Source organism: Castanea sativa, chromosome 9, assembly GCF_040712315.1.
Source record: "Castanea sativa cultivar Marrone di Chiusa Pesio chromosome 9, ASM4071231v1".
NCBI lineage: Eukaryota > Viridiplantae > Streptophyta > Magnoliopsida > Fagales > Fagaceae > Castanea > Castanea sativa.
In genome coordinates, this window is record NC_134021.1 from 27795382 (window position 1) to 27867470 (window position 72089).

The 72089-nt window shown below is 37.8% G+C and overlaps 4 protein-coding genes and 1 pseudogene across 5 annotated transcripts; 2 read left to right on the forward strand and 3 right to left on the reverse strand.

The window, feature by feature from the left end:
• The first annotated feature begins 20204 nt into the window (after window positions 1-20204).
• On the forward strand, window positions 20205-25615 carry LOC142611433 (transcription factor bHLH48-like). 2 transcript variants are annotated; one of them, XM_075783551.1, is made up of 8 exons: window positions 20205-20435; window positions 20524-21009; window positions 21091-21210; window positions 21312-21377; window positions 22633-22701; window positions 23273-23344; window positions 24241-24448; window positions 25144-25615. In XM_075783551.1, exons 2-8 carry the CDS (start codon window positions 20530-20532, stop codon window positions 25179-25181), a joined length of 1053 nt encoding a protein of 350 aa, XP_075639666.1. In that variant the 5' UTR covers window positions 20205-20435; window positions 20524-20529; the 3' UTR covers window positions 25182-25615. The 2 variants fall into 2 exon arrangements, with proteins under 2 accessions (XP_075639666.1, XP_075639665.1); XM_075783550.1 differs by having other exon boundaries at window positions 20216-20435; window positions 20515-21009.
• Window positions 25616-29300: 3685 nt separating this feature from the next.
• LOC142608990 (putative polygalacturonase) lies at window positions 29301-37923 on the forward strand (annotated as a pseudogene).
• Window positions 37924-55826: 17903 nt separating this feature from the next.
• LOC142608991 (uncharacterized) lies at window positions 55827-58786 on the reverse strand. The gene is made up of 4 exons (XM_075780637.1): window positions 58462-58786; window positions 58117-58302; window positions 56402-57477; window positions 55827-56231 (listed from the first exon to the last, which is right to left on the reverse strand). Exons 1-4 carry the CDS (start codon window positions 58784-58786, stop codon window positions 55827-55829), a joined length of 1992 nt encoding a protein of 663 aa, XP_075636752.1.
• A 48-nt stretch (window positions 58787-58834) lies between these two features.
• LOC142608992 (uncharacterized) lies at window positions 58835-59527 on the reverse strand. The gene has a single exon (XM_075780638.1). It carries the CDS (start codon window positions 59525-59527, stop codon window positions 58835-58837), a length of 693 nt encoding a protein of 230 aa, XP_075636753.1.
• A 782-nt stretch (window positions 59528-60309) lies between these two features.
• On the reverse strand, window positions 60310-60970 carry LOC142608993 (uncharacterized). Its single transcript, XM_075780640.1, has 2 exons — window positions 60482-60970; window positions 60310-60336 (listed from the first exon to the last, which is right to left on the reverse strand). Exons 1-2 carry the CDS (start codon window positions 60968-60970, stop codon window positions 60310-60312), a joined length of 516 nt encoding a protein of 171 aa, XP_075636755.1.
• Between the last annotated feature and the right edge of the window lie 11119 nt (window positions 60971-72089).

Sequence of the window (72089 nt, forward strand, 5' to 3'; positions counted from 1 at the left end):
ATGGAATGCTAAGCTCAAGGTAAAGACAAAGTATATATTTCACACTACTTTGAACCAACAATGGAGGCCGTGAGATCCAACCCTTGTATCTCTCTCCCACTAGATATTTTAAATTAAAGGTTTTTAAGATGAAGAACCATAATAATGCTAGACACGTTGAAAATATAAAACTAATCTCATTAGGAATAAATTTCATTATCCTAGCATTAATATATATAAATATATATATATAACGTAATATAAACTCATATATTACAAAACTATATTATATTATATATATATATATATAATACAATATATAATATATGATTATTATATTATATTATATATATTACTATTGTACTTTCAGACGGTGGAATCCTTTATATATGGATTCACTTTTCAAAAGCACAAAGATAATAGTTTTCTTAAATTCTAAAACTCAGTCACACGCTATACAATCATGATATGAAAACCTGGCTCTGATACCAATTGAAGGAAAAATTCTGGTTTTGTATCTCATACAAAACACATAGCGAAAGCAACAAACAAGGATCTATTTCATTCATGATTGATAACGTGCACTATGTAAATTTCAGAATTTAAGAACAAGATGGCGTACCTTGGTGTGGAAAAATTCAAAACAAAGATTAGAAGCACTTGGGAACACTTTTAATCTTCACTCCAATTCCACTTTACGCCCAAGATGTGTGGTCTCTCAATCAGTTTTCAAGGGAGAATGAAAGTGTGTCTCACACTCTATCACACACCGTTTCTTATTTTCTTTTTTCACTAAATAAAAATTATGTATGTTTCTCCCTTTATAACTAACTGATTATCTAATTGGGCTGGCCTATTGGGCCTTTCCAATTGGGCTTTAGTGTGTGGCTTGGAGTGGGACCAAAATGGACCAATAAGACACTAATTCCAATGGGCCTTGGGCTTTTTTGTCAACTCTTGACAAGTCCAAAGTTACCATTAATTATATTTAATACCACTATATAAATATAATTGCACTCTAGGCCGTATTAATAAATTATATCCCAAGACTTTATTATACACGTAACCCCTTCATAAAATATTTGTAGTAACACAAAGTCATAAATGTAGACTGCCACTTTGTAAATTACTACATCTTATCCTTGAGTACCCGGTTTAATCCTTTAAAGTTATTCATTATATATTTATGAAATCCAATTTCATAAATATATACTTTAGTAATTTCTTACTAAAGTGGTTAGGCCTAACTCTCTGAATAACTGAACCCATTAAACTTATCTCAAGGGAATATTTTATATCTCCATCAAGAGATTATGAATTCCATCTTGAGAATATATGTTCCATCAACACTAAATGTGGTTGCCAACATACTGAGGTTTTGACTGTCACTTCAGATCTCACTCCTGATATATCAAAGCAACCTACACTTCATGATTAGGTCCATTATTCTCTCAGGATTAAGAGTTCATGCAAATAGAAGTCATGAGATTTATTATTCATTTGACAGTCATTAGGAGAATAATAAATCTCACAGCGGTCCTGTTCAATATGTTTTAACTCTTAAAACATATTAACATATCAACTAGAAGTCTCTACTTCCATGATCAAGACAAATCATCTTAGTTGACACGTTATAGTCTTCGCAGATGAAATGCCCAATTTCATCACCGACTACAAACTATAAATTCTGAGTTTACAAAGAACTTGTGATCTACATCTTCTGTGACTTTTCACATAAATCACATACAATGCATCTCATGGACTATATGATAATGTCCCATATTCATGTTACCATTATTTTAGATAATAATAAAATAACTTTATCAATCACAATATTAAGTCATACATCATGTCATACATAATGTCATACATAATATCATACATAACATCATACAATAGGATTTAAGGACACTAATCCTAACAACTGCAAGAGATTAATTCAAAATTCGTCCATTAGGTTTAATGGTCTAGGAGTGCACCCTTGCTTTTCATCCAATGTAAGGATTTCATTAAAGTCACCCAAACATAGCCAGGGGAGAGAGTGTCTAGTGTGAAGATGTCGTAGTAGTTGCCATGACTCATGTTTCCTTTGTTCTTTTGGCCACCCATAAAAGCCAATCAAACTCCAAGTTTTAGCAGGGTCAGTGAGTATGAGAATGTAATGTGGTTAGGTGAGTATGTTTGCAAATGGACATCCTTTTCCTCTTTTCATAGCAAAGCCAACCCACCTCTATGTCAGACATTAGGAACGGTTAGCATACCCCTGTATGGTAAATCCACTTAAATTCTTCTCATTTCATCCACAGATTGTTTTGTCTCCATCAAAAATAAAACTTTGGGAGCTTTTTCTCTCACTAACTGAGAGAGGACATTCATTGCACATTGTTTCCCAAGTGCCCAGTAGTTCCAGCTTAACACTATCATTACGATTAACAGGGCTAATCTTCAGCCTTCACCATTTGAATAAAAAGGTCCTTAGAAAAATCTTGGGTCTTACTCTTCTTAACCTTCACTAGTTTGATTTCATCATGCTCCCCTCCACTATCTAAATTACGTTTAACGCCAACCTTACATGAACCAGGCTTACTGTCCATCGAAACTAAGACAGCATGGCCTTCAAGCCATTTCCACTTCACCCCATTCCCCAACTGTGTCGCCCCAATCTGTTTAGGTATTAAGTTTGTTTGGGTGTCCGTAGCTTGCATAGGCAAAGTTGTACCAACATGGTCAATAGGGATAGAAAAAAGATTTTCGGCCCTACCCATGTGATTGCTAACTTTTATTGTAGATATGATTGACTCCATGCACATAGAATCATCTACTGGTGTTAAGGGAAAAACGTGAGTAACGCCTTAAAGATTCATGCCCCCTAACCCATGATTCATGCTATCTGAGATATCATCCCTATGAGGTACCATGATTTAAGGAACAATACCTTGTATATCCAAATTTCCATCTTTGTCACTCACATCACTAGAGACTTCTTGTGGCGGAACCCTAATGCTTCATTCCTCTGCCTCTGCGTGATCATGTCTTGGCAAACTGCGTGGCCTCTTTTTCATATCCTCCTCCCTTCTCCGGTATCTTGCTTTCAGCCACTCCCTATATGGATTATCGTTGCAGTTCAAGTCTCTTGGTCTCAAACATTCTTTCACTTCATGACCAAAAAAAAATCACACCTATTGCATAACCCTACCATGCGTTCATACTTGAAACCAATGAGAACCCGATCTCCTTCAAGGTTTGCTACCAACGCTCCCTGACAAATGGGCTTGTCCAATGGTAACTCCACACGAACCCAAATAAATAATGCCTAATCTAACGTGAAAACCTTACTATCAACTTCAATCACTTGGCCCAAACCCTTCTCGATATCCCACCCTACTTCGTTATTGATTAGATTGAAAGGTCACCCCCATACTTGAACCCAAATAGGCCGCAAGTTAAAGGCGACCGCCCTAGTCATCATACCCCTCCCCCAATGTCGTAATATGAGTAAGTGATTGTCAAAACTCCATGGGTTATTGTTCAGTACTCACTTCAATTGCCTCTCCATGGTGAATCTAAACTGGTAAAGTCCCTCCCCGACATCAACAATACGAAGGTCGTTACCAAATGTCCATATAGACTGCAACGTCGTCTTTGCTACCCTTTGGTTGAACGACCTAGCTATGAGAAAGCGTCCTAACGATTCATTGTAGTCGTTCTATGAAATTAGAGTCTCTGGCTTTGGGGTTCACGAAAATAATGTGCATGTGCTGCAAATAAAAACAAAAACAAAAAAAAAGAAGAAGAAAATTCCACTATTGGGGTTAGTGGGAAGAAAAGCTCGCCCTAGACGAGAGAGAAAAACTCACCCTAGGTGAGAAGGAAAAAACGCAAGAAATTTTATTAGTTAAACTAACTTAAATCTTTTCTTAATCAAATTAATATTATGACTTTGAGATACACTTCTTTAGATAATTAATTTGCTTCTAATTATAACCATAAAAGTTTTGAATTTAAGAGCAAATTTTAATTTCTATGTCTAATTTGATAATACCATTTAGATGCTTTGTGAAGAGAGAGTGTATTTTTTAATAAGGGAGAGACAAGAGTTTATGTAGTAAATGAGGAAACTTAGTGGATTAATTTTAAGGGCTTTATTTATTTATTTATTTATTTGGTTTGATAGATACGATAGTATTTCAAATTTATAGTGTCTGCTTCAAAATAATTACTCTTTATCATTAAATTAATTAAGAAATCAATTAGTTTTTAGTGTAAGCGAGAATTGAATTTTAGGTCTCCTATTTAACAACAAAAAACTTTACCAACTCAGTTAACAGAATTCACAAATATATAAGGGCTGTAGATTGCTTTGTCGATTCGATTTGGATGCATGTCAATATATCTTTGGTCAGAATGTTCCTTATTAGTACACTGTATGTTCGGCAAAAAACCAAAAAATGAAACTAGTGCACTGTATGACCCTTTGCAATTGCTGGACCTTGCCCATTGATTGCGAGAAAAAGCGTGGGAAATATTTGGTGTGGCCCTAGCTATGAGACGTCCGGCTCAATCAAATCTTTTTTTACTTTTAAATGTGGGCATTTCGCAAATGTAGAAGGCTATTTTTCATGGTGTGATTCATTGTTTTAGTGAAGTATCAAAATTAAAAATAAAATTCAGAACAATCGGATTTTAAAGATTTTGTGAGAGGGGTAGTAAATACTTACTCTTTAGGATATATCTAGCAAGAGTTATTGTGTAACACTGCTAGATTTCAAACACAACAGGAAATTATGTTAAATTACCATTGTAATTTGCATCTAAAATTAACCCTTTAGGATATATCTAGCAAGAGTTATTCATTAGAAATTTTTATGGTCCCACAGTGTGGATGGTAAATTGGTAGATGGATATTTATAAACTTCTACATGTCTCTTAGGAAAAGATATAATTGTTTACTAAAAGATGTATCTTATTTATGAACCATGACTCTTTAATAAATTACTGACTTTAATATTCAATACCTTCTCAAAAAAAAAAAAAAAAACTTTTACTAATTAATTAAATCCCTATTGCAAATTGTTGAGGCAACACCGATCACCAAGTAAGAGTTATTGTATAAGTGAATGTGCACCATATTATAATGTGATTACTTATCACTTTTGTAAAACAGAGAAAAGTTTATCTCTGAATCAGTTTAAAAAGAAACTCCTCAAATTCCTCATATATCTTTATATTAATTATTAATTTTGAAAATCTAACCATTAGATTGAATGTTTTTATCATATCCTTCATGCTTACAAAATTTCAAGAAAATCAAAGATCAATTGTCGTGTCATTAAAAAAATGTTAAAATTTCAAGTTTTTGTATTTAAAATTGTGTATAAAAAATAAGTTTATTGATTGAATAGTAAATAACATCCAATTTGAACAAAATTTAATATGTATATTAAAAACATAAAGAACATGAAATTCAATAGTTAGATTTTCAAAATTCATACTAAAAAAAGATGTATATGAAAATTTTGAAAAATTTCTCTATAAACTAGTTTGGCGAGAAACTTTGTTCACTTTTATATATTAACAATTTTTCCATCATCAATTCCCCTTATATTAAGATTTGTTTTGGTTGTTTTTCTTTGAATGTACGTAACAAATAAATTTAAGGAACCAAAGCTGTTGCGTGAGTAATCTAGGGTGATAAACGTGGACGCTCTCATTATTATATTTGCTAATGTCGAATTTGCCATCATCAGTACTATATTCACCACATGATGGTCCTTAAAAAATAACAGATTAAATTTCTAATTTATCTTATACAGAAACAAACAAGAAATAATAGAAGTTTATGAGAGTTAGAAATTAGAATGATACAAATTGTGGGGGACAAGGTAGGGAGAATGACTAATTTGGAGAAACAGTTCGGTGACTAATTACAATTTCATTTCTCACAGGCAAACTTTATTGCATAATACAGGAGATCCAACGGAATAGGGATGGAAAACAATATTTTACGACAACAAGCCTTAATCTCAAATTTTTAAGATCGATTTATGGATTTTAGCATATTAGTTAGGATCAGCCATATATATGTATTATTTTACTCAATTATATTTATTTACAATCATATTTTCTATTACTTTCCTAATTATAGTTCTTTTTTTTATTTCTACTAATATTATTTTGAGTCTTTTTTTATTTATTTATTTTTTAATTCTCTCATCTCTGATCAACTCATTCTTTCTTAGTGGTATATTATTCGTTCTCTTATAAATATAACTAAATCATCTCAAACGACTCTCTCTCATTTTTTTTTCATTAATATGAGTTACCCTTATCTCTAAATGGATTTCTCTATTTCAAATCTTATATTTTCATATATTTTCATTTATTTATAATAATAATAATATTATTATTATTATTATTTGTCCCCATTACCTCCACTCTACAATGACACACCAACGTAAAACGTATTAATAATGTATATTATATAAAATAATAAACTAATCCTAAAAATTAAGTAGGTGTTTGGAAGAGAAGTTTGAATTATGTTGTTTGAGTATTTTTGATATATGTATGGGTAAAAAAGTGTGTGAAAATATGTGTAATATTGTTTAAAATGTGTGAAAATGTAATAGAATTAATCTATCAAACACCTCTAAATGAAAGAAAATGACAGGTCATCCTCTAAGAGTAAAAACAGTGTCGGGTCTTGGTTCATGTCCGGTCCCCGCGCCATGGGACCAAAATAGTCATTTACGGCCCAAGTGTTCGAGCACGAACAGTACAGTTCTATATTGCGGTTCATACGAATAGTCCATTTCTCAATGAGCTCTCTATGTCTTCATGGGCTCCAGGCCTCCACTAAAGGATCTCTCTCTCTTTGCTCTTCACTTCTATCACTTACTACTGCCATGTAGGCCAGATTACACCACTTTTTTTTTTTCTTTTAAATTATTAGTCATCATCATTTATTTTCTTTGAAAACTTTATTTCATATTTTCATCACTTTAATTTTTTTTTTTTTTTTGAGAAGGTTCATTACTTTAATTAAGATGAAAAGAAACCTGTTTAAGTATATGCGATGGATTCTATTGCTTTTTCCTTATTTAAGTCAAAATTGATCGAGTATTATAGCTTTAGATTGACTCGATTAGTGACTTTTATAACATGCCTTTTAAGTAAACCTTGTGTAGAGGACATCAACTCTACTTGATGTTTTGAGTCAACAGTCAACACATCAAATTGAGCTTTCATACACAAATTGAGTTTTCACGTTTTATTATTTGATATTAAGTTAGAATGAGTTGACAAGGACATCTACATCAAGTCTTCAACTAACATTTCTCTCCTAAATGAAGGGATAGAGAGATCACACATCCTCAATAACTTATAAATAAAAAATAAAATTTAGAATGACCACACCATGAAAATAATTGAGACAAAATTAATTTTATATATTTATATTTATATTTGATTTAACATTTTCACCTATTTATTTTAGTTAGTTTTTTTTGAGGGGGGGGGGGGTATCTGGCTTATTTGGGTACATACAATTTCTTAAGTCATTTTTCTTAAATACAATTGTACTATTAGACATTTTTTATTAACAAAGTAAGCTAAGCCAAATAGACATTAAGTATAAAAGTTAAGTTGAAATGAATGTGACCAACTAAATAAAATAAACATATGATGAATTATATAAATTATCTGACGATTACAAGGAGATCATCAATTGTCATAAACTTAAATGTAATTTGGTCATGAAAAAAATTGTGTTATTAAAGAAAAACATCAGAATATATGAGAATATCTTCTTCTTCTTCTTTTTTAAGTCTTCAATTAAAAAAAACTATACATTTAGAACCATACATGCCAATTTTTCTCTATTCTTAAAAAATTAGTTAACATGTTACAGTTCTTTTTTTTCTAATCAAAAGCCTCTTAAAATGGGATTCAAAGTTTTGTTTTTATGGATTCCCCTCCCCCAACTCACCTTTTGTACAATTGAGGTTAAAATGTAAAATCTATCTTCTACGTTTGACTGAAATTCATTTCAATCCTTTAACTTAACTTTCATTCAATTGAATCCTCTAAATTCCATATTTATTCAATTTTAGGTCTTTTGTCCAATTCCAAAAAAACAATGGCCATTAAGTATGCAATTAAGTAATGGAAAAACAATTGAAAAATAATTCTCATATAAAAAAATTCATGTGAGATGGTAGCACCAAAGGTTTTCATGGCCTTATGGGAGTCTAATTTAGGAGTCATTTGTAGTCTTTAGGTTCGTACGCTATGTGTGGGGGGCAAAATTGCTTAAATGAACATTTGGGCCTTGGGCCTGGTTTGTTGGTATAAGTTTGTTCAATCAGAGTCTTCAAGGCCCACAGGCCAGTTCGCACTACAAGGGGCAGAGGAGTTGTCCGAGGAGGAGTATCTCCTCGGACGGGTCCAGTAAAGGCCATGGGACGTGCTAAAGGATTTAGAGACAAAATTCTAGAAGATCTGTTGGGTAAAGGCGTGATCCAAGAACTCGTTAGAAGGAGGAACGTGCGAGAAATATCTGAGGAAAAAAGCTGCTACCACCGCATTAAAGGCCTTGCATCTACCTCCCTGGCCTCATTAATGGAGAGATGACCTCTGAACAGTAATATTCAGCCTTCTAGCTATTATTTGAAGACTTCAAGAAGGTGGTGGATGGGACAAGTATCTATGAGGAAAATCTATGCTGCACGTGGGAGAGAAAGAAAAGAAGAAGATGGATATAAGAGGACAGGAGAGGTATGAAGAAGGGGGAGGGGGACGAAAAACTTGAAGACCAATTGTAATCTTTTGCTTAAAGAGAGAAAGGAAATACACGTGGTCCCCGGCTTACGTCCGAGGAAAGTTTTTTGTCATATTCATCTATTATTTGCATAGATTGCGGCATTCTAGCCTGTTTATCAACTCTCCAATATCCCTAACCTAGATTTCAAACCCATACTCTACAAATTTCATTGTATAAGACTCTTTGGGCTTGGGTCCATCTAGTGATTGGACCGGGTACAAATTGTGCCCGTACAATTGGCGCCATCTGTGGGAATCTAGTGTTGAAGGAATTGGAACATCATGGTAGGCTTAGGTTTGCATCATACAGAGTCTCAGGGGTCCCAACGCGAAGATCATTTTGAGCGTCTTGAGCGTCAGAGGGATCGAGAGGGAAGTGTGCATACAGTACACCCTGATGCAAGCCATTCGCGTGGTGGAAGCAGGGCCACCCATAAGGATGATGCCAAGGCCATGCAGAGAGAGATTGACCACCTTAAGAAAAAGCTACACCATGTTAGACGAAGGCGGGCTTCACCTCCATCCAATCCTTCCTCTAGGGGGTCCTAGGGAAGCAGTTACAGTCTAAGGTCCAGGACTCCCCCTAGCGAAACCTTCTCTTAGGAGAAGGGTGAGCTACCAGGTCGTAGTTATAAGAAGTTTCCCTCTAGGGGCTTGGGAAACGATGCTATGAGCCAGGCGTTGCACCAACTCTCCAAGTCACCCTTCTCACGCAGGATCGAGAAGGGAAGGCTCCCACGGCGGTTCACTCAGCCCACCTTCACCATCTATAATGGCAGGACAGACCCAGTCGAACAAGTGAGCCATTTTAATCAGAGGATGGCGGTACATTCTCAGAACGAAACCTTGATGTGCAAAGTCTTTCCCTCTAGCTTGAGACCTGTTGCTATGAGATGGTTTAACGGACTAAAGTCGGGGTCTGTTGATTCTTTCATGGAACTCACTAGAGCATTCGCGTCTCGATTCATCACATGCAGCAGAGTCCCTCGGCCTTTGGACTCATTGTTATCCATGGCCATGAGGGAGGGTGAGACTTTGAAAACATACTCTGATAGATACTGGGAGATGTTTAATGAAATCGATGGCGATTTTGACGAGATGGCGATTAACACTTTTAAAGTAGGCCTCCCAACTGATCATGACTTAAGGATATCTCTGACTAAAAAACTTGTGCGGAGTGTACATCGGCACATGGATCGCATTGACAAGTATAAAAGGGTTGAGGAAGACCAATAACAAGGTAAGGGTAAGGCGAAGGTTATCCCTCAGGAGGGATTTCAGGTCGGAGAGGTACCATAACAATAAGCCGAGGAGAGATTTCTCAGGGCAATCTGCTTCAGCCAATCCTCAAGTAGTTAATACCGTATTCCGAGAACCGGTGCACCAATTGCTGGAGAAAGTCCGCAAGGAACCCTATTTCAAGTGGCCTAGTAAGATGGCGGGGGACCCTGGGAAATGGAATCAAAACCTTTTTTGCCAATATCATCAGGATTTAGGTCATACTACCGAGAATTGTCGGACACTTTGGAACCATTTAGAGCAGCTTGTTAGTGAGGGAAAATTGAAGCAACACCTGTATCAGCCCAACGGACAAGGAAATCGTTTGGGTTCAAATAATCAGAAGAACAACCCATCTCGGCCGCCCTTAGGAACGATTAGTGTCATCTTCGCTGCACCTGGTAGAACTGGTTCCTGTCCTACAAGAGTGATGGCGATGTCACATTCTCAGGCTGAGAAGTCTGGTTCGAGGCCGAAGAGGATCAAAGGGAGTACTCCCATTTTGAGATTCTCTGATGAGGATAAGGTTAGGACCATTCAACTACATGACAATACCCTGGTGGTCACATTGAGGATAGGGAATTATGACATCAGGAGAGTGCTGGTTGATCAGGGTAGTGGTGCGGATATTATGTACCCCAACTTATTTAGGGGGCTTAAGTTAGAGCCGGAGGATCTCACTCCCTATGATTCGCCGTTGATAAGCTTTGAAGGGAAGGCTGTCATACCAAAGGGACAAATTCGTTTGCCCGTACAGTCGGGCCCGGAAATAGTTGATGTAGATTTCATTGTGGTTGACGCATATTCTCCATACACGGTCATCGTCACAAGGCCTTGGCTGCATGTTTTGGGTGTTGTATCCTCGACTTTACATTTAAAGTGAAATTTTCCTCGGGTGGATTGCTTGAAGAAATTATTGGGAGCCAATCAATAGCAAGGCAATGCATATCGGCTGTAGTGCTACATCAAGTCGAATTAGAATCCTCGACCTCGGCTGTGGAAGACTTATAGCAATTAACAACTCTAGATGCGCTCATTGTGGTGACAGCAGAGGAGGCCACGTGTGAAGATTTGGAAAGATTTCTCATAAATGATGACCCCGAAAGGTTCTTCCAAGTTGGGATACGGCTACCACATCAAGATAAGATGGAATTAGTGATGTTTTTGAAAAACAATATCGATGTTTTTGCATGGGATCCCTACGAGGCTTTGGGGGTTGACCTAAGTTTCATTTGCCATCATTTGAATGTCAATCCTGCCGTTATTCCCAAGAGGCAACCACCTTAGCGTTCTTCGAAAGAACATGACGAGGCCGTCAAGGAAGAGGTGCTCAAGCTCAAAAAGGCTGGGGCTATTAAAGAAGTTTTCTACCCAGAATGGTTAGCGCACACTATCGTAGTAAAAAAGAAAAGCGGAAAGTGGAGAGTATGTGTGGACTTCACAGACCTGAACAAAGCCTACCCAAAAGACTCGTTCCCGATGCCTCGCATCGATCAGCTAATGGATGCCACGGTTGGACATCCTCGGATGAGTTTTTTAGATGCCTTTCAAGGTTATCACCAAATACCTTTGGTGTTGGGTGATCAGGAGAAGACTGCCTTCATTACTCTTACGGGAAATTATCACTATAAAGTGATGCCATTCGGTCTGAAAAATGCAGGGGCTACTTACCAAAGGATGATGACTAGGATGTTCGAGTCACAACTTGGGAAGACTATTGAGGTATATGTGGATGATATGGTAGTAAAGAGTAAGACAGTACCTATGCATGTGAAACATTTGGACGACACCTTTCAAACACTTAGGAAGTATAAGCTGCATCTTAACACCTCTAAGTACTCTTTTGGGGTGGGCTCTGGAAAGTTCCTAGGCTACATGGTGACTCATAGAGGAATAGAGGTAAATTCGGCACAGGTCAAAGCCATTCAGGGCTTGCAACCACCTCGGAATCCCTAGGAAGTTCAGAAATTGACCGGGATGACTGCTACTCTCAACAGGTTTATCTCTCGGTTCGCTGATAGGTGTAGACCTTTTTTCCAATTGTTAAATAAGTGGAAAGGATTCCAATGGTCCAAGGAGTGCACTTTAACTTTTCAATAACTTAAGGAATATCTTTCCTGGCCACCCATCATGTCTCGGTCAGAGGTCAATGAGATCCTATTTGCATACCTAGTTGTAGCTATCCATGCAGTCAGCTTGGTTCTGATAAGGGACGACGGTAGAGTACAAAGACCGGTTTATTATGTTAGCAAATCTTTGAATGAAGCTGAGGTGCGTTATTTGCCTTTGGAGAAGGCAATTCTGGCCGTAGTCCATGCTACACAAAAGCTTCCTCACTACTTTCAATCCCACACCGTCATGGTTTTGACTCAACTTCCTCTCAAGTCAGTATTGCGATGTGCTGACTACTCGGGGAGGGTAGCCAAGTGGGGAACTATTCTAGGAGCCTTCGATATCAAATATATGCCGCGCACCTCTGTGAAGGGCCAGGTCCTCACTGATTTGGTGGCAGAGTTCGCCGAACCATCGTTAGAAGAAACTACAAAGGAATTGCACATGGATGAAAAATCAATTGGCATGATCACATGCAAAGGGCCTCTAATTTGGTAAGTGTATGTTGATGGGGCAGCAAATCAGAGAGGATCAGGCGTTGGACTTGTCTTGGTATCCCCTGAGGGAATTACCTTTGAGAAATCCTTGAGATTAGCGTTCTCGGCCACTAATAATAAGGCTGAGTACGAAGCTATCTTAGTCGGTATGGATATGGTTTAGAGAATGGGGGGAAAGTCAGTTCATATATCCTCGGATTCTCAGTTAGTCGTGGGCCAAGTGCTGGGAACTATAGAGGCTAGGGATCCGAGAATGCAAGAATACCTGACTAAGGTCAAATGTTTACAATCCAAGTTTGATTCTTTCATCCTTACGCATGTTTCTAGAAATGGAAACACGCATGCAGACTCGTTGGCCACTTTGGTGACGTCTTCAACTCAATGTTTGCCTAGGATTATCCTCGTCGAAGACTTGCTCAAACCGGCTTTAACCACCGCAAGTGTCGTCCGTATCCATCTGATAAGGTTCGGACCTAGCTGGATGGACCCCGTAGTTTCTTTTCTAAAAAGCGATGTTCCGCCCGAGGAGAAGTCTGAAGTAGATAAAATTTGTCAAAAGGCACCTCGATTCTGGTTGTCTGAGGATCAGAAGTTGTATAAATGCTCTTTTTTCAGACCATACCTGCTATGTGTACACGCTGAAGCGACGGAGGCACTTTTGGAAGAATTGCACGAGGGAATTTATGGAAGTCACACTGGGGGGAGATCCTTAGCCCATAGAGCTCTGACTCAGGGATATTGGTGGCCCAATATGCAGAGAGAAGCTCAAGACTACGCAAGAAAATGTGACCAATGCCAGAGGTTTGCTCCCAATATTCATCAGCCTGGTGGTGTCTTTAATACTTTGCCTAGTCCTTGGTCATTCACTCAATGGGGACTGGATATAGTTGGGCCTTTTCCGAGGGTCGTGGGAAACAAAAGGTGGCTACTCGTGGGGACTGATTACTTCATCAAGTGGGTTGAAGCTGAGCCTTTATCAAATATTAGGGATGTGGACACCAAGAAATTTATCTAGAAGAACATTATCACTAGATTTAAGGTACCTCACACACGTATTTCAGATAATGGCGTGCAATTTGATAGTAAAGCTTTCAGGAAATATTGTAATGACTTAGGTATCACAAATAGATACTCCACTCCAGCTTATCCTCAGGGAAATGGTCAGGCCGAGGCCGTTAACAAAGTTATAGTCAATGGACTTAAGAAGAGGCTGGATGACGCAAAGGGTAGATGGGTAGAGGAATTTTCACACGTTTTTTGGACATATCGGATTACGCAGCGAAGATCCACTGGAGAAACACCCTTCTCCATGACTTACGGGGCTGAGACGGTGATACCTTTGGAATCTGGGTTTCCCACATTAAGGACGAGTTCTTTCAACCCGAAAAATAACGATGGCCTCCTGGAGAAAAGCCTGGATTTGGTTGAGGAACAGCGAGAGGCCGCCATGGTCCAACTGGCTTATTATCAGCAGAAACTCAAACGAGGATATGATGCTCATGTGAAACTAAGGCCACTAGTGCCTGGGGATTTGGTCTTAAGGAAAGTAATGGGTACTTCCAAGAATCCAGCGTGGGGAAAGTTAGCACCAACTTGGAAAGGACCATACCGAATTATTTCTGTAGTGGGCATAGGGTCATATCGTTTAGCCGATCTAGATGAAAAAATTGTACAACGCTCTTGGAATGTAAATAACCTCCGAAAGTATTACTATTAATGAAAAGCACTTTTTGATTCGTTATGTAACATTATGCAACGTTATGTAACTATTAATGAAAAGCACTTTTTGTTTCTCAATTATCATTATGTAACATTTTTGATTCGTTATTTCGACCTATTTATTGTAAGTATCAAACAGAAACTTGGTCATGTTTGGTCCTCGGACCACGTACCTTGTGGAAATTGGTATCTTATTGAATGTTAAACAAAACCTTAGTTATGTCGGGTCCTCGGACCTTCTACTCTGGGAAAATTAACATTTCGATCTATTTATTGTAAGTATCAAACAAAAACTTGGTCATGTTTGGTCTTCGGACCACGTACATTGTGGAAATTGGTATCTTATTGAATGTTAAACAGAACCTTAGTTATGTCAGGTCCTCGGACCTTCTACTCTGGGAAAATTAACATTTCGATCTATTTATTGTAAGTATCAAACAGAAACTTGGTCATGTTTGGTCCTCGGACCACGTACCTTGTGGAAATTGGTATCTTATTGAATGTTAAACAGAACCTTAGTTATGTTGGGTCCTCGGACCTTCTACTCTGAGAAAATTAACATTTCGATCTATTTATTGTAAGTATCAAACAGAAACTTGGTCATATTTGGTCCTCGGACCATGTACCTTGTGGAAATTGGTATCTTATTGAATGTTAAATAGAACCTTAGTTATGTCGTCCTCGGACCTTCTACTTTGGAAAAATTAACATTTCGATCTATCTATTGTAAGTATCAAACATAAACTTGGTCATGTTTGGTCCTCAGACCACGTACCTTGTGGAAATTGGTATCTTATTGAATGTTAAATAGAATCTTAGTTACGTCGGGTCTTCGGACCTTCCACTTTAGGAAAATTAAAATTTCGGTTCATTATGTTAAACATCAAATAAAAATCAAGTCATGTTGTTGCATGCCTCAATGCGAAATGACGTATTGATAAACCATGGTAAGTTGACACTTTGCTTTATGTCTTGAACTAAGTGTCGAGTTAAGTTTTAGATTATGTGTTGTCGAATTTTAGATATTATCATCTATGCATGTAATTTACAGTAAGATAAAAGAAATTAGCATGTTACTATTGGAAATTGGAAATCAATTGAAAAAACAACCTTTCAAATTGCTCGTTGATTCTGTCAAGAAATACATCGGAATGAAAATTCAGAAATAAGAAGGTTAAAGTAAAAGTTCCGATACAAAAAACTCATTACATATGGAAAGGGGTCCTAACTGGTCTAGGCCTCAAGCTTTGGTGGAGGGGTCTTGCTTGGACGTGTTGGCACCCCCTTTTGCTTTGTTGTCCTCCTCTGTTTGTTTGAGCTCCACCTCGAAAAAGGTTTGGATTTGTTTTCCTTTGTCTTTTGCCGCTTGTGGAGGAATGTTGGGCTCGGCGTCCGTGCCCGTAAGCTTCTCGGCTTCCCCACCCTGCTCCTTCTCTTTATCAGAACAAGCAGGTTCCTTAGGAATTGGGGTGGGTTCTTGAATCATGGACGGCTGTGTAGTAGGCGCTATCTCGGGGGCAGATGTGGCAGGAGGAAGTTCCTCGATCACTTGAATGTCCCGAAGGATCCAAATGTTCTCGGGCTTCCTCAATTCAGAGGTGGTAGGAATTCCTGCCACATTCAGAGCTTCTGCCCATACTTGTTGGCAATATTCTCTACATAGCTCAGCCAACTCCTCTGTCAGTCGATCTTCTGTTGCCTCCACCCCTTTATTGTAGGCAACCTTCTTGACAGCCTCCATGCTTTCCTTGAGGGCACGAACCTCCTCATTCGCTTGAGCAAGCTCCTTCTTTAAATCGAAATTTTCTTGCTGAGCTTTGGACAGGTCCTCATCCTTTTGGCGTAGGAGTTTGCACTGCCCTTCCACTTGAGTTCTAGTCATCTTAAGGCTAGCCTCGGCACCATTTCTCCCCTTTTTTTCATCTGCCAATTACTTGGTCAGATTCTCATTCTCCGCTAGAGCTTGGCCTAACGCCTTCTCGGTCTCCATTTTGACTTCGAATTCAGCCGTAGCCTTCTTCCTAGAATCCTCCACCCACTTTTCTGCAGCAAAAACTTCTTGTATGGCCTACATAGAAGTGTCGAACAAGTGTACTATTATCGAAGCAAAGATTAAAGTGTGTACGAACGACTATATACTAGAGTATGTTGACAGCAATAATATGAGGATGATGGAGGATACTCACCAAAGCCAAGTCCCTTTTCAGGGAGAGGAAGAGATGTGGTTGACTTATGTTGTTTAGGGCTTCCATGTCCTTCGGTAGAAGAAGAGGTTGCTCCAATGCGTTGACCAGGTGATGAGCATGTCCTTGCTGGAATGCCCTAATGCTGGACTGGCAGGAAATGGGAGCCCCATCTAGCCTCAGTGCCGGAGACCAGTTGGCCTGCGCGCGGCATACCTCGGCCAGGTCACGGCTTTCTCCACTCTCTACTGAAGAGGCACGTCCTTTACCTTTGCCTACCTTCTATTGTTGTTGTTGCTGCTTTAGTTTCTTCTGCCTCTCCATATCGGCCTCGTTTTTCCTCTTCTTCTTAGGCTCCGGAATGGGAATCTTAGGATCAGAGGGAGGAGGGGGTGGTGCAGAGGGGGAAGGGTCTGTGACTCAACCGTGCCCTTTTTAGAGGCTTTTATGCCCCTCTTAGACGTTAGCTTCCTAAGAGTAGACATGTCGTCTTCCTCGGAGCTAGAGTCGGGTTGTGCTATTATTAAACCCTTTATGCCAGAAGTTTCTGCAGGCACGTGCTCTTCGTCCGAGAGGATGACGAGTTGATCCTCTCGAGGTCTCTCAGCTTCTTCAAGGCGAAACTGTTCAATTTCCTCGTCAAGCGATCGTTGCGAAGATGACGGTTCTTCTCGGATGGCTGTCGTCTAGGAATGCGCTGAGAGAGGAGCTACAGTGATGGGGCGAGAATACAATATGATTGAGGGATCGTTTGGGAGTTCGTGGTCAGAAAGGAAGCCTCGTCGTGAAATATTTATCCTTTTGCATCGTTGGTCTCCTGCGGTGATCGCGTTGTCAATCTCTTAGAAATCGTCTGATAAAGGGTTGTATCCTAATATCAAGTGGGCTGCTCTCATTTGTAGGTCTTCGCTAACAAACACTTCGGATCGAAGAACGCGATTGAGGTCCGCGACGCTGCAAAGACTTAGACGTGGCCGTATGTGTTGTTTATCTATGAAAAACATCCAAGGAGACGAGCATGGTTAGATCAGCAATGAATATCAAAGAAATGTGTAGTAATATGCAATGTAACCAAAAACGGTAAAGTTGATGGGACTAAGTCATAGGTTAGGGCGTCTAACTCCTATGGAGTCACACCTGGGTCTCCCCATTCGACTAGGCAGTGAGGACCGTCAGACTAGTTTCCCGAGGCGATAAGATAGTCGTTTTTCATGCCTTTGTTGGATTTGGGAAAACAGGATATGAGCCTAACAATGCTAGATTTAGATTTAAGGTAATATCCTACGCCTTTAAGTTTATGGCACTTGTACATGTAAACGACGTCGTGCCATGTGAGTTTCAGACCCATTTGTTCATTTAAAGCATCGACACAACCTAAGACTCTAAACACATTTGGTGTGCACTGATCTGGACATAACCTATGGTTACGTAGGTATTCTCTGGTTACGTTTCTCATGGGAAGGGTCATCCCACCTTCTAGGAATGTGATGATGGGGATGATAACTTCTCCCTCTCTTCTAGCGTTACCTATGGCTTCTACTGGGCAATATCTCAAGCCTACGTCTTGGGGAATATGATATTTGGCCCGAAAACCCTCCATACCGGCGTCGGTATCTACTAAACACTTAAATCTACCCATTTGGTGGGAGTGAGAATGAAAGTTTAGAGAAGGGGAGGGGTCTAGTTGGTGGCCGAGGATAGAAGCCGAGGAGAAATGAGTAAAGGAAGTTGAGAACTTATGGGAAATAGTTAGGCGATTCTTCACGAGCTTCTTGAGAGGAAAGAGAGTGAGTAACTCTTAGACTTGATTGATTTCTGAAAGGATGGATGGAGCTTCGGTTTCCTAGGCGTTTTGGCGTGTGGGAGGCGGCCTCGAATCAGAATTATCCTACCCAAATTTTTAGAGTGAAACCGGACCGTTGGATGCGTATCTCACTGTTGAACGTGGGGAACAAAACGTAACTTGCAGTCATTAATGCGAGTGTTCCGGATTTCGAAGCGTCAGGGGCGATTTTAGAGGAATGAAAGGACCCCTACACATGTGGCAGTATGCAGAGTGTGTGGAGGGTGCGCTGTTGGTTCAAAACTCCATTCCTCTCCCCGGATGGGGGGAAAAATGAAGTTTTGAGGGGCTATTGTGGGGGGAAAATTGCTTAAATGCACATTTGGGCCTTAGGCATGGTTTGTTGGTATAAGTCTGTTTAATTAGAGTCTTCGAGACCCACAAGCCAGTTCGCGCTACAAGGGGCAGAGGAGTTGTCCGAGGAGGAGTATCTCCTCGGACGGGCCTAGTAAAGGCCATGGGACGTGCTAAAGGATTTAGAGACAGAATTCTAGAAGATCTGTTGGGTAAAGGCGTGATCCAAGCACTCGTTAGAAGGAGGAATGTGCGAGAAATATCTGAGGAAAAAAGCTGCTACCACCGCATTAAAGGCCCTGCATCTACCAACCTGGCCGCATTAATGGAGAGATAATCTCTGAACAGTAATATTCAGCCTTCCAGCTATTATTTGAAGACTTCAAGAAGGTGGTGGATGTGACAAGTATCTATGAGGAAAATTTGTGCTACACGTGGGAGAGAAAGAAAAGAAGAAGATGGATATAAGAGGACAGGAGAGGTATGAAGAGGGGGGGGGGGGGACAAAAAACTTAAAGACCAATTGTAATCTTTTGCTTAAAGAGAGAAAGACAATACACGTGGTCCTCGGCTTACGTCCGAGGAAAGTTTTTTGTCATATTCATCTATTATTTGCATAGATTGCGGCATTCTAGCCTGTTTATCAACTCTCCAATATTCCTAACCTAGATTTCAAACCCATACTCTACAAATTTCATTATATAAGACTTTTTGAGTCTGAATCCATCTAGTGATTGGACTGGGTACAAATTATACACGTACACTATGAATATCATCTTTTGTGGCAAATGAAACTTTGCAACATTCTTTCCATTAACTCTAGCGATTAATCTCACTCAAATCCTATTTCTTCCTTATAAATCCAACTTTGTTTTTTATTGTAGCTATCTTTTGGCTATATCAGGTAAGATTGTCCTTTGACACATCTTCCAAGAAACAAACAAATGTGCTGACTCTGTTTTACAAATATAGGAGCACGACAGTAGATTGAGAAGTTACTTTTTTAAGTTTTAACACCCATCTCACTTTTTTCTTGGATAACAAGTTTTAGAATATTTCAATGTTTAAATAAGTATCAGAAACTTTATTTATAACATACGACTGGTGTGTAATTTAAAAACTACTTTTATGTGTTTTGTTTATTGTTGATTTAATAATTCTATTGAGGAAAAAAAAAAAAAAAAGTAGAAATAGACATGTGTCTGGGCAGAGAGATGTGTCCCCTTTTTTTGTCACATATTATCCCAAGTCAACAAAAAACTTTTAAGATTTCTTGTTAGGAAAAATAAATAAAAAAATAAATAAAAAGTCTTCAATTCATTTCAGAGCAAACTGTACAATTAGAACCGTACATGGAATTTTTCTCTACTCCTGAGGGGGATAAAAAAAAAATAAAATAAAAAAGAAAGAAATGAAAAGAAAACGGAAAAGGAAAAGAGCCTTGGTTATAAGTAAGCTCTGGGGACCCGAAGCAACGTTGCTTTCGCAATACTTCAAATGGCTGAGAAGTAATCTCTCAGAGCCAGACACAGGAAAAAAAAAAAAAAACACTCAGAAAGAAAGAAACTGATTGACCGCCATTGAAGCACCTGTCCCTCATATGCTACTGCTGCTACTACTACTACTATTATATATAAAGCAACATTTCAACGCTCCTTTCCTCATTCTCTCTTGAACTCCATTTCCCTCATACAACAACATATAGTAATAGTGAGATTAATTAGGCCCTAAAATTTCTCAATTTGGAAACTTTTATTCAATTACTGAAGTGTTTGATTGAAATTTCAAGTGATTGCAGCTCTCAATGGAGCCAAATTCAGCAAGCTATGTGCCCGGATCCTGCCCAACCCGACCCGAACCCGAGGAAACCGGACTCGAATCTTTCCAATTCCGCGACGAAATCCAGCGGCTCATGACCGTGCCGCCAGAGAACGCGAGCTCCTTCACGGCGCTTCTGGAGCTCCCGGCGACTCAGGCCATGCAGCTCCTCCACAGCTCGCCTCACTCCGCTGCCGGTGGAGGCGACGAACACAAACCCTACTCCTCCTCCTCCTCCTTCACCAACGGCAATCTCACCTTCCCTTCCAACAAAGCCCTAATCGAACGCGCCGCCAAGTTCTCCGTCTTTGCCGCCGCCGAGATCTCGCCGGAAACCAGCTCAGTACCGTCGAATTCAAGCGCGAATTTGGACAAAGTAAAGACCGAACCAGCCGAGACCGATTCAAACCCTGACTCATCAAACAAGACTCAGAAGTTGGCGAAGAGAAAGGAGCGCGAGAAGAAGGTAAAAATAAATCTCCGGTAATGGCTTTTTGGTAATTTTAGTGTGAAACTAAGTCTAATTTGGGGAAAAAATTGAAATTAGGGCAAAGACAGTGCCAAAAAAAGCAAGAACGAGAGCTGTGAAGATGCAGAGAAGCTTCCTTACGTCCACGTCAGAGCTCGTCGTGGTCAAGCTACGGATAGCCATAGCTTAGCAGAGCGAGTTAGTATTACTATTATTCTCTTTGAATCTTAATTAATCAATCATAGAATACTATTTAATCAAATCAAGTACTTATTTTTGTTAATTAAAATTTTGGAAAGGCGAGGAGAGAGAAGATTAATGCTCGGATGAAGCTTCTTCAGGAACTGGTCCCCGGGTGCAGTAAGGTTTGTTTTATTTTTATTTTTTTATTATTATTTTATTGGAATATGCATTAAGGAAGTTTAGTTAATTAGTTCTGGTCTTAATCACTCTTATTTGGTTTGGTTGGTTAATCATTTGATTCTGTTATGACTTGATGAGTGTCTCTTTTTCTAATGTGTCCGAATTGTCTCTAAAAAGTTCGATTATGTTACGTTAGTATGACTTAAGGGGAAAAAATACAAAGGTGCAGAGAAACTTGTGCAAAAAAATTGAATAATTTTTTAAAATTTTAAGCTCAAACATCAAGTGGTTTTTTTATTATTTTTTATTCATGTAATGTTAAAATGACATCAATGTTTCATTTTTTTTTTATAAAAATTTTGTTGACAATTGACCGCGGCTTAGTTACCGGTATGTCATTGTCACCTTTTCACAAAGGTAAAGTGGTTACTTTTGTACCAAGAAAAGTGACAAGTGGGCGGTGTCAAAAGTGGTATTCTCGTAACTCCACTTCAGGCGGTTGGTTAAAAGTCCATATCAGAGGTTAATTTTGTCATTGCATTAAAAAAATTATTCAATTCATTTGGTTACAATTTCCATTTCATTTTTTTCTGTGACTTTGACATTTATCGCAAATCTCACAAAAATTATTTGGGTCGGGCCGGGTACTAAAAGATTCTAGTTACAATCTTCGTAATGACGAAAATACCCCTCATGGGTTAGGCTGTGGAATTTTAGCCAGGCGAATATGCTATAGCTGGAAGCTGCTTTTGAAGCACCGGCCACCGGGGAGGGGAGACAGGAAGTTGGACATTTTTTTAAATATAAATTATTTTATAAAAATGTATGTGGGTCCCATATACAGGGGAAAGTTTGATTTACTTGTGAGGTGCACGGTACAATCACCTCTTACCAGTTTGGTATCCATCCTCAATCTGATAACGAAAAAAGGGGTGACAAAAGAACAATATCCATTTACAAACGTATCATGTATGTACCAAAAGCCTAGGCCTAACTAAATGGAGAGATGTGATGTGATAGTCCCATATGCAAATTTATTTTATTGAGTTCAAACATAAACCAAATCCACACCTTCATGCTTTGTTTTAACTGGTGATAGGCATAGCAGGAACTTGAGTCTTTCCTTGCTGCTCCATCCATGAACTGACTCAAAGTTTGCTAACACACTGGATGGTTGAAAAATCAGCTAGATTTTCTTTGAAATTTCCATGCTTTCCTTTTAGAAAGTTACTTACTACAAAAATATTTTCTATGCAGATTTCAGGTACAGCATTGGTTCTGGATGAAATTATCAACCATGTACAGTCGCTACAACGTCAAGTTGAGGTTGGATTTATGCATCCCATACACTAAGATATAGTTTTAACAATTGTGTGAGAAGGTTTAAGCTTGAAATGAACTTTGTTGGAGCAATTTCGTGATAAGGTTTAAATGAGGAATAGCTCCCCCACCAAAAAAAAAAAAAAAAAAAGGAAAAAAATGTAAAAGAAGAGGAGAGAGATATTGAGATGTCTTGAAACGGATAATATTTGCTACTTAATTAGTTAGGTGGGTTATATAAATTGGTGGGTTTTTCAGTCATCTCCTTATGGATTTATGAGGCTTGGAAATTCAGACTGACTTGAATATATGTGCATATTTTAGTTCTTTATGTCCACTTTAGTTATTAAATTAGATTAAATACATATCTTTTTCTTCGTCAACTTGGTGTTCAGGAGGCACATGAACAGTGAAACAAAGCTTGTGAAATGAATTTAAACTCCATATAAGTTTGAATTTAAACTCCATATTTTAGTTATTTTTACTCCATACAAATGGTGTTAAAATTGTATGGTAGTAATGCTTGGATTATCCTGTACTGGTTTGATCTTCTGATTGAATAATTCTTTGGTTTCAGTTGTTATCAATGAGGCTTGCAGCAGTGAACCCGAGAATTGATTTTAACTTTGACAGTGTATTTGCTACGGAAGTAAGTGTGCAAACTTCTTTATCTTTATCACCCTTTTTAATTTTTGACTTTTTGGTGAAAATAAAAAATTATGTGGTTTGGCAATGAGTGCACACTTTATCTAGTAGGTGAGTTAGGATATAAACATATTTTAATTCATATTTGGCTCATTATAGACCCACCCAAGATCTTAATTGGTTGCTTCCACCATTATTATGTGCCAGGACAGTTTGTCAGAATTGGACCACCTATTCTATATCCTATCTTTCTCCATTCATATCTTTCACTGTTCATTAGAATGTGATTGATCACAAGCAGTTACCATTAGCCAATTTAAGTTTCTTTATCCGCTGTCTTCTTTTTTTTGAGAAAATTTGCTGTCATTATTTTAGTGAATTCCTGTAACAGTGGATCCGAACTTAAAGGTTAACACAGTTATGGTGGGTAGACTGCAATTTATGTAGTTTAATCATATCATTATATGGACAAAGAAATTTGTGTGTACACATGCCATAAAAATTAAAATTTTCTTGTACTCATAACTCATCATTCACGCCACACCAACTAAGGAACTGCGTAGTCACTGATTGAAATGTATAAAAGTAGTATCACCAGCTTACCCCTTTACTACTGAAATCCCTGAATAGTGAATACTCTTGAGTTGAATGGTTGGCATGATGTGATTGGCATTGTACAAGTCCTAGAGGCTTTGTTGTGGATCATCGGATAATATTTAGTGCTGATGAACCTCGTTATAGTTAACATATTATAGGGTCTCCAGTTTTCCTTGGTTAGCTTAAGAGTATTTTGATTCACTTACTTCAACCAAGTTCGTAAATTTATGGAGCAAATCCTCCCTTAGTTTAACGTTGGAGCTTTATCCTCATTATATATCACTAATAGTTTCTCTTCTCCAGGGTGGACCTTTAATCGACAGTAACATCCCCAGCATGGTTTCTCCTTCAATGTGGCCAGAAAACCCATTCACTGGAAACAGACAGAACTTTCAACAGCAATGGAATTTTGATGCACTTCACCAACCACTTTGGGGAAGGGAAGAAGAAAACCATATCTTCATTACTCCAGAGAACTCACTTTTGAGTTATGACTCCTCGGCAAATTCAGGTAGATTAGGTTCAGCATAATGAGGCTGCATATCACCCCTCCTAAACTGACATCATTAAAACTTTTTCAACAGCCATTAGCAACAGGATTCTAATGAGAAATTCTAGGGTTATTTATTAATGAAGAAAAAAATTTGAGAGATAGTCTGCTATCCTTCCCTCTCAAATAGTACATGTTGGTGCTTAAAGTATGTTTTAGTAAATGCCAACCACTTGATCACTTGAAAGTGGGTCATTACATCTATTCTCGGTATCACAGTCGTATGGAAATTTTATTGCATAGAATAATTCTTTCTAGCAGTTATGAAAGTGAGGATTATATGGAAGCATTGTACTGATGATTTCGTTAACATTTTAAAACATTGATTCCATAACAAAAAAGCTACGTACTCATCCTTTATTTGGAGTAGAGAAATGGATAATAGAGAAGAACATTTGATTTTTAGATTCTTGATTGTCTTTGCTTCCTCATCATATTCTTAAACCGTAAGTGCTGCATCATTTTATATGACAGCCAAATAAGTCTGTCACCAAACTAAGGATCATTATTAGTTATCACCCTTAGTGGTGCATCATTTCGTAAGATGAAGTTGGAAGCATATTCTGGGTTTCATTTTGCAAGAAGAGAAGTTTAAATATTATATTGTTTTCTTTTCTCCCCTGGCATTATTTTAACATAAAATTTATATGTTGCAGCGTCTCTGCACTCAAATCAGTTGAAGATGGAGCTGTGAAAAGTCATAGTGAAGTTGTACCAGTAGCTAGTAGTGTATATATCCATATAGTATTAGCAGTTTAGCAAGAAGTAGAGGGAAGGCATCAACATTCACGGTTCACCACATGGGTTTTCATGTCTTCTATTTGTCAGTCAGTTGGAAACCCAGATTTCCCTCTGCTAGAGAGGATGATAAATTTTCGGAAATGTTATTCTTATATATTATTTATATCTTACTTTATATTCTAACTTTGAGGATCACTCAATCTAATACTTGGTTTTAAGATGATTGGTTAATTACTGTTGTAAACCATTGAACAAACTTCCGCTTAACTATTATGGAAGTCAGCTTCTTTCTTCATTTGTCTGGTGTCAACGTATCTGCATTTATTATGAAGACAAGCCTTGCGCTAAGCACAGGCTATTTAGATCATGAGCATCTTTTCTGGCTCTTCTCCTTCGTTTCTTTTACACGAATTCCCCGTATGAATCTCAATGTGCATCATAGCATGCCAAACTTGTCTTAAGTCCGTGATTTTCCTGTCCTGGGTTCTGTGATCTGACACTATGTGGGATTATAAACTAAACAACTGGGTTCATTCTCGTTTCCCTTACATATTAGTTGAAGAAAATATTTTTTTGGATAAAGTTTGATTTCAAATATGTTTGGAGTTATCATTTTTAACTCATTATATGGCAAATTTTGAGAGTATATATCTAGATGTATTATTTAAAGTTTTAAACATGTCACTTTTCATTATAAAATTCATGTGACCAAAATTATATATTGATGAACTCTTCAGCTGTTACATAGAAGCTAACTTGGAGCAAGACAACTCCAAATGTATTTGGAGCCAAACATTATTATTATTATTATTATTATTATTATTGGGTTGGCCACACCACAATGTTAGAGATATTATAGCCTAGAAGGACCAAATTCATTAAAATTATGTACATGTAGATTAAACAAAATATATCTTCATATTACTTTTAATATAGGCACTACTACAACTTTGGGGATAGTGTAGGCTTAACTCAAAATATAGAGACAGAACTAGTTGAGGGCATGACCCCCTCAGTTTTTTCAAAAATTATGGTTAGTATATATGTATTCTCAAAAAATTTCAAATGTACCCCAAAATATATACTTTTGGCCTACCTCCTCCAAAAATATTTACAAATTGACCCAATAGACACAAAAATAAAAGTTTTTTTTTTTTTGGCTGAATGTATCTGTTGGTTCATCCCTTTGCCTATTGCCCCATGAATAAAAAAAAAAAAATCCTCTGATCAAAACAAACCCAATTATTCTAATAATAATAAGAATAACCTCTAAATGAACCAAAATTAAAAACAAAATAGAACATATACCATGATTTTTAATTGTGGCGGCAAATAATAGATTGTAATGTTATAAGGTGATAAAATTTGAAAATTCCTCAAACTTTTTTTTGGATTATACTTTGGCCCCCTAAGCTCGAAGCTTGGTTTCGTACCTGTTGAAATGTATATACTTTCTATTTTTTTGTTAAACAGAAATTTCATTAAAGAACTAACTAGCTAAAGTGGCAAAAGTAGTGCCAAAAAGCCTACAAAAATACAATCCAGTAGCATCCAAATTAACAAGGGATGATTTTTTTTTTTTTTTTTTTAATATAAGCACTATAATGGACCCGATCCATCAAATGTTGAGTTACTAGAAATAGATGATCTGTTGCTTTGTAGTGTGGACGGACGAGCAAACTGACAGGCCCATATTGGAGTCATTGTGGACCAAACATATCTGTCATGCCTGATTGGGCTCAGCAAGATAAGCCGCAAAATTTCTAATCAAAATTGTTCTCCATCTTACTCTCTTTATTTTTATTTTTATTTACAAAAGTCCCGACTTCTGTGAACTTGTGAAGAACATAATTTGAAGTGTTCTTTTGTCAATCACATTGCTACCAGAACATTCAAGCAACCACTTAACTGTTGTTGTGAACTTTTTTTCTTCGACCTACGGGGCCATTTTAAAAAAGAAAAAAAAGCCGTTGTGAACCTTCAGAAGTTTTGAGGGTATATTTTTAACGGCAAGATGAAATCGATGCTTTGATGCCTAATTAGGAGCTAGCTCTCTATAGAAGACAGTGCTGAGTGTTTTTTTTTAAAGAAAAGTAATTCTAGTACAACATATTTTTACACACTTTGCTATAATTAGTGATAGATTATAAGTAGTGAAGAAAAAATGATGGGTCCATGTAGTAGTAGTAATAGTAGGGTGAAGTTGAAAAAAACTCAAATTAGAATTCTAATTTTGCGCTATGTGTTCTTAATTATTTATTCTTAAACAGTTTTATTTTTTTAATTTTAGAATCAAATGTGGGACCACATCATATATATTCATCCAAGTGTGTTATTAAGTATAAAAACCGAAGAGTCTAGAATAAATGAATCGTAAAAAAAAAGTGCTTCACAATAATTAAAAAAAATATGGACAATTTACATTTTATACCTAATAATATCCTTATAAATTTTTTTAAAGAGTTAACAAAATAAAAATGACTATCAACAATATTTAAATTATATGCATCTTATTGTATATCTTTAAGTATATTCATGCATATGCATGGGGTTGCAAGCTAGTAGTAATAGTAATAAACAAAGCACTAGCATTGGGTATACTAAATTCTAAATTTTTAGCATTTAGCACGCCAAAGATTAAAAAATCCCTTCCATTGGATATTTCAATTGTCAAATGCCAGGTTGAATCGTATTTTTTCACCTCTTTTTTAAAATTATTAAGAAAAACACACATTTGCCGCTTGGCAAGTCATACGACAAATTTATTTGGTGTAAAATATATTATTTTGAATTCACCATTTATATCAAGAAATAGCTTAGCTAAAAAAATTGATATTTGTTCAACAATTATAAAAATTATACAAATAACAATATTGCTAACCAAAACAGAATAGCACAAACACAAAGGAGTTTAGTCCACAATTTGAAAATCTAATTAAAACAAACACGCAAGTTTCACTTCTACACAATATCAATATCCCAAAATAGAGAGCGAAATTACAAATGCCCTAATGAATAGTTAATTTGACAAAAAATAAAAACATATAAGAGATTTAAAATTTTGAAAACTAATTTCATAATCTAATAGTTGTGTTTAATTTTAGATTTGTTGTGGTTGACACACTGTTTCAATTTGGGAGTATAGATCAAAGTTTGATTATTTACTTATTTATACATGGTTTCTTTTATGAATATCATGTCATTGTTACTAAACATACACTCTAGTAACACACCATCTTTTATTTTGGCTATAGATTGTTAAAAAATAGTCTCAAGTATCCATAATTTAAGTCATTTCATTGATATACTTTAGATTTACTTTTTTCACACTTATATACTTCTCAAACATGTCTATAATTTCAAATATATGTTTTTTTACTCTATTGAGACCAGATTATTTTGGCGTTTACTTTGTTATTTGATATATAATTATTTTTTTACTAATCATGTTATTCAAGTGAGAAGAAGTCAAAATCATCAATCTTTTAGATTCTCTTGCGTACAACTAGATAAAGGTCTCAATTGTTTTCTTTAGGCCATTATATTTTAATGAAGTTAAAAAAATTGATGTCTTTTTTTTTTTCTTTTTTTCTTTTTCTTTTTTAAATCAAGTGGCAATAACATTATATTTGTTAATTGAGCTTGAGTTCTGCATTTTAAAACCAAAACAAACAAGTAGACTAACTTTGTCTTAATTTAATTTGTTTTTTTACACAAAAAAAAAGAAGAAGTTTTAAAACACAGATTGGGTTAACCTAAAAAAATGGGTCAAATCACAGGTCACCCATTTTTACTTTGGGTCGAAAAATTTAGGTTTGAGTTAGGTATTTTCCCACAAGTTTGAGTCAGGTTGCTGGGTCCCTTCCTGTTTTCCACATCTAGATCATATCACTTGTCTTCTCTCTCTCTCTCTCTCACACACACACACAAAAATACTCTCTTCTCATTGTCTCTTTCCCTTTCTCTAACTTGAATTCTCTTAGATTGGCAACGACGTTTATAAAGAAGTTGATTGGCAATGACATTAAGGCGTTGAGATCAAAGGTTTTTGCGTTGGCAGAGTGCTTTTATAATGGCGGTGCTATCACTTTTTGGTGGTTTGCAAGTTGTGGATTTATATATTAAGCAAATCATAGCAATTGGTTATGGGTTTTTGGTGTTTTTGAGTTGTGGATTTTTGCATTAAGTGAATTGTAGCAATCAAGTTGGAGGCGAGGCAGCTAGGTTTCTGCATAAGTGAATTGCATCAATTGTGTTGTGGGCTTTTGGTGTTTTTGCAAGTTGTGGATTTTTCTTTATCTTGATTTGCATAAATCTAGTGGGTTGCAAACTTGTGATGTGTTAGGATTAGTGCCCTTAAATCCTATTGTATGATACTATGTATGACATTGTGTATGACTTAATTTTATGATTAATAAAGTTGTTTTATTTTTATCTAAAATAATGGTAACATGAATATTTAGATATTATCATATAGTCCATGAGATGCATAATATGTAATTTATGTGATTTAGTCACAGAAAATGTAAGTCACAAGTTCTTTATAAACTTAGAATTTATAGTTTGTAGTCAGTGATGAAATTGGGCATTTCATCTGCGAAGACTATAATATATCAACTAAGATGATTTGTCTTGATCATGGAGGTAGAGACTTCTAGTTGATATATTGATATGTTTTAAGAGTTAAGATATATTGAACTGGACCGTGTGAGATTTATTATTTTCCTAACGACTATCAAATGAATAATAAATCTCACGACTTCTATTTGCACGAACTCTTAATCCTGAGAGAATAATGGACTTGATCATGAGGTGTAGGTTGCTTTGATATATCAGGAGTGAGATATAAAATAACGGTCAAAACCTCAGTATGTTGGGCAGCCACATTTAGTGTTGATGGAACATATATTCTTAAGATGAAATTCATAGTCTCTTAACGGAGATACAAAATATTCCCTTGAGATAAGTTTAATGGGTTCAGTTATTCAGAGAGTTAGGCCTATCCACTTTGGTAAGAAATTACTAAAGTATATATTTATGAAATTGGATTTCATAAATATATGGTGAATAACTTTAAAATGATTAAACCGGGTACTCAAGGATAAGATGTAGTAATTTATAAAGTGGCAGTCTACATTCATGACTTTGTGTTACTACAAATATTTTATGAAGGGGTTGCATGTATAATAAAGTTTTGGGATATAATTTATTAATAAGGCCTAGAGTGAAATTATATTTATATAGTGGTATTAAATATAATTAATAGTAACTTTGAACTTGTCAAGAGTTGACGGAAAAGCCCAAGGCCCATTGGAGCTAGTGTCTTATTGGTCCCTTTTGGTCCCACTCCAAGCCACACACTAAAGCCCAATTGGAAAGGCCTAATAGGCCAGCTCAATTAGATAATTAGTTAGTTATAAAGGGAGAAACATACCGAATTTTTTTATAAGAAATAGTGTGTATGTGAGAGTGAGACACTCTATCATTCTCCTTTAGAAACTAATTGAGAGACCACACATCTTAGGTATAAAGTGGAATTGGAGTGAAGATTAAAAGTGTTCCCAAGTACTTTCAATTTTTGTTTTGAATTTCTACACACCAAGATACACTATCTTGTTCTTAAATTCTGAAATTTGCATAGTGCATGTTATTAATCATGAATGAAATAGATCATTGTTTGTTGCTTCCGTTATATATTTTGTATGAGATACAAAACCAGATTTTCCAACATGATGGTGGTGGGTTATGAGGGTGGTAAAGGTTTTTTTTAATTAAAAAATAATAATAAATAGAATATAGGTGCTATTTTAGGTTATTTTAATGGGTGATATGTTAAAAGTAAGAGATGAGATGTATTGTGTATTGTTAAATATCATACTGAAAATAGATAAAATAAGTTTTTCTGTGTGTTAGAATAACATTTTTTTTAGAACATCCAATGCTAATACTCTAAGTGAATTGATTCCAAGAAATTTGGTAATCGATTGGGGTACTTGTGGAGCTTTTGATATATTCCTTCAGGGGTCGGGGAGCTTAGACTGGCTGAGCTTACATCTCCCCAAGAATGGCCAAACTTTCACCTTATCAATGCCAAGTGGTCACTTAGGTTAGGCTGATTTGTTAAGTTAGCACTATACTCTTTAGTTATTATAAAAATATTAATGTTACATAAGCAACACTTTTACAACAAATCTAAGGTGACAGAGGGTTACAAGTTATAATTTAGGCCCACTACTGACATAATTTTTTACCCAACAATAATAGTTTGCCATATAAGATTTACTGTGAAAATATTATGAAAGTATTGTGGACTTAGCATTTCTCGTAAAATTTATTTATTTTTAGATTGTCATAAAATTTATCCTATTACTAATCTTGTCTCACTTCACAATAATTTTGTTACTTTTAGGATCATTGTAGCTAAAGGAGTTGTAAGAGATAAGTTAAGCCTTAAAATAGTAATACATTTTAGTAAACTATGATAAACCCAAATCCATGAATCAATGAGACTATTATAAAAATTAGTCAATGATTCAATATCAAATGGTTCAAACAAAAAAATGGCAATCCCAGTAAGGCCATTACTCCTTCAACTCTTCCTTCTCACCCTGCTCTTAATCTTAATCCATCAATCACACCCAGCCATTGCATCCACAATCCATCTCCCACTTTCCAAATATCCTCACTCACCATTAGTCACTGACTTCGGAGCCACTGGCGATCGACTCCATCAAAGCTTGCCCCGCCTCCCATCACACCTAATGCCATGTCACCTTCCCTCCCAAAACCTACCTCACTAGAACCCTGTTCCTCAAATTCGACGCCATATTGGACATCAAAGAAAACACAACATTGCTGGGCAGTACAAAAATGGAGGACTACCCAAAAGAATCGAGGGAATGGTACGTGGTGGTGGCAGAGAACGCGAGTGATGTGGGGATCACCGGCGGAGGCGTGGTGGATGGACATGGTTTGGGTTTTGTGAAGAGGTTTAATATGAGGAAGAATGTGATGGTGAGTTGGAACACCATCCAAGCTTGTGAGATGAGTGTAGACCCAGGCTTGTTGGTTTCATTGATTGTAAGAATGTTAGGGTTTGGAATATCACACTCACAAAGCCTGCTTATTGGTGGTGCGTATACACTTATGCTATACCCTTATTACACTTTAGCTTTCCTTCTTCCTTTTAATGATTTTGTTGTTGTTCAAAGTTAGCTATTCTTCTAGGATTGGTAGTTTATACGTATCGTATGGTGCAAGATGTGATGTTTGTTGCATTTGTATCCTCTGTCTTTTCAATACTTTTTCCACCGCCCACATTGTTTTTGTCCTTCTTGTGTGTTTTCTTTCTATACAGTTTTTGAGCTAATATTTGTTTTTTCATAGATAAAGTAGCATTTCAACCTAAGAAATTGATATATATATATATATATATATATATATATATATATATATATATATATATATATTTAACGAGACTGTTAATTTAGATATTGATTTGGGGGTATTATAAAATAATATCAAATACTAGGGTTGATTGTACTTGTACAAATTTATGGTTTAGGGTGAATATTACAAATGACCTCTCATAGTTTAAGGTAACACTTTACCTTTAGTTTTCCTCCATAATATGAATGTATGCCTTCATGTAGAATTCCTTAATCAAACCTGTATACATATAACTATAATGGTGTGTGTGTCTATATATATATTGATAGTTGTTTATTGTCTAGTTGTGAATAAATTCCCTTTTAAAGAATTTTTGTTACAAAATGTATAATGGGAAACTATAGTAAAGTTTTTTTTTTTTTTTTTTCTCTCTCTCTCTTTTAAATAGTAGAGATTTGTACTTACCAACAAGAAAAAAGAAAAAATTTGATATTTCTATTAGTGTATTACTGCAATAATTATAGATATAGAAAAACTATTCCAAAACAAATGAAGTGTTTCTTCATTTTCATTTTCTCATTCAAATTGAACCCTTTTCATAGCAATGCATAGAAAGTTAGCACTTGCAAAAAAATAATCAATTTGGTGCAACAATTATGATCCTCTCCAAGTAAAATAGACTCACATCACATAAACTTGTCAATTGCTATATATTTTTTTTTTATTGTAACACTCTTATTTATAGCCATGTATCTTATGAACAACTTGCACATAGTACGGTGTAAAAACACATCAATTCATGATGTTTCGATTTATGTAAACTTCAACACACCTAACAATGATGGGATTGATATTGAGGATTCAAATAATACAGTCATTACAAGGTGTCACATTGATATAGGAGATGATGCTATCTATCCAAAGACATACACTTGCCCCCTTTATAACTTGACTGTGACAAACTGTTGGATTCGAACAAAATCTTTAGCAATCAAACTTGGTAATGCTAGTTCATTTGATTTCAAGGGTCTAACTTTAGACAATATCACAATTGTACAGTCTCATAAAGGGCTGGGATTTCAGATACGTGATGGAGGTAACACTCATCTTGCTTTTCTTGTTTTATTGAGATTTTTTCTTAAATGATTGGAAAATTAAGCTCAATTTTGCTTTTACACCTTTTTTTTTCTTTAAAAAAAAATAGCATTCACCTTGTGCAAGAAATGTAAGTGACATTACCTTCTCAAACATAATCATAAGCACAAGATACTATGATCCTTCATGGTGGGAAGAGCAGAGCCTATATATGTGACAACATGCCCAAGATACTCTAGTGCAAAGGAGGGTTCAATCTCAAATGTAGTTTTTATTAACATCACTGCAAATTTTGAAAATTGTGTATTCTTATCAGGTTCTAAACATGGGTTACTAAACAATTTGAGATTCAAAATTGTGAACCTGACTTATCGAAGATGGACAAATTATTCTGGTGGATTGATAGATTACAGACTAGGATGTCAGGGACTTGTTAATCACAGCGTTGCGGGGATCATCATGGAACACATTAAAGGTTTGGAGGTTGAAAATGTTGGCATGAGATGGTTTGATCACCAATTAGGACTGTGAGAGACCCCGCTGAAAGTGACTCTAAAAAAAGAAGAAGAGATTATTTGAGTGTTTTTTCAAGACACCTCTCTTTTTGGGTAAGTGGTGTGGAGTCACCACTTATTTTTTATACAAAAAAGTAAGAAAAAATAATTAAAAAAAATACATGACTGAATTGTTTCGTTTCATTGATTGAGTAAAAAGAATACATATTTGGAAAATTGAAAATTACATGGCTTTGGGTCCTAATTACAATCTACCCCAAAACAAAAATAAAGATAAAACCTAGGTCTACCTTGTTGGAAAATACATGTTTGTATCGCATACGAAACATACACAGTGGAAAATTAATAGATTTACTTCATTCGCGATTGATAACATGTACTATGTAAATTTCAAAATTCAAGATCAAGAGAGCTTACCTTAGTGCAGTGAAATTCAATACCAAAGATCAAAAGTACTCGAGAATACTTTTAATTTTCACTCCAATTCTACTTTATGCCCAAGAAGTGTGGTCTCTTAATTAGTTTTCCAAGGGAGAATAAGAGAGTGTCTCACACTCACATACACACCATTTTACAATGATGTCACACTCACATATAAAATTTTGTATGTTTCTCCCTTTGTATCTAATTGATTATCTAATTGGGCTAGCTTTTTGGGCCTTTCCAATTGGGCTTTAGTGTGTGGCTTGGAGTGGGACCAAAATGGACCAATAAAACACTAGATCCAATGGACCTTGGACTTTTCTGTCAACTCTTGACAAGTCCAAAGTTACCATTAACTATATTTAATACCACTATAAAAATATAGTTGTACTCTAGGCCTTATTTATAAATTATATTCCAAGACTTTATTGTACATGAAACCCCTTCATAAAATATTCGTAGTAATACAAAGTCATGAATGTAAATTGCCACTTTATAAATTACTATATCTTAATCTTTGAGTACCCAGTTTAGTCCTTTATGTTATTCATTATATATTTATGAAATCCAATTTCATAAATATATACTTTAGTCGCTCCTTACTAAAGTGGTTAGGCTTAACACTCTGAATAACCAAAGCCGTTAAACTTATCTCAAGAGAATATTTTGTATCTCCGTTAAGAGATTATGAATTCCATCTTGAGAATACATGTTCCATCAACACTAAATGTGGCTGCCCAACATACTGAGGTTTTGATCGTGACTTTAGATCTCACTCTTGATATATCAAAGTAACATGCATTTCATGATCAGATTCATTATCCTTTCAAGATTAAGAGTTTATATAAATAGAATTCGTGAGATTTATTATTAATTTGACAGTCGTTACAAGAATAATAAATCTCACAACGGTCCAGTTCAATATGTCTTAACTTTTAAAACATATCAACATACCAACTAAAAGTCTCTACTTCTATAATCAAGACAAATCATCTTAGTTGATATGTTATAGTCTTCGTAGATGAAATGCCCAATTTCATCACCGACTACAAACTAAAATTCTGAGTTTACAAAGAACTTGTGATTTATATATTCTGTGACTTTTCACATAAATCACATACTATGCATCTCATGAACTATATGATAATGTCCAAATATTTATGTTGCCATTATTTTAGATAATAATAAAACAATTTTATTAATCACAGCATTAAGTCATACATAATGTCATACATAGCATCATACAATAGGATTTAAGGGCACACATCCTAACATACCTATCCAAAGACACTAAATTCGGAGGCTAGGTTACGGAATGGAAAGGTGTTAGGCACTCATTCCGCTCAAACGGAGTCTGGTCTTCTAGACTTGTGACCAATGTACCCCTTTTATGCATGCTATGAATGACATGTTGCACATATGAACAAAACTAAATCAAGTGAGTTTATTTATGAATGCATCTTCTTCTTTGTGAAAAATTCAGATCTGTTTTTGTGATTAAAAAAATTGAATTGAGTTTAGAAAAATCATATCTGTTTTTTGAGAACTTAAAAAAATGGTTTTTGATTTGTAAAAATCCAAATATGTTTTTTGATAATATAAAGAAATCAGATTTGTATGTTTAAAAAATCAAATCTATTTTTATATGTTCAAAAAATATGAAACAGATTTCTTGAGAAGAGAATTTCATTCATGAAATAAATTCATGCTACATGTATTAAATAAAACAAACACAACCATTCATGATCCTTTTTTACTTTCAAAATCTACTATGTTAAAAAAAATTCAGATCTACATCTAATAAAGGTATAAATCAGTTTTTATTTTGAGAAAAATTCAGATCTACATCTAATGAAGATGCAGATCTGTTTTTCTTTTGAGAAAAATTCAGATCTGCATCTAACGAAGATGTAGATCCATTTTAGTTTTGAGAAAAATTCAGATCTACATCTAATGAAGATGTAGATTCGTTTTTATTTGAGAAAAATTTAGAGCTACATCTAATGAAGATGTAGATCCGTTTTAATTTGAGAAAAAGAAGTGGTAACATGCAAAATTTTGAAACTAAGAAAGAGATCACAACAATAACAAAAAAAAAGAAAAGAACATGCTTTAACAATATAAATTGACAATTCATATTATGGATATTTGAAACAATTCAATTGAAAAAAATATGCAAACATTCATCATCACACCAAAAGAAACATAAGAAAAGAAAAGGGTAATCAGAAACAACCTCTTGCATGGAGCACTCTTGTTCTTGAGTGGATATTTTAGGGTTCAAAGAAATTTATACAATTATCTTTGAAACATAAAAACCCTAGCTTTAAGAGAGAGAATATAAGAAAAGGGGGTCAGAAATATGAGTAATTTGAGTGTAAAAACGTGTCTCCCCTGAGAGCGTAAAAGAGTGTCAAAGAGTGTGCTAAATTTTGAGATCCAATCCCTATATATAGAGGCTGGAGTGCTTAAAAAATAAGCAACGTTGCTTAAAATGCGAATCGGGACACGTATTTCTATGAAAAAGTCGAAGAGGATGTGTCTTATCGTCACCAGAAGAGAGTTGGGCCAAAGCCCAAAAGAGTGCAATTCGGCACTTTGAAAGTGCCGATCGGCACTCCAAAAGTGCCGAATGGCACTCTTGAATGCCAATTACATTTTCGTGTTCGGGTGCCTTTTGAACTCATTTTTTAGGGTTTTTTTGCTTCAGGAATGCACTTAGACGCGTTCTCAATCCATATTCTAATTTTTGAACTCTTTTCTGGATAATTCAGGTTTTTTCAGTAACAATTATCTTGTAGATAAATAATCTAAAATAAATCTTGATAAAATGCAAATTATCTACAATATTATTGTTATCCAATTATCCATTTTATTCCTATGCAAGCAATCCTATTTTAAACACTAATTATCAACCAATCACAAAATTATTTAATTAATTTTAATTGTTTAACCAATCAGAATTAATTTAATTTAATCATGCGTGGTTGACTCTACCTAGACACAATGCATACTAACCGTGCAAAATTGATCATGTGATATCTTTCGATCCAGTGGTCCGATTTGGAAACCGGACATACCATCGTGACCGTTAAAACCTCAAGATTGTTTTTATGATATGAAATGAATGAATTAATGCATGTAATGCAATGGTGATTAAATCATGGGTGCAAAATCGAGTGTCTACAAGGACGCTGGAACAATCCTCTTGATTTCAAGCCTTCAACCATAAATAATATTTCTTTGTTTAATTTTCGTTCAAGTTTGTACTAAAAATGATTGCAACATACATGAGCATGGTTTCGAAACCCACACCTTTTAAAGAACTAGAAAAGAAAGAAGTTTAAGGATTTTGAGGTTGGATCAAGGTTCAACTGAGGTCAAACCTTGACGTCTCATTTAATTTTTTAATGGTTTTAATACTTAAATTGTATTTATATGTATTAATTTCTCATTCCTTATTAACAAAATGCATGTGGCCTATTGGCTTGGGCTTTGGACATGCTTATTCGCCTGTTACGTACTCATCTCTCATCTTTATGAGGTGAGTGTGGGGGGTAAAAAGATCCTGATGGGAATGTGGGCCTTTTGGGCCGTGTTAAGGAAGGTCGACCTGCTCCTGGGTTTAGAATTTGTTGGTACTATGGGTCGGCCCATACGCCGAGGATCCGAGGATCCAGCCGAGGGTGAGCTTATCCTCGAATGAACACCGAAGAACTCGGGATTTCATAGTAAAGATTAGGGGATGACACGGTTAAGGCCAATGGTTAAGAGGGGTGAACCCTAGAACGCCCCAGAAGCACCGGTGTTGAAGAAATGTCAAAGATAAAGGCTGCTACCTCCACATTAAAGACCCTGCACCTACCACCCTGGCCGCATTTATGGGGAAGTGACACCTGAACAGTGGAAGAGAAACTTCTGGTTACTATTCAAAGGCACTGAGAAAAGAAATATCTAGGCTAAGGGGGAGGTGAGGCAACACGTGTACAAAGTATTCAAAAGAGTAGTATTTAAAGAGCAATCTAAGACAGAAAAAGGGGACGGACTTTTTGTAACCTAAAAAGAAAAAGAAACAAAGAGAAAGATATAATATAAGAACAACTCTCGGTTTACATCCGAGGAAGCTGATTTACGATATTACTTGTTGTTTCCAATTACTTGCAATCTTTAGTTTGTCATTTAATCCTCACACGCTTCTAACCTGGGTTTCAAGCCCACAATCTACAAATTCATATTGTTTAAGGCTCATTGGGCCTGAGCCCATAACTGTTCTTGGGACCAGGTGCAATTGTGCACTTACAATTGGCGCCGTCTGTGGGAAATCTAGTCTAGAAGAGGTAGGAATGTTATGGCAGGCTTAGGCTCTCACCATGCAGAGTCACAAGGATCACAACCGGAAGATCATTTCGAACGTCTTGAACATCGTAGGGATCGTGAGGGAAGCGTCCATACAGAATACCCAGGGGCTAGCCATATTCGTGGTGGGGGTAGCACTACCCACGATGAGGGTTCTAAATCCATGCAGGAGGAAATCAATCGTTTGAAGAGGAAGTTGCGCCGTGCTAAACGTAAGGTTTCCCCGTCCTCGTCTAGTTCTTCTTCGGAGAAGGATAGGGGAGTTGGCTACAGTTCAAGGTCGTGTTCCCCCACCAGCGCAACATCCTCCGGTGAGGAGGACGACCAGCCAACCCGCAGACGTAAGAAGCTTCGTTCTAGGGGCTTAGGCAACGATACCATGAGTAGGGCGTTACACCAACTCTCTAAATCTCCGTTTTCACGGAGGATTGAGAGGGGGAGGCTTCCCAGGAGGTTCACCCAGCCCACCTTTACCATCTATAATGGCCGGACTGATCCGGTGGAGCACGTGAGTCACTTCAACCAGAGGATGGCAGTGCACTCTCACAATGAGACCCTGATGTGTAAGGTTTTCCCCTCTAGCTTGGGACCTGTGGCTATGAGATGGTTTAACGGTCTCAAATCGGGGTCTGTAGGCTCATTTAGGGAGCTAGCTAGGGCATTTGCTTCGCGGTTCATTACGTGTAGCAGAGTCCCTCGGCCATTGGACTCGTTGCTATCCATGGCCATGAAGGAAGGGGAGACGCTGAAAGCATACTCCAATCGATACTGGGAGATGTTTAATGAAATAGATGGCGACTTTGATGAGGTGGCACTTAATACCTTTAAGGTGGGTCTCCCTACTGATCACGACCTAAGAAAGTCTTTGACGAAAAAGCCCGTCCGCAGTGTACGCCGCCTTATGGATCGTATTGATGAGTACAAAAGGGTAGAGGAAGACCAGCAGCAGGGAAAAGGAAAGGAGAAGGTTATCCCGCAGGAGAGAAGGGATTTCAGGTCGGACAGATATCACATCAACAAGCCGAGGAGGGATTACTTCGGGCAATCCGGCTCGGCAGCACCTCAGGCTGTAAATACTGTGTTCCGAGAACCAGTGCATCAGTTACTAGAGAAAGTTCGTAAAGAGCCTTTCTTCAGATGGCCAGGCAAGATGGCAGGGGACCCTGCGAAAAGAAACCAAAATCTCTTTTGTCAGTACCATCAGGATGTAGGCCACACTACCGAGAACTGTCGGACCCTGTGGAACCATCTAGAGCAGCTCGTCGGTGAGGGAAAGTTGAAGCAACACTTGTGTCAGCCCACTGGGCAGGTCAGTCAAGTTGGTTCAAACAACCAGAGGAACAATTCATCTCGGCCCGCGTTGGGAACAATTAATGTTATCTTCGCTGCACCTGGTAGGACCGGCTCAGGTCCCACTAGGGTGATGGCGGTTTCCCATCCTCAGGTCGAGGATGTGGGTAGCAGGCCGAAGAGGTTGAAGGGCACCTTGCCCGTCCTAGGTTTCTCCGAGGAGGATAAGGTAGGGACTATTCAGCCCCATGACGATGCTCTTGTGGTCACCCTCAGGATAGGGAACTATGATGTGAGAAGAGTGATGATAGACCAGGGCAGCGGTGCAGATATCATGTACCCTGATCTATTCAAGGGGTTAAGGTTGAAGTTGGAAGATCTTACTCCTTATGATTCGCCGCTCATAAGTTTTGAGGGGAGAGCCGTTGTGCCGAAGGGACAGATTCGTTTGCCCGTTCAATCCGGCTCAGAAACGGTTGAGGTGGACTTTATTGTGGTCGATGCGTACTCTCCGTATACAGCCATCCTTGCCAGGCCATGGCTGCACGCTCTTGGAGCTGTCTCCTCTACCTTGCATGTTAAGGTTAAATTTCCCTCAGGGGAATGTGTTGAAGAGGTCCTCGGCAGCCAATCGGTGGCCAGGCAGTGCATATCGGCTGCTGTCCTGCATCAGACGGAGGCCGAATCTTCGGCCCTGGTCACTAAGGAATTGTAGCAATTAACTGCTCCTGGTTCATCTGGGATGGTGACAGGGGAGGATATATACTGTGAGGGGTTGGAGAAGTTTCCAATAGCCGATGACCCGGAGAGGTTCTTCCAAGTCGGTGTACTCTTGCCACATCAAGAGAAGAGGGAATTGTTAGAATTTTTGAAGGACAATGTTGATGTTTTTGCGTGGGATCCTTATGAAGCTCCAGGCGTTGATCCGAGCTTCATTTGTCATCACTTAAATGTCAATCCAGCTGTTGTTCCGAGAAGGCAGCCACCTCGACGGTCCTCCATGGAACATTCCGAGGCTGTGAAGCAAGAGGTTCTTAAGCTTAAAAGGGCTGGTGCTATCAAGGAGGTTTTCTACCCCGAGTGGTTGGCTCACACGGTTGTTGTGAAAAAGAAGAATGGAACATGGAGGGTATGTGTGAACTTCACTGATCTGAACAAGGCTTGTCCTAAAGATTCGTTCCCAATGCCACGTATTGATCAACTGGTGGATGCCACTGTCGGACATCCTCGGATGAGTTTTTTGGACGCCTTCCAGGGTTACCACCAGATTCCCTTAGCATTGGAGGACCAGGAGAAAACTGCCTTCATTACACCGACGGAGAATTATCATTACAAAGTCATGCCATTCGGCTTAAAGAATGCTGGGGCTACCTATCAAAGAATGATGACCAGAATGTTCGAACAACAAATGGGGAAAACCGTTGAGGTATATGTTGACGATATGGTGGTGAAGAGCAAAGCAATACCCTCACACGTGAGAGATCTGGCCGACACTTTTCAGATACTGAGAAAGTACAAATTACGCCTCAAAGTGCTCTTTCGGCGTGGGGTCTGGAAAGTTCTTGGGATATATGATTACTCATAGAGGCATAGAGGTAAATCCGGTGCAGGTGAAGGCTATTCAGGGCTTGCAGTCTCCTCGGAACCCAAAAGAAATCCAGAGATTAACGGGAATGATTGCTGCCTTGAATAGATTCATATCTCGGTCAGCTGACCGGTGTCGCCCTTTCTTCCAACTGTTGAACAAGTGGAAAGGGTTTCAATGGACCGAGGACTGTGAATTAGCTTTTCAACGGCTCAAGCAATATCTTTCTCGGCCACCCATTCTGTCTCGTCCGGAGGCACATGAGATTTTGTTTGCTTATCTGGCCGTGGCCGTCCACGCGGTCAGCCTGGTCCTGATAAGAGATGATGACGGGGTGCAAAGACCGGTATATTATGTTTGCAAGTCTTTAGGTGATGCCGAAGTGCGTTATCAACCTTTAGAAAAAGCGCTCTTGGCCGTGGTTCATGCCACGCGAAAGCTTCCCCACTATTTTCAGTCTCACACGGTGGTTGTTCTGACTCAGTTGCCCCTCAAGGCAGTGCTGCGTAGCGCCGACTACACAGGAAGGGTAGCGAAGTGGGGTACTATCCTGGGGGCTTTTGATGTTAAATACAAGCCTCGCACCTCAGTGAAGGGCCAGGTCCTCGCTGACCTGGTAGCGGAATTTGCCGAGCCATTACTGGAAGAAACTCTGAAAGGGGCCCACATGGGTGAAAAATCAGTGGGGGCAATCGTAGCTGCGGTGTCTCCGATTTGGGAAGTGTATGTGGACGGGGCTGCTAATCAGAGAGGATCTGGTATTGGACTCGTTCTAATATCCCCTGAAGGAATCGTCTTTGAAAAATCTTTAAGATTGGCCTTCTCGGCTACTAACAACGAGGCCGAATATGAAGCAGTCCTGGTAGGCATGCAGATGGCACTTAAGATGGGTGGTAAGGAAATCCATGTATTCTCGGACTCTCAACTGGTGGTCGGCCAGGTCACGGGGGCCATGGAGGCTAGAGACCCCAGAATGCAAGAATATTTGGCCCAGATCAAACGTCAGCAAACTGAGTTTGGTTCCTTCGCCTTAACCCATATCTCTCGGAGCGGAAACACCCATGCAGACTCCTTAGCCACGCTGGCAACTACCTCGGCTCAAGGTTTACCTAGGGTTATCCTCGTTCAGGATTTACTAAAACCCTCTGTTGTCATTGCCGACGCACCTCACATCCATCTAATAAGGCCTGGACCTAGCTGGATGGACTCGATCATATCCTTTCTTAAGAATGACATCCTTCCCGAGGACAGGGCTGAAGCAGAAAAAATACGTCGAAAGGCGCCGCGTTTCTGGTTGTCCGAGGACCAGAAGCTATACAAACGATCCTTTTCAGGACCGTATTTGTTATGTGTGCACCTTGAATCGACGGACTCATTACTGGAGGAACTGCACGAGGGAATTTGTGGTAGCCACACTGGAGGAAGGTCCTTAGCCCATAGAGCCCTGACTCAGGGTTATTGGTGGCCCAATATGCAGAGGGAGGCTCAGGACTATGCCAGAAAATGTGATCAATGTCAGAGGTTTGCCCCTAATATTCACCAACCTGGAGGGGTTCTCAACCTTCTCTCCAGTCCTTGGCCTTTCGTACAATGGGGCTTGGACATTGTAGGGCCATTTCCGAGGGCTGCTGGAAACAAAAGATGGCTTCTCGTGGGAACAGACTATTTCACTAAGTGGGTTGAGGCCGAGCCCTTGGCAAATATTAGAGATGTTGACTCCAAGAAGTTCGTCTGGAAAAACATCGTCACTAGATTCGGAATACCACACACACTCATCTCTGACAATGGTGTCCAGTTTGATAGTAAGGCTTTTAGGAAGTATTGTGGTGACATGGGTATCATAAATAGATATTCCACTCCAGTTTATCCTCAAGGAAATGGGCAAGCCGAGGCCGTTAACAAGGTCATTGTCAGTGGGCTGAAGAAAAGGTTGGACGATGCGAAAGGCAGATGGGTAGAAGAGCTCCCTCATGTTCTGTGGACGTATCGGACCACACCGCGCAGGTCCACCGGAGAAACGCCATTCTCTATGACTTATGGGGCCGAGGCGGTGATACCTTTGGAATACGGTTTTCCTACTTTAAAGACGGGTTCTTTTAGCCCAGAGAATAATAAAAGACTCCTAGAAAAGGATCTTGATTTACTTGAGGAACGGCGTGAGGTAGCTATGGTCCGAATGGCTTATTATCAACAGAAGCTAAAACGAGGGTATGATGCCCACGTGAAACTAAGACCACTCGCGCCAGGTGATCTTGTACTAAGGAAAGTTGTAGGCACTTCTAAGAACCCAGCTTGGGGTAAGTTGGGACCCAACTGGGAAGGCCCCTATCGCATTGTTTCAGTAGCAGGCATAGGGTCGTATAGGTTAGTTGACCTAGACGAAAGAATTGTACCACGTCCATGGAATGTAAATAATCTTAGAAGGTATTATTATTAATGAAATGAGCTTTTGTCAATTAATATTTCAAAGTTATGAGTAGCTCTGATGCTCGCAGTTATCATTTTTAAAGAATCAAACAGAAACTTGGTTAAGTGCAGTCCTCGGACCACAAACCTTGTGGAAATTGATGTCTTATCATTTGTTAAACAGAACCTTAGTTATGTCGGGTCTTCGGACCTCCTGCTTTGGGAAAATTAACATTTGAAGTTACTGTTCTAAAGAATCAAACAGAAACTTGGTTAAGTGCAGTCCTCGGACCACAAACCTTGTGGAAATTGATGTCTTATCATTTGTTAAACAGAACCTTAGTTATGTCGGGTCTTCGGACCTCCTGCTTTGGAAAAATTAACATTTGAAGTTACTGTTCTAAAGAATCAAACAGAAACTTGGTTAAGTGCAGTCCTCGGATCACAAACCTTGTGGAAATTGATGTCTTATCATTTGTTAAACAGAACCTTAGTTATGTCGGGTCTTCGGACCTCCTGCTTTGGGAAAATTAACATTTGAAGTTACTGTTCTAAAGAATCAAACAGAAACTTGGTTAAGTGCAGTTATCGGACCACAAACCTTGTGGAAATTGATGTCTTATCATTTGTTAAACAGAACCTTAGTTATGTCGGGTCTTCGGACCTCCTGCTTTGGGAAAATTAACATTTGAAGTTACTGTTCTAAAGAATCAAACAGAAACTTGGTTAAGTGCAATCCTCGGACCACAAACCTTGTGGAAATTGATGTCTTATCATTTGTTAAACAGAACCTTAGTTATGTCGGGTCTTCGGACCTCCTGCTTTGGGAAAATTAACATTTGAAGTTACTGTTCTAAAGAATCAAACAGAAACTTGGTTAAGTGCAGTCCTCGGACCACAAACCTTGTGGAAATTGATGTCTTATCATTTGTTAAACAGAACCTTAGTTATGTCGGGTCTTCGGACCTCCTGCTTTGGGAAAATTAACATTTGAAGTTACTGTTCTAAAGAATCAAACAGAAACTTGGTTAAGTGCAGTCCTCGGACCACAAACCTTGTGGAAATTGATGTCTTATCATTTGTTAAACAGAACCTTAGTTATGTCGGGTCTTCGGACCTCCTGCTTTGGGAAAATTAACATTTGAAGTTACTGTTCTAAAGAATCAAACAGAAACTTGGTTAAGTGCAGTCCTCGGACCACAAACCTTGTGGAAATTGATGTCTTATCATTTGTTAAACAAAACCTTAGTTATGTCGGGTCTTCGGACCTCCTGCTTTGGGAAAATTAACATTTGAAGTTACTGTTCTTAAGAATCAAACAGAAACTTGGTTAAGTGCAGTCCTCGGACCACAAACCTTGTGGAAATTGATGTCTTATCATTTGTTAAACAGAACCTTAGTTATGTCGGGTCTTCGGACCTCCTGCTTTGGGAAAATTAACATTTGAAGTTACAGCTTCTAAAGAATCAAACAGAAACTTGGTTAAGTGCAGTCCTCGGACCACAAACCTTGTGGAAATTGATGTCTTATCATTTGTTAAACAGAACCTTAGTTATGTCGGGTCTTCGGACCTCCTGCTTTGGGAAAATTAACATTTGAAGTTACTGATCTAAAGAATCAAACAGAAACTTGGTTAAGTGCAGTCCTCGGACCACAAACCTTGTGGAAATTGATGTCTTATCATTTGTTAAACAGAACCTTAGTTATGTCGGGTCTTCGGACCTCCTGCTTTGGGAAAATTAACATTTGAAGTTACTGTTCTAAAGAATCAAACAGAAACTTGGTTAAGTGCAGTCCTCGGACCACAAACCTTGTGGAAATTGATGTCTTATCATTTGTTAAACAGAACCTTAGTTATGTCGGGTCTTCGGACCTCCTGCTTTGGGAAAATTAACATTTGAAGTTACAGCTTCGATCAAAGCTATCTCCTTATTATGTCTGGATGTTAATGCGTTACTGTTTATTAAACTTGGATCTTAAGTTTTATATCTTTAAGTGTTAAGCAACTTTGTGTAAGGAATGGTCCTCGGATCTTACATCCTACTAGAAACAGTGTTATGCATTATAAGGGTTTAATTGTTATATGAGGTCCTCTCTTCTTCTTAATCGAGGCATTGTTCAAATATATTAACCATGTCACCTTTTATTAAATCTTTAATAATATGCGCGTGATTATGTGAAAGTTATGATTGTGCGATCCTTGGAGTTAGATTTATTTACTCTGAGAAACTTCTGTAATAAGTACAAAAAGAATAAAGTAAAAACAGATACAACCCAAGTGAAAAGCAAATGAAATTGTTCTTCATTAATCAGTCAAATACACATTACATATATAATTCAAATATGGAAAAGGAGAAGTCCTAAAGATAGGTCCTAAGCTCTTGTAGGGGGGTCTTGCCGAGAGGTACTGGTGCCTTCGGTCTTTCTCAACTCCAGCTCAAAGGGAGTCAAGACTTGCTTTCCCTTATCTGCTGTCTTCGTTGGAAGGACGTTGGGTTCCACTGTCTGGCTCAAGTCCTTCTCTGCATCCCCTCCTCCTTCCTTCTCTTTGTTGGAACCAGAAGGTTCTGTAGGATCAGGAATTTGCTATGGGACCACCGGAGGTAGAGCAGGAAGAGTTGTCTCAGGGGTAGGAGTGGCAGCAGGAGCCTCTTCAATCTCCTGTATTTCCAGGGGAAGCCAAACGTTCTCGGACTTCCTTAGATCCGAAGATAGAGGAACTCCTGCTACGTTTAAAGCTTCCCCCCATACTTTTTGACAGTATTCCCGGCATAAAGCCGCGAACTCCTCTGTCAGCTGCTCCTCTGTGGTTGCTACCCCTTCTTCGAAACTCGCCTGCTTGGCAGCTTGAAGAGAGAGTTGGAAGGAGCTGGCTTCTTTCTTCATCAACGCCAGTTCCTTTTTCAGATCCGAGCACTCCCTTTGAGCTTGGGAGAGCTCTTCATCTCTTTCGTGAAGGAGCTTGCGCTGTCCTTCTATCTGGGTCTTCATGGTCTTCAAGTTTGACTCGACCCCATTTTTCTCTCTCCTCAGATCAGCCACCTCTGAGGTTAACTTCTCATTCTCAGCAAGGGCTGTGCCCAAGGACTTCTCAGTCTCCATCCGAATTTCGAGCTCAGTTCTGGCTATCTTCCGAGTGTCTTCTATAAACTTCTCGGCTACAAAGACCTCCTGAATGGCCTGCAACAAAGTGTGATGGAATTAGGAATAGTAAACAAACTTATAAATATTGTCAAAGGTGGAATCTTCCTAAAAATAGGAAAAAACTTACCAGCGCTAAGTCTCTTTTTAGTGAGAGGAATAGTTGTGGCTGGCCCATTTTTTCCAAGGTCTCCATGTCCTTGGGCAGCAGGAGAGGGCGTTCCAACACTTCGGCCAAGTGGTGGGCATGGCCTTGTTGAACCGCCCTTATACTGGACTGGCAGGAGATGGGTGCGCCGTCCAGTCTTAGATCGGGGGACCAGGTGGTCGGTGCTCGGCGCACTTCAGCCTCGTCTCTGATTTCCCCGATTTCAACAGAGCGGGCCCTACCCTTGCCTTTGTCCAGCTTCTGCTGCTGAACCGGTGGGAGTTGTTGTCGTGGTTTCTTGGGGTCCTTGTTGATCGTCCCCTCGGTATCCCCCTTTCTCTTCTTCTTGGGATCCTCGGCTGGAAATTTTGGTTCAGCTGGAGGAGGGGGAGGTGGTAAGGATGGGGGAACTTGGGACGTCCCCGTCTTTTTCTCTACAACCTTAGCGGCTCTATTGGTGAGGAGACCCTGCATTCTTCCCATATCTTCTTCGGATCCGTCCTCGGGTAGGGCAACCACAAACCCTACAATTCCAGAGGCCTCGGTGGCTTCTTCCTCCTCGTCGGAAAGTACAACAAACTGATTCCCGCGAGGTCCCTTGGTGTCTTCGAGATGGAATTGGTCTATCTCGTCGTCAAGTGTATGCGAAGAAGACACCTGCTCTTCTGGAACAACAGTTGCTTGTGAGTGCACGGCGAGGAGGACTGCTGCTATTGGCCGGTTGTACAAAACGGTGTTAGGAGCGTCCGGGAGGTCGCGGTCGTCCAGAAAGTGGGGCCGAGCTACGTTTATCCTCCTTCTTCTTCGGTCACCCGCAACTATGGCGTTTTCTATCTCCTGGAAGTCCGAGGAAATGGGAGTGTACCCCAGAATGAGATGAGCAGCCCGGAGTTGTAAGTCTTCGCTAACGAACACCTCGGAGCGAAGTACTCGGTTTAGATCTGCGACGTTACAGTGACTCAGACGAGGACGCACGTGTTGTTTATCTGCAAAAAAGACATTAAAACAAACAAACCTGGTTAGATTCACACAGATATTTAACAAGTTTAAGTAAGTATGAATATGCATTTCTGTGTGTGTTAGAGGAAGTTGTGGTGTGGGGAGATTAATCCTACGACATCGCACCTGGATCCCCCCACTCAACTGGGCAGTGGAAGCCGTCGTGCCAGTTCCCAGAGACGATCAGGTGGTCGTCCTTCATGCCTTTGTTGGATTTGGGCAGACAGGAGATTAACCTAACGACACTAGAACGGGACTTAATGTAGTAACCTACGTTGGAAAGTTTGTGGGACTCATATAGAAACACGACATCGTGCCATGTGAGGTTTAAACCCATCTGCTCGTTCAGAGCATCTACACTACCAAAAACTCTAAAAATGTTTGGGAGGCACTGATCGGGACACAACCGGTGGTTGCGAAGGTACTCCCTAGTTACAGGTTTCATTGGAAGGGTCATCCCACCCTCTATAAAGGCTATCATTGGGATGATAACCTCTCCCTCTTTCCTGGAACTGGCCACGGCTTCTGCCGGGCAATATTCTAATCCTACGTCGCTGGGAATACGGTACTTGGCCCTAAAGCCTTCCATCCCAGCGGCGGTATCAACTAGACACTTGAATCTTCCCATTACAGAGGAACGAGAGACTAAACTCTAAGAGGGAGAATGTTTGTAGTGGTAGCCGAGGACAAATACCGAGGAGAAAAGGTTAAGAATAGAAGGAGCAAGAACTTACAAGGTTGAAGGTGTGCAAATTTCCACGGTTTTCTGCAAGTAAGGTATGAGAGCAGATGTTTTGATGGGATTAGCCCCTGAGGAATTAAATGAAGGCGCAGGTTCCCGAAGCGTCACGACGTGCAAAAAGGCGGCCTCGAAATTATATTTGTCCCGCCTAAAATTTCGTGGAGTAACGAGGGCCGTTGGATGCCTATCTCACCGTTGAACGTGAGAGACAAAGTGTAACTGGCAGTAATAAATACGCGTGTTGTTGAAAATAAAACCGCCAAGTGGCATCTTTTGGGACGCGAAACAATTTTCACATGTGCCATCACTCACAAAGTGAGTGGAGTAGGTTCTCGTCGGATCAAAACCCTATTTTTCTCCTCGGACGTTGAAAATTAGAGTTTTGAGGGGCTATTGTGGGGGGTAAAAAGATCCTGATGGGAATGTGGGCCTTTTGGGCCGTGTTAAGGAAGGCCGACCTGCTCCTGGGTTTAGAATTTGTTGGTACTATGGGTCGGCCCATACGCCGAGGATCCGAGGATCCAGCCGAGGGTGAGCTTACCCTCGGATGAACACCGAAGAACTCGGGATTTCATAGTAAAGATTAGGGGATGACACGGTTAAGGCCAATGGTTAAGAGGGGTGAACCCTAGAACGCCCCAGAAGCACCGGTGTTGAAGAAATGTCAAAGATAAAGGCTGCTACCTCCACATTAAAGACCCTGCACCTACCACCCTGGCCGCATTTATGGGGAAGTGACACCTGAACAGTGGAAGAGAAACTTCTGGTTACTATTCAAAGGCACTGAGAAAAGAAATATCTAGGCTAAGGGGGAGGTGAGGCAACACGTGTACAAAGTATTCAAAAGAGTAGTATTTAAAGAGCAATCTAAGACAGAAAAAGGGGACGGACTTTTTGTAACCTAAAAAGAAAAAGAAACAAAGAGAAAGATATAATATAAGAACAACTCTCGGTTTACATCCGAGGAAGCTGATTTACGATAGTACTTGTTGTTTCCAATTACTTGCAATCTTTAGTTTTGTCATTTAATCCTCACACGCTTCTAACCTGGGTTTCAAGCCCACACTCTACAAATTCATATTGTTTAAGGCTCATTGGGCATGAGCCCATAACTGTTCTTGGGACCAGGTGCAATTGTGCACTTACAGTGAGGATAATCAAAGTTTGAATCTCCCTATTTCATTTTTGTGAATATTGTTCCTGTAGTTAATTGACATGCTTTAGTGTTCCAACGAACAAGTTTAAGGTTCATATCCCTTCTCTCTAACCATGAATAATAATAATTTTTTTCAAAATCCAAAACTCAATGGCACAATTCTAAAATTCTCTTCTCTCTTGCAATTGTAACGAAGGAATTTAGGTGTTTTCCATTCATGGGAAGGGAAGCTTTACAGTCAGGTAGACACCTAATATGTACATCAAAGCCCAAATGTAGGCCCAACTAGAGTTTCACGTGCATTTTGTTTGCAGATTTCTTACATTTTTTTTTTTTTTTTTTTTTTTTTGTGTGGGTAAAATACAGATGTCATACTTCACCATACTTTACCCATACAAAGACAATCAAGAGGAAGTTTCTTTTGATTGAAGATGAGGTTTGTCTACTAAAGTTCTAGTGTAAGCTTGAGTTGTTTGAATTGCCTTAATACTAATGATTCACTGATTTGGCTAATTAAATGACTGAAATGCGAGTCTAAGGTTATACCTTTTCCATTGGGTTCAAACCATTATAGAAACTATTATATATTTTCACTTTAATTAGACTAAGGTTGTGTTTGGTTCTATGTAAAATGTTTTCCAAGTGTAAAATATTTTCAGGTGAAAATATTTTTCTGAAAAGAAAATATTTTTAAGTGTTTGGTGGTATTTTAAAAAATACTTTGAAAAATATTTTTTAGTGTTTGGTTGTGTTCTTGAAAATACTATAGAAAACACATTTTCTACTTGTTGCTCACATTTTCTCATCTTCCAAACAAATATATAATATCATTTCTCAGTAGAGAAACACAAAAGAAACAAAACCCAAAAAAAAAAAAAATCATCAAATCCGGTCAAATTGAGAGAAGAAGGAAGAGAGAGAGAGGCGACTGGGTTCGATCTAGAGGTGAGATTGCGCGGCGGAGGCGAAGGCGAGATCATGTGGCGAAGGCGAGATCGTGCGGCAGAGGCGACTGAGTTCAATCTAGAGGCGAGATCGTGCGGCTGAGGCGAGATCGCGCAGTGTTGGAGCTGATCTTTGCTTGATCAGCGGTGAGAGGCATGGCCCCGACGGCAGTGGAGTCAATCTCAAGTTCAAGTGACCGGCCTCTCTCTCTCTCTCTGATAGTGGGCTGCTCTCTCTCTCTCTCTCTTGGTTCGATTCTATTTTTTTTTCCTGGAAATGGCTTGAAGGTAAAATAGATCTGTAATCTATTTTACACTTCAACCAAGCTCATTTTACAGTCAACGGAAATGATTTTCCGTTTGACCAAATTTTCCATGCGCAACCCAACACACGATAGGGTGTAAATTGTTTTCCCAAATCCATTTTTAGCCAAAACAAACATAGCCTAAAATCACGTCCTTACCTATTAATATTAACAAAAAATGCACTCCTAAATTAGCCAAAAAGGCCCAAAGCTCTTGTCAAAAGTCATAAACTAATCATATCAAGAATACTCATGACAACAACCAAGAATAAATTGTTTCAAAAACCACATACTTTATATTCCAAACTTAGTAAAATTTAAAAAAAGAAAATTGTTTTTAATAAAAAGAATTGTCTTAATAAAAACCCTTTGTAAGAATAAATCGTCTATATTAAAATACAATATGTATTAAATAATCCTAGAGTTCATGCATTATAAAAAATTTAGACCATTTAGATTACCATTATTTATACGGCCTTCATTCGACTTCCAAAGAAAAAAAATCTATAGAAGGACAACCATATATGGATGGAAATTATATGAGAAGATTTGTGAAGACAATATTAAAAACAATGTCCATTCTAATTGTTTTAGTTGTAATGCAAACCCCTCTTGTCCCATCTCATTTCCCTCTTACTCTTTACACTTTCTCAAGATGTGGCGTATTTTCGTTTTCCAGGACTTCATCTTTGAAGTAAACAAGTTGTAGAAGATTGTAGACGCTTAGCAATGCACGAGCGTTCCTTCATGGCATGTGTTGCTTAGGAGATGAAACCGTGCCTTTTGTAGTAAAATAGTTGAAAACCATTGCAGACCATATGCAAGATTGGTGAACACTTTTATGAATTGTGCTAGTCTGAATATGGAATACTGCCTTTCTAATATGTGAATTGTGAGATAACTTTTATAATTGTGCTCTTGGTTGTGTAGAGATTTCAATGAGATACTATCTAGTTTGGATATGGCATTAAGTTCCAAACCCCTCTCTCTCTCTCTCTCTCAAAACACATGCACAAGCATAACTGGACAAATATTCAAAAGAATAGGAAATATATACATTTTCTTATATAGCAACACAGAGCTCTATAATTATTTATTGTCTTTTGGGGTAAGTAGATAAAAAATTAAAGAATTTTTTTTTTTTAAACCTTTAGATTTCACAGTTGCATCAATTTGAACAGAAAATAATAGAAACTATGAAAGTTGTTCCTAAAATTTATTTAGACACCAAAAATCCTTTTATATAAATCACATATGATATTTTGATATTTGGAAAACTTAGAAACGGCTTAAAGAATCATAAAAATATGAACACAATTAAATGGAGATTTTACCACTTTATGAAGTTTCTTGCAATAAAATATGGCATGACATGGGAAATTAGCTATTTTCTTGCAAGACTTTCTTGCTTTGGAAGTTATGGTACTTACTATTCGGCGAAAATGGGCTTTTGCCCATTTCGTGCAAAAAAATCAGCGTGTTGCTCCCTTTCCCAAACTAATTAAGGAAACGCCCCTCTTTTGAAACTCGATTTTCTCAAAATTGAGTTTCAATGTAAAACTTGATTTGTAGAAAATTGAGTATGGGGCAATCAAACTTAAAAAAAAAAAAAAAAAAATCTGCATGGAACCCGAGTTCCATGCAAAAATGCTACTATAGGGCTTTAAAACGCCACTATAGGCCTCCCTGAATGCAGCTATATGATCAAACTTAAAAAAAAAAAAAAAAAACTTGCATGGAACTCAAGTTCAAGGAGCTCGTGTTCCATGCAAAAACTCCGCTATAGGGGTTTAAAATGCCACTATAGGGCTCCCTGAACGAAGCTATAGGTATAGGGCGATCAAACTTAAAAAAAACTTGCATGGATAAACTTGAGTTCCATTAAAAACGTCACTATAGGGCTCACTGAAAGCTATAGGTATGGAGCGATCAAACTTTAAAAAAAAAAAAAAAAAACTTGCATGAATGAACTAAAACACCACTATAGTGGCGTTTTAAAACCCTATAGCGGTGTTTTAAAGCCCTATAGCAGCATTTTTGCATGGAACTCGAGCTTCATGAACTCGAGTTTCATGCATTTTTTTTTTTTTTTTAAAGTTTAATCGCCCCATACTTGATTTTCTACGAATCGAGTTTTGTATTGAAACTCAATTTTGAGAAAATCGAGTTTTAAAATAGGGGCATTTCCCTAATTAGTTTGAAAAATGAGGCAAAATGCTAGATTTTTTGTGTGAAATGGGCAAAAGCCCATTTTCGCCCTTACTATTCAGTGTTAGAAAAATAATTTGGATGAATCGAATCAAGTAGACTAAGAGTAAAATTGAGATAAAATAAAATTTATTGATGATTGAAAGTCGAGGCATGGAACTTAACCCACTATTCTAAGAAGTGATTTCGTCCTATTGAATATAATTTATCCTTAGTGCAAAACTAGCCCCAGCGATCGCCCCCCAAGATTCAACGGCAAGGTTTAGTTGCATGCACTCACTAACTAAGGTTTTAAACTCGTAATGGGCACATAAGTGAAGGAATTTGCAATTTGTCAACATGTGGATATTATCACGGTCTTCCTTCTTTTTCCTTATTTCATCTTCAATCACTAGATTGCAGAAATGTGGAAATAAAGTTGGAAGGAGTACATATATGGAAGAGGAGAGGGATTGAAGGGGCTGAAATGATGCCCACCGAATGATATTGGTCAATTTTTGTGCCTAAGACACTAATTACCATCAATTCAAACTTGAAGCTTTTCCAACATTTAGGACATCACTAGTTTTTTTTTATATTTTAAATAATACTAATCGTGCAAAAGGGGTGCAACCAAAGAAGTATGTAAGGGAATACACCCAAAAATCCAAAGTATCCTAAGACTTTCAAATATTCAATACAAACTTTAGGTATTTCTCTTGTATATCTCATATATATATATATATATATATATATATATAAAACCGAAACTTCTGAAACTCTCACATTTTCCACGTAAGCACAATATTTAAATAAAATTATTTTTTTTAGTCTAAACTTAACCAAGAATGAAACTCTATTTCTCTAATAAGTCTAACTTAAACTCAAACTCATTATTTTCATTTTTTAAAAATAAAAATATTTTTATTTAATCAAAAATTAACAAGGAGTGAAACTCTATCTCTATAACAAGTTCAATTTAAACTCAAACTCAAACGTTGATAATCTATATATATAAAAAAATTATGATAAGACTCAAAAAAAAAAAGAAAAAAAAAAGACTCATGTTGATAATCGTGGCAGATAAAATATCTATATTTTTTTGGAGAAAAATAAAAAATGCAACCTATGTCTTCCAACCTAAGGAATGATAAATTTTTATTTGGTATGTTATATATAAATTTGTAGAATTTGGTTTAGTTCTGAAGTAGAATTTGGTTTGTCGATCTTAATTCTTCATCTTAAATACTTTTTATTTAGGTTCATGTGATTTTTTGTTTTCTTATTAAAAGCTATATTTTTGGTTAATTAATTATTTGTTTGGATTAATTTTAATAATTTTTTTTTTCAGAATGTCTATTTACACATTGTTGGATTTCTTTTCAGAGTCAATAGTTTTTCCGTGCATCGCATGGGTTAGCGACTAGTTTGGGATAAAATGCACTCTTTGTCATTCACTATGTTAGATTATTGTGATAAAAATATTAAATTTTATTAAATGTTCTTTTAAAATAATGCTTCTTTTTTTTTTTTTGAGAATGAAACTTACTACTATCATTAATCAAAAGTGGTTAAATCAGCCTGAACAATATGGCAAATGTCTGGTGGTACATCTTTCATTCAGACAGTTAGATTTGGCTCTCTAATAGCCCTTCTTGCCAATGCATGGGCAACATTATTCCCTTGACGACGTACATGAGAAAAACCAACATATTGAAATGAATTGGACAACCATTTGACTTTTAGGAGTAGGTGATCGTGTAAAGTCAGAGAAGGAATAGGATCTTAGAGCTCCCTGCAAATGACTTCGAAGTCTCCTTTGAAGATGGCTTTGGTTATACCGAGTTCTAGAGCAAATTCCACGGCTCTCCTTGTAGCTAAGGCTTTAACCTGGGTTACTGTCATTGGGAGTGGTATTTATTGCAACATTGATGCCATTACAGCACCTTCCTCGTTCCTGATTACGACGCCAACACCGGATTTCTCTTGCTGCGGAAAAATGGCTACATCATAATTAACTTTGTAAAGGCCTTGGTCTGGTGGCTTCCATCCAGTGTGGTTCCTGTGTTGTGGTGTCCCTACGACTGGATGAAGAAGTTGGAACTCGTACTTCCTATCTTTGGACAGAGCATGTATCTGATTAAGTGGGCATGTTGCTTCCTTGAGAAAAATCTGGTTTTGTCCATTCCACACTGCCCAGCCCGTGAATGCCAATAAAGCTACATCCTTCCTTTTCGCAAAACCTCGCTTGAAGATATCCTTGATGCTGCTGCCTTTCATCTCCGAAAGCCACCTCCATTGGGGGTCTGCATTCCACATTACCTGTACATCAGAACAAAAGAAAATAGCAAGTGAGCAGTCTTTGTCCCCTATTCTGCATATTTTTCATTGGCCATCTTGTGTGATCTTTCTATAGCATAGGTTTGATTTCACAGGCAATGCTTCTTTACTGGCTCTCCATGCAAAGTTTTTTTTTATATTTTGCTAGGCACCTCCAAACCCCATAAATTCTTCCAAAAAGTTGAATCTTGGGCTGCTCTCTGTGGTTGTGCAGACCTCTCATGTTGAAATCGGTATCCCGATTTTATTGAATAATTGCCTAATGGAGTGAAAGGCCAAACCAGTACATGATTTATGGAGCTCAAAGGGATGTTTTTAATAGTCTCTGCTTCCTGCTCATTAAACACATGATCAACAACCTTAATCCTCCACCTTCTAGTAACCGGATTTATTAGCACCTCCACATTCGAGTTTTCCTGACCAAATAGAACCGGTGTAGTGATTTTGGCTGAAGATTTTGAAGGCAGCCAATTATCCCCCCATATCCTTATCTTCTTCCCATCTCCTACTTTCCAAAGAGCTCCTTTGAGAATGACTTCCCTGCCTTTTAGTATACTTTTCCATGCGGAGGAAGAGTCCTTTGCTTCTAAAATGGAACCTCTAGGAAAGAACCTAGCCTTGAAAACTCGGTAAAATAAAGAGTTATCATCGTGAAGTAGTCTCCATGCTAATTTAGCAAGCATTGCCTCATTAAACATTGTAAGACCTTTAAACCCCATCCCCCCTTGATCTTTGTGTTGGCACATATCCTCCCACCTAACCCAATGTATTTTCCTTCTATCTCCCCTTTGCCCCCACCAAAACTTCCTTATGAGAGATTCAATTTCATGGCACAAAGTGATAGGGAGTTTAAAGCAACTCATAGTGAAGGTGGGTATTGCTTGGATAACTGATTTAATGAGTACTTCCCTTCCGGCTTGCGATAAGAGCTTACCCTCCCACCCTTGTAACTTCATCCAAACTCTTTGCTTCAATTGGTCGAAGCTTGCTCTTTTGTTCCTACCAACCATAGCTGGCAAACCCAAATATTCTTCATATTGCTTCAACTCAGTAACTCCTAGAGCTCCCATAATCTGCCTTTGCATTTCCCTTGGGGTAGATTTGCTAAAAAAGAGGGTTGTTTTGTCTCTATTCAATTTTTGCCCCGACACCTTCTCATAAGACATAAAAATTTCCATCACCTTCTGACAATCATGAGTGGTGGCCCTGCAAAACAAAAGTCTATCGTCTGCAAAAAATAAGTGAGTTAGTTTAGGGCCATTGCGACAAATAGACACACCCTGAATGTCACCTTTCTCCGTTGCTTTTTGAATCATTCAATGCAAGCCCTCCGAGCATAGTAAAAAGAGTAGGGTGATAATGGATCTCCTTGGCGTATACCTCGACTTGACTTGATTTTTCCAAAAGGTTCCCCATTAATCAGGATTGAGTTCGTGATTGAATACGTGACTAAGGCCATTCACTGATCATTAAACCCCATTTGTGTCATCACCGCCTTCAAGAAAGACCATTCAACCCGGTCATATGCCTTGCTCATATCGAGTTTAAGAGCCATGAACCCCGAATTTCCAGAGTTGTGATTTTTCATATAATGCAATGTTTTGAAAGCAACTAGGATATTATTTGTAATCAAGCGATCCTTTCGAAAAGCACTTTGATGTTCGAGATAATATTGGGGAAGTTCTCTTCAACTTGTTTGCAAGAACTTTTGAAAAAATCTTGTAAAGCACGTTACATAGGCTTATAGGTCTGAACTCAAAAACACTCACTGGATTTTTTGTTTTAGGGATCAAAGTGATGAATGTATGATTTAAGGAATTGGGTAGGGCCGAATTTAAATAACCCAGCACATCATGAATTACATCACCTTTTACCAACTCCCAAAAATTCTGGTAAAACAATGGCGGCATCTCGTCCGGTCCCGACACTTTAAGCGATGCCATTTGCTTCAAAGTCAACTCAACTTCCCATGTATGAAAGGTCCCAGTCAAGCTCTCATTCATTTCGGCAGTTGCAACCCGCAGTATAGAGTCTAAATTTGCCGCTACAATTTCTGGATTGGAGGACGAAAACAATTGCTGAAAATAGGCTATAAAGATATCCGAGACCTCCTCTGGTTTTGTGCACTAGGTATTGGATTGGTTTTTAATCCTAGTGATGAGATTCTTGCGCCTTCTCTAAGTCGCAATGCAGTGGAAAAAACGGGTATTACGGTCTTCGTCTTTAAAGTATAGAGTATGTGACCTTTGACGCCACATCCTTTCTTCTTTATCCATAAGAGAGTTGATCTCTTTTTTAAGCTCAAATAATCTGCCCGTACCCACTCCCTGAAGTACCATTTTTTCTGCCCGAGTCAGTTCTCTTCTTTTTTTCTTTAGTTCTTTCGTGATGTTGCCAAAACAGTCCCTACTCCATTTGGTTTGTGCTTTCCCACAATTTTCTACCTTTTTGATCACCCTGGTGTTTCCCTCCTCTTCATATCTAACCTGCCAAACTCCTTCCATAGTTTCACCACAACCCTTATCGCCTAGCCACATTTCTTCAAATCTGAATAGCCTCTTCCTTTGTGAACAATCCAATTCCACCTACTCTATCCATAAGATCTTATGGTCTGATGTTGTGCTATCCACGTGATCAACCCGAGTACCCGGGTACTTTGAGAACCATTCGTATGAGAGCACCGCTCTATCTAGCCTTTCCCATATCAAAATCCCAATGCTATAATGTTTACTCCAAGTAAAAGGGGAGCCCTTAAAGCTTATGTCCATAAGTCCGCATTCATCCAATCTATCTCGAAAGAGTTGCATTTGTCCCGGCGGTCTTATCCGCCCCCTAAGCTTCTCACTTTGCTTCAAAATCTCATTGAAATCCCCAGCGCACATCCAAGGCAGTGAGTTTTGGTGATATAAATTGTGAAGTAGGTCCCATGATTCATGCCGTTTATGAGTTTCTGGCTCACTGAAGAAGCCGGTGAAATGCCAAGATGCCTCTATATCTTTATTGATGATTACATCTATATGGTTCAATGAAGAGGAAACCACATCAATCAACAAGTCATTCTTCCAATAAATAACTAAGCCTCCACCTTTGTTAATCCTTTGAACAAAGAATTTTTTGTCAAAATGAATCCGATCTTTCACATAAACTAGCTTTGCTTCGTCTGCCAGTGTTTTGGCTAAGAACATAACAACGGGAGCTTTTGCCTGCACTACATCCGCAAGCTCTTGAACTGCTAGTTGGTTCCCAAGCCCTCTGCAATTCCAAACAATGCAACTCATTGCGCTTGGCGAGGCTGAGAATCTGCCTCGGCCATTATCGGGTAATTTTCTTTGTCTTCATTTGAAACCAAGACTTTCTTGCATGGTGACTCACTAATTTCAATAACCATATCAATAGGAAGTTTTAAGCCAATCAGATCTTCTATAATGGGTGCTTTGCCAGTAAACTCACGAATCAGGCGCCTTTATTTTGTCTGGGATGGGTTGTCAATAGCCATGGTAGCATGGGGATAGTTTGTTACATCTTGGAGTGGAGGTGCATGAGATTTATGAATTGGTTTTTCACGTTGTGGGTCCCTTATCTGATTCTAATTCGATGCCATCTTAGTCTTTAATTTTTCCATGTCAAAAGATTGGGAATCTTCCTTAAAAAACATTGCATTCTTGGTAAATCCCGAGTTTTGGGGATCCTCATAAATCCCGAGTTCCTTGTCAATTTCTTTTAATTGCTGAGAAAATCCCCTCCTTTATTTCCATGATCCTGGACAACTGGAATGGGAATAATATTCGCAGATGTATGCTTATGGGATCTTGTAGTCTAGGACTTGTCATAATCCGCCTCCATATTCGTTGTTTCCTTTTTGGTTTGAAAAAATGATTTTGACTTTGGAATCGGCTTTGCCACCAGATTGAATCTCATCTCCCTCCGCCGTCGTGTAGACATGTTCTCAGCCCTATCCTCATAGAAGCCCGATACCCGGACAAAACTTTTCTTTGATGGACCTGACTGCGTGGCTCGAATCCATAAGCCAAATTGTTGTTCTTCCAATCTCAGGGTACCCTTACTTTGAATCCAGACGTCCTAGTCCCTGTCACCATGATCAAAACAACCACACCAATAACAGATATTAGGTAAGCATTCATACTTGAAATTTACCCATATTTTTCCACCTTCCTCGAACGTGACTATCCTTCCTCGGCAAAGTGGCTGATATACATCATGGTGACCCTTACTCTAATGTAGCTGCCTCCTTTACTATCATAGACACTAGTTGTTCGATCAACCTGGCCTATCGCTTCACATATATCCTCAAAAACAAACTTGTTTCTATAGCCAATTGGTATGTTGTGTACTTGAACCCAGAAAGAAGCCTTATCAAATTTCAGATCTTCCAGGGGGGTTTGTCTTTTGTATCTCTCAAGGACCACCAAATATTTGTCGAAACTCCATGGCTCGCTGGAGAGGATACAATCCACATCTTCCTTTTTATCAAACATAAAGAGAGCCCTATGAGACCCATTCTTGCTCACAGTAGAACGATTTTCAGCCTTCCAAAGCAGCTTAAAAGTCCTTGCTACCGCCTCCATGTTCAATGCATGTTTGGTGAAAAACTGAGCTGCTATAATGTACTCCTTAGAGCACCTATCTTTTTTGAAACATACATCATCCCCTTCTTGTTCGGATAGAGATAGACAATTCCAGTGCCTTGTGAGATCTTCCATGGAGAAAAAACCGTAAAAAGAGAAGAAAAAGGAGGATAGATTAGTCTTACAGAGAAAGAAGAACAAGAGAAAAAATCTGTTTCCCAAGCCCTTGAAAAGAGAGTAAAACCACAAGCGTTGCACGCAACGTTGTCATATGAGGGGAGAAGAAAACCTTACAAGAAGGTAAAACAATTCTACTGCCTAAGAGAAGGGGAGGACCACCTTTCCTAGCGATAGAGAAATCTAATTTGAGGAACATGTAGAGTAAAGCTCGGCTGAAAGTAGCTTTTCAAACTTTGGTTTTAGCCACTGTTGTATCAAAATAATGTTTCCGTTGATGACTATAAATATTATTGATTAAATGGAAGTTTAGTGGCTGAATGTATATGGCAATACTTCCTTACCAAATACATTTCCTAATAAAAACATCTCTTTTTTTTTTTTGATTTGCTAATAAAAACACTTTTGACACTAAAAGCAAGTTATGATATTTCTGTTTATATAGGGAAAAATGCCCATATACCCCCTAAACTTTTAACTACTGGCCAAAAGGCCCCCTCAACTTTTTTATTGGCCAATTTACTCCTTAAACTATTTAAAACTGCCAAATCAATGCTTTAGTTAGTTTCACGTTAAAACACAAACGGAATAAGCACGTGAGACTCACGTGAGTTTTAAAAACAAACTTTAATCAACCAAAATCACAAAACCCAGAAGAAGGAAGAGAAACAGGTCCGGCGGTGAAAGAGCTCAGGCGGTCAGTTCAGAGCCGCTGTGAGCTTTCCCCTGCCGTCTCGCCGCCCTTGTTCCGGCAGTGCCTTAGTGGTTCCGCTGCGCCGTTCCATCTCAGTATGTCTTTTTTTTTTCTTTTTTCTTTTTTTCTTTCATTCGTTCCCTGAGTTTAAATCCACAATGAACTTTTTTTTTTTAATCTCCATGTACGAATTTCTATAATAGAAATTATTGGTTTGGTTTAATTTTTGGGTTGGGTCTCTGTGAGCTTGATTTGTTGTACCAGTTGGTATTTTTGGGTTGGGTCTCTAGGTTGGGTCTCTGTGAGCTCGGCGGTGAACTTGTTTTCTATTTCCATGTAAGAATTTCTATAATAAGAATTATTTGTTTGTTTTAATTTTTGTGTTGGGTCTCTGTGAAATTCTTGTTTTATTTTTATTTTTATTTTTTATCTCCATGTGTCGTTCACTGGGTGTTTGATTAAATTCCTAAGAGACATATGGCTATTGCTCTAATGGTTTAACCAATGAAGCCTGAAACTAGCTGCACACATCAGTTCAAATTAATTTCCAATAGATGGGCCTTTTTTTTTTTGATACCATATAAAGAAAAAGTTCAAATTAGCTAACAACATGATCCATGCTAGGCCAACAGTACTGAGTTGGCATTTTTGTAGCCATCACGGCTAACTGCCAAACATTAGAAAGGACAACCTTAGGTACAAAAATCAGCTTAGAAACTAATCCCATCTGCTGAAGGTGTGAAATGTCTGCCTCATAGTCCTTTCCTTCCAATCCGGAATTCTCCACCCATTGCAGACTTGGACTAGCTTTTTGCAACAACTTAGCAACAAAATTTGCTGAAATCCTAGGCTCTTAGCTGTGATAGATGCTTCCACTAAGGCTTCTTGAAGAGCATAAGTCACAGAGGTTGCAGCACAGCTCCTGATGCCCCTAATATTTGTTCTTAGCTTCAAATGCATAAGCAGTACCATACTTAATTCCATTAATATTTGTTCCTAGGCTCCTATTTGAAAGAGCTGATTATCAAGTACTAACCAGTTCAGATTCAGCAACAAAACTTATAGACATTGCAGCTCTTCTGGGTAAATCAATGGGTATGTGGTATGCACGTGTGTGTTCTTCTATGTTTCACTGAATTCTAGAAATTGGATTTTTTTTTTTTTTGGGCTTGTTTTCATACTCTTGGTTTTGAATTTGGTATTTTTGATTTATTGTAAGTTTGGCCCTAGTGGATTGCTCTGTTAGTTCTGAGACTATTGGAGTAATGAAACAAGTGGTTGATTTGGGCTGTTGCATTGTCATGGCTAATAAAAAGCCTCTTACTTCTACAATGGTAATAAACTTAGACTAGTAGGTTTGGTAGATTGAAGCAATTATATTTCTAAATGTGATGCAAGGAACATTATTATGGATTTGTTGTTATGTTATCATTTTTGTGATTGCCATCGTATTTACTAGGAGAAACTGCCAATAAGGTCCATTCTAATTGATATGTATATTTAAAGTGAAAGTGTCCTTGATTCATCTTATTCCTTGTTCACCATTCCTGCTTGACAAATTTGTCTTTGAAATACCAATTAGTAAAATGAGGTATCTAAAATGAACTCTGTATTTGTTGACCTGCAGGAGGATTATGAAAAACTGGTGTCACATCCACCTCTTTAATAAAGGCATCTTGGTACCTGAATGGAAGAATGCTTGCATTATACTGCAAATATCTTGCTTCATTGTTTGCCAAAAATTTCATTCAAACTTGGCATTTGGTAGTATATAATTGTAGTAGAGTGTAATGTAAAAAATTATTGGTTTATGTTACATGGGGTTCTTATGATTTTAAAAACTGTTTATTGCAGGGAACACAATTGTCTCAGGTGATCAGATTGAAGACTGAAGAATGTAATGTATGTAACTACTTTGAGAGGCATGACATTGAATTCGCACCAACGAGAAAAAAGTGTAATTACTAGACTATTGGACACTAACTGAAGGCTAAAGAATGAAGCTGCAATGCATAAGAGAATCCTTAAGCGGCTTTGGTGATTATTAGTGGTTTCTTAAATCAATAGTGGGATTGTGATAGCCTATTGTATGGGGTCCAAGTGTTAATGTTGAAAGTCATCTTTATTTGTGGTGACTAAATATGTAGGAGTACTAAAAAAAAGGATTTGTAATGTAATGTATCTATATGTGAAAATTAGATGTAATGTAATATACAAATGTTCACGACTATGTAATGTTCAACTTATGAAATTAATGGCAGTATATTTTCTCAAGTTTAGTAATTTTCTATGGGAAAAGCTTTTCCCAAGTTTAGTAATTGTCCACTTGCCACATTTCCATTTGTAATTCTTTAATTCATTCAATATATATTGGTCCATTCCAGATGTTGGTTCTTGGAGGAACTAATTGAAACTAACCATTTAGGGTGTGGTAGGAAAAATACTAGCAAGAAAGGCAATAGATTCATTCCTGTGCTTTTATTGTAATTGTCATAGCTTTCAAGATGATCAAAGAAATGTCACCCTAACTGAGACGTGCATTCTAACTGCATATAAGTTTAAACAGAGACGTGCATTGTAACTGCATATATGGTGTAATAAAACTTAAAAGGATCTCAATATGCGATGAATTGAAATATCAAATAAGTGTTTACAAATGGTATATTGTTTGCCAAAAATATAACACTCAATGAATCAATAATTACACTTTTCCAGCAATATTGAAAAACAAAAGTATACTGGCTCCATTAGTATTTTTAGAAGGCCGTGTATCACTAAACAAAATATTGAACTAAAAAATTATTTATCTTCTTGCTGTCACCTTGAAGATGACATGTGATGCAAATTTTTGATCCTTCACTAGCTGTACATTCTCCATGCCAATGCGCTGGTTAAACTCAGGGAACCTAGGCCTTGAATTCCCTTCATCATCAGATGTCCCTTCTGCACTCCTTAACTCATCACTATCCCCATGATCTGAATCTCCTTCACCATTCCAAACTCCCTTAAGTTGCTTGCCTCCAATAGCTCTATTGATTCCATCATCCTCCATACCAAAATCTTCAATTATATCATCATCAGATTCAGAAAAATCAATCAAATTGTAATCTTTGTCATCATCCTCCACATCAATTGGAACATTAACAATTTTAGATTGGCCATCAGCTTCAATAGAATCATATTGGGATTGAGGGGCTTGTACATTTGGCATAGAAGGTGAATTTCCAGGGAGTGACATTGGACATTCATCTATGGCTACAATACAAAATTAACAAGAACATTAATAGAAGAGCTGGAGAAAACAAATTAAAAAAAAAGAAAAACAATATAGAGAATAGTGGGAAAAATATATAACAATTTGCACATGGACATGTGCATGATTGCTGCTAATTCAATTCACATAATTCAAAATATTACAATATGCATGGTTGTTGCTAATCAATATCATTGTTTACCATTTATAAATGGATTATGCACATGATCAATGATACTAGTTTCCATGGTGGTGGCTTAGCATAACCCACAAAATGCTAAATTAGTACTCAAATTCTTTCACATGTTCTTATTTTTACAGTAGGATCAAAAAGAGGGTCATCCTTTAAAGCAAAGAGCTATGACTTGGTGCTCAAGGGAGTGCTGCAGGGTTTGCATAAACCATACATTAGATATTAATAGTATATCAAGTTTGAGATTGATGGAGGCAGTGCATAAGGGGTTATCTCAAGACCCAGAAAGTAATGATAGGGATCAAGGTCCTCTATCTCAAACTTGGTGCCAAGAGGTGCCAAGCATAGAAATAAAGGAGGCAAGTAGAGATGGTGCATTGCCTCTTAGGGCAAGATCATCAACATTTGTGAGGAGTGGCAGTACACAAACATGGGGTGATTAGCTTGACTCATCTGGAAGCCAAACTGAAGGATAAAGGAATTGAACTGTGGAAACCAGGCATGAAGGGCCTATTTGGGGGCATTAGATCACCTTGCAAAGCTGAGTAGCTGACCAACATGGTGAGGAAGTTTAGGATGGAACAGCCTGGAGGCTAAGTCATGAAGATAGTTTTCGCAAGAAATCCATGCAGAAACACATTTTTAATATCTAGCTTCCGAAGAGACCAATTAGAAGAGAAAATAAAGTTTAGAAAAATCCAAATTGTGGTAGGTTAAACCCTAGGGGTAAATGTCTCATCATATTATATATTAATCACCAGGTGCAACAATATCTTTGGCTTACATGCTAGTACATTGCCATTGAAAGAAACTAAGAGACATGTGGCCAAGTTCCCAGAAAGAAAATGTTGCAATGAAGAGACTCTAGTTAGAAAATAGCAGCAACACCTCCAAAATCTCTTCTATTTAGGGACCAAATAGAGTTGATGAACCAGTTATCTGGCAAGCTTTTTGGTGTTATTGCTGGAACTTATATAGCTAATGTAGCCCTTCCTTAAAATTTAGAAACTCACAGGTTGAGATATTGCCACTTGTGTGTATTTAGCTCTATATTAACTTCCAAGACAGCAATTCCACAATCACCTCCTACCCTCTCGCTTTTTCTTTGAACTGCATCAAGATGTCAATTTAGCTAATTAATATAGGCCCCAAGCAACCAAACCCCCTTTAGCAGTAGCCATATCTCTCTCGGACATTTAATCAAACAGTTTTATGGCATACTCAAATGCAACAGTTGGTGAAAGGCACATGGAGATAGTAAAAAACCAAGAATTTCACAGAGACCCAACCCATAAATTAAACCAAAACAAGAATTTCTACTATAAAAATTCGCAAATGGAGATTAAAAAAAAATAAAAGTTCCTACAGGATTTCAATAGCAACACATAAGAAGGAAAAAAAAAAATGACATACCCAGATTGAACAATGCGGCGGAACCACCAAGGTGCGGCTAGAACATGGGCGGCAAGATGGCAGAGAGAAGCTCAGCAGTGGCTCTGAATGGCGTGGATTCGCTCTCTCTCTCTCTCTCTGTCGGACCTGATTCTTTTCTCCTCTTTCCATTGCGTTTTGGACGTTTGGTTTTTTTTTTTTTAAGTTTGTATTTTAAAGTCACGTGAGTGACAGGTGCTTATTCTGTTAGTGTTTTAACGTGTGACTAACTGAAGCATTGATTTGGCAGTTGTGAATAGTTTAAGGAGTAAATTAGCCAATAAAAAAGTTGAGGGGGTCTTTTGGCCAGTAGTTGAAAGTTTAGGGGATGTATGAGCATTTTTCCCGTTTATATATAACTCAATGTTTTAATGGGTTATAATTCCATATAGTTGTCATAGCTTTTAAATGTCCATCTGCCATATGTTTAGTCAAATAACAAAAAGAAAAAGTTATTTCAAATGCTAATGCCATTAAACATGGTTTGTAATGACTTATGGCACATATAGTTTACATATATACAACACCATATGTCCGGCCACGTTTGAGAGATATATATAAGCAATTTTTTATTCTTATATATTTTTATGTAATAGAAAACAATGATATATTTTAATTGTTTGTTTTCTTCACTTGAAAAAAATATATATCTCTACCATGGTTGTCAAAATCCAGATATGGATCTTACGATTTTACGATCCCACCTGCCTAAAACGATTTGGATCTTTCAAGGATTTTTGTGATCATTTAGGATTGACAAGATCCTACGATTCTGACGATCTCAAACGACATTGGTTTCTTGTAATCTTCTTTAACTTGATAGAAGGCTCAGTTGGACCCAAATGAAAAATAAAATCCATAGACCAAGTTTTTCCACTCTAATGTAGAAAGAGTATCAGTTGGATCCAAATAACAAATATCCCAATAGAGTGTCACATTTTGAGATTTTTGGCCTCTTTAAATGATGCTTACAAATGGATGTAGTGATGTATGGTAATATCAATGAATGAATAATTTATGTGATTATTTAACATACTAGTGTGTGTGTGTATATATATATATATATTTTTTTTTTTTCAAATAATATAGGATCTTACAATTCATGATCCGATCCTATGATCCACAATCCCACCTACCTCCCACGATCCTACATAGGATCCCAATTTTGACAACCTTGATCTCTACTATACTATTTTTGGGTAAAATAAAAGTACTATTGAGAGCTTCCTATCCTACAAGTGGTGTAGGTTTAAAATATAATTAGAGAAGGTGGCTGTGTTATTGTATCTCGGGGGTGACACGCACAATGTTTAGACTACTACACCAGAACCCTGTAGATGCATGTATTGTCTTAAGACATTGACTTGGTCCATGCCTTAACCCCGTCATCTAAAAGCATATATGAATTGATGTTAATTCGCTTCTAATGTTATGAGATTAATTTGAAGCATTATCGAGGTAATATTTGTCCACTATTCTCTAATTTTATGATAAATCTAATTTATGTGAATTTTTAATTATTTATATGATATGTTGAATGTAATGAAATTCAATTTATTTATCAATTATTATTCTTAGGAACAACATTATATAATTTATTTCTTATTAATTGCAAATCTGAAAGAATTTTTTTATTTTTTTTATTTTAAAAAGCTTAACTTCAGCCTTCAAATCGCAAATCAAGCTTTTCATTTTCATTGATAGGTTATAATGAGTTTTGGACTCATGAGTCATGACTACACCTTCCACCCATTCTTATAAAGGAAGTTATAGTTTAGTTTGGAGTTCATTCGCAGGTTACAAATCAAGCATGTAATGAGAAGAGTTGTTTTGGGTAAATTCCACTAACATATCCTAAGGTTTGGACTAATACCAACCAGGTCCAAGACTTTTTAAAACTAACCAGTTTGGTTCCTAAAGCCAACTTAGTTCTTAAACAGTTAGTTATATTTTCTCAATTGTTTTAGGAACTAAATTGGTTTTAGGGACGAAATTGGCTAGTTTTGAAAAGTCTTAGACTTGGTTGGCATTAGCCCAAACCTTAGGGGGTATGAATGGAATTTGTCCTATTATTTTTTTAAAAAAAATAATTGGTAAGTTATGTAGATACCCAATAGGTATTAAAATCCACAACCTCACACTTCACCTAAAACTTACAAGAGAACATGTGTGTGGATCAAAATACCGAGGTTAGGGAAATGATTGGAACAAATAATTTATAGAATATGGGGTGATAGTTTACAATGGGAGAACTAGCTTGGAAATCAAGCCTAAAAGAAATCGATAGACATGAGTTGGAACAAACACAATTTGGATCTTGTTATTATCTTCGATCTAGCCAAGGTATAAGATCATACAAGATATTACAATCTCTCTCTCTCTATAAACTGTTGTATGTATTTTCAAACCATTTCTCAGGTGCAGGAGAGTCCTATTTATACTAGTTTTCCCTCCCTTCAGCAATGGGATTGTGTGGTGGAAATCAGCAGATACTTATCCCATCAAGTGTTTTCTCCACCTTTTAAGAGGATGAGTGGATTATTGGGTAAGAAACACTCTTCAGGCCGGTCATTCATTAGTAAATAATAATAGCCCTTGGTAGGTGAGAACATCCATTTAATGTGAAGGTAACTGTTATCTGTTCTAAGTGCTATCCCTTTTGGCTTATTAGGCATATTTCCATTGGATTGTCTTATTAGGCATATTTCCATTGGATTGTGGCCCTCCTTTGGTTCTTCTCCTGTTTGTTTATATTATTGGTCAATAACCAAGGTTTGTCTCATTAGCAAAACACTAAAACTACAGCGAAGGCTGATGCTAGGCCACGGTCTATGGTCCTAAAAAAAGCCTTGGACCTTGCTCTTGGGCCGGCCCAAACCTGTCTTTCTCTATCCCGTCCCCACAGGCTATGGGCCAGTGGGCCTTTGTGCAAATAAAACAATCCCTATGTAATAGCTTCTAGTATGTATGCCCTAAATCACTTAAAACAATATCCACATCTTAATTTAGAGAATATATCAATGAACAAAATGTAGTTTAAATGAATAACTTTAGCACCGTAAAAAACAAGTACACAACATACATTATTCCCCTAGTTTGTAAATGCAAAAATGCAACTTCAAATTTTATTATATCAATAATTAACTTTTTTTTCTCATACTCTGAACACAGTCTGTTAATTCATCTTAACATCCACGCTTACCAAAACAAGTCTTTTGGTAGAAATCTATTTTTGCACCAAACATCACAGTTTTATTTTCACAATTAAAGCTGTCATCCTTGCTTTGCAAAAGGAAGACTAAATATGGTTTTCCAACACTACTAGCAGCACCATCAAGTGAGGTTTTTTTTTTTTTTGATACCAGAAAGGGAAGAAATACAATCAGTTAAGTCACAACATGAATTGGCACATTAGTAGCTTGACTAGCTAAGTGGTATACATTTTCAAGGACAACCTTAAAAAAAATTATCAGCTTAAACACTACACCAACTTGTTGTATGCAGTTAAGATTTGTTATCATTGTTCTTGTTCTCCAATCTGGCTTAGCACAACCATTTAGGAGAAGGTCTAATTTTCTGCAGTTGTTGAGAACCAAAACCTGCTGAATACCAAGGTTCTTTGCCTGAATAGAGGCTTCCACCAGAGCTTCATGCAATGCCCTAGCAGCTGAGTTTGTTACACAGCTTCTAACCCCCCAAAACACCACTTCACCTTGTCTGTTCTTAGCCTCATAAGCAAAAGCACTACCAAGAGGACCCTTCCTTCTTGCTCCTGCTAGTTTAAGAAGTATTTGTCACTGACCCCCAGCAAGATTGGGATCTCTTGAGTGTTTGTATTCCTTGAATTGTTGAGATTCTTCCTTACTAAAAGCTTCCTGGTACCTGAGTGGAAGAAAGCCTGCACAGTGTTGCAAATATCATGTTTCACAGTTTGCCAAAAGCCTTGGAAGAAGAAAGCTGGAATACCATCAAGCCCTGGGGCTTTATAAGGCCCTAATTGGAAGATAGTGTTCTCAATCTCCTTGACTGTTACCGGTTTGTTCAGTATGCAGCATTGCTGAGCAGACAATTTAGGTATGGCCATATTGTGCAATTGTTCCATGATGCTCTCTACATTATAAGTGTTGGCAGACTCATAAGTAGATTTAAAATGGTCCATAAATATTCTTTCAATGCCCTCTAGATCCTCAAAGGAACTTCCTCAGAATTCTTAATGCAATGGATTCTACTTCTGGCCCTCCTTTGTTTAACCACAGCTTGAAAATACCTTGTATTTCTGTCTCCTTTTAAAATCCATTCACTCCTGGCCTTCTGTGCCCACATAAGTTCTCTCTTCAATAAGCACTCCAACTCTTCCATAAGCTCTTTCTCTTTTCCCACATCCTCCATAAATATTACATTGTTCTGGAGATCTTGTAATAGCCTCTTCTTCTAATTAATCTCTTGTCTATTCTGCCAAAAACATTCCTATTCTAGTGAACAAACTCCTTTCTAACACTGTAGACTTTATGCATTAATTGGTAAGCTCTAGAACCATATGTACTACCAACCCAAGCTCTTTGCACCACTTCCTTACATGATGGATGAGTTAACCACATACATTCAAACCTGAAGGGTCTTCTTTGAAAGGGAAGCTTGAGATCAAAGTCTAGAGTGATTGGACCATGATCTGATTTGATAATTGGGTGATTGGTTAAAGCATAATTTGGATAGGTTTCTACCCACTCCACACTTGCAAAAGCTTTGTCCAACCTCTCCATGACAAAATTTTTGTTCATCCAAGTAAATTGTTGACCTTGAGCTACTAAATCACATAATTGTAAGTCAGACACTAGGAGTTGAAAGTTTTCTGCACCAGGGTTAGGACCATCACCAAAAGAAAAATTTTCCTTCACAGAGAGAATTTGGTTAAAATCTCCAATGCATAACCATCTCTGATGAGCCAACAATTTTAATTCCCTAAGTTTACACCAGACTTCTTCCCTCTTAGAAACTTCAAGCTGTCCATATACAAAAGTAATAGAAAGGGGGTTACCTCTATTGTCCAACAAATCCATATGCACCAAATGTTTCGACTCATATTGTCTTTCCATCCAGGCTAATAGAAGACCACCACTCATCCCCTCTCTTGGTAATTCCCAACCAACCTCAAAACCACATCTATCCCATATCTTTTTTCCTCTATCTTTAGGTAAACGAGTCTCCATTGGAAACATCAAATCTGGTTTTGACTTGTGGGCCTTTTTTCACACTGAAGAACTACAGAGGATTTGCCCAAGCCTCTGTAGTTCCAGCAGTGCATTAAATTTTTTTTATATACATTAAATGTATTCTTAATAGTACTTGATCCTTTATTTTATTTTATTTTATAAAAAAGAGAAATGTTAAGGAATGCCTTAAAGATAGGACAAAGTTTGGCTACAAAATTAGTTGTAGCCTTAGGCTACAAACTTACTTAATATCTTTTTATTGAAGGTGAATTTTGATAAATCTACCATTAGATTAC

What these genes read in the sequence shown, in the direction of transcription:
- LOC142611433 (XM_075783551.1), top strand. Translation starts at nt 20,530, where the DNA reads ATGGAGCCAAATTCAGCAAGCTATGTGCCCGGATCCTGCCCAACCCGA. An exon ending in CGCTACAACGTCAAGTTGAG is followed by an intron (nt 22,702 to 23,272) that starts GTTGGATTTATG and finishes CTTTGGTTTCAG; the next exon opens with TTGTTATCAATGAGGCTTGC. An exon ending in ACAGTGTATTTGCTACGGAA is followed by an intron (nt 23,345 to 24,240) that starts GTAAGTGTGCAA and finishes TCTCTTCTCCAG; the next exon opens with GGTGGACCTTTAATCGACAG.
- LOC142608992 (XM_075780638.1), bottom strand. Translation starts at nt 59,527, where the DNA reads ATGAGTTGCATTGTTTGGAATTGCAGAGGGCTTGGGAACCAACTAGCA.
- LOC142608991 (XM_075780637.1), bottom strand. Translation starts at nt 58,786, where the DNA reads ATGTGGCTAGGCGATAAGGGTTGTGGTGAAACTATGGAAGGAGTTTGG. An exon ending in ATACTTTAAAGACGAAGACC is followed by an intron (nt 58,303 to 58,461) that starts GTAATACCCGTT and finishes CCTCCAATCCAG; the next exon opens with AAATTGTAGCGGCAAATTTA. An exon ending in TTTTTGGGAGTTGGTAAAAG is followed by an intron (nt 57,478 to 58,116) that starts GTGATGTAATTC and finishes TATTTTTTGCAG; the next exon opens with ACGATAGACTTTTGTTTTGC.
- LOC142608993 (XM_075780640.1), bottom strand. Translation starts at nt 60,970, where the DNA reads ATGGAAGATCTCACAAGGCACTGGAATTGTCTATCTCTATCCGAACAA. An exon ending in AAGGAGGCAGCTACATTAGA is followed by an intron (nt 60,337 to 60,481) that starts GTAAGGGTCACC and finishes TCATGGTGACAG; the next exon opens with GGACTAGGACGTCTGGATTC.